The sequence below is a fragment of the Amblyomma maculatum genome, chromosome 8, assembly GCF_055883805.1.
Source record: "Amblyomma maculatum isolate TAMU_Amacu chromosome 8, ASM5588380v1, whole genome shotgun sequence".
NCBI classification, from domain to species: Eukaryota; Metazoa; Arthropoda; class Arachnida; order Ixodida; family Ixodidae; genus Amblyomma; species Amblyomma maculatum.
Window position 1 is genome coordinate 70,180,233 of NC_139351.1, and position 72,089 is coordinate 70,252,321.

Genomic DNA, 72,089 nt, shown 5'->3' on the forward strand with positions numbered 1-72,089 from the left:
CTTCGTTTCGCCTCCATCGAAACGCAGCCGCCGAGGTCGGGTTCGAACCAGGGTACTCCGGCACAGTAGTCGGGCGTCTTACCACTGTACTACCCCGGCGGGGCTCAGAGGAAACGAGAGCCGCAGTATCCGTCACACTTGTTCTGTAGACACCTGAGCGACACCGTAAGGGAAGGGAGGAACGCAGGTGCGAAGGTGGAAAGAGAAAAATAGAAGGCGTAGTGGAGTTGTACGGAGTAAATTCGACCACCTGAGTATAGGTGGGTTTTTGGGGAAAGGAAGGCTCGGTCGCTTCACTCAAGGTGTCTCGCTTATGCTCTAGAACTTCAGTAACTAGTGATTAAAACAACGCGTTTAGATGTCAGTGCATTACATTTATTCAATGCATGTGCATTATGTCGTTAAACATGCTCTACACTGTTGAAGTGGTCGTCAGAGCACGGCGGCAAGCCATGCTTATTATAAGAGCAAGACGTCCCGGGTAGTCATATCCTGCTGGGGCGGTGGACACAGCTCCGCTGGGCAGCTGAAAAAAAGCGAGAAAAAGAAAGTGAGAAAAATTACGGCATCGCTTAATAATCTGCGCGCTACGTCATCGCGGTATCGTTAAGCATGCGTGTAAGTGCTTTGGGGTGCGAAAGCACTATACAAATAGCCATTGACAGTAGGGAAAGGATAAAGAATTCTTTTTTGTGCGCGTTGATCAATTCCAATAAATAATAGAGAAGATAGCTGAGTAGAAGAAAAAAGCCGCACGTCGTCGATGGAATCCAAACCCCCGATCTCAAAACTTTAGGTCCGGTGCTCTACCAACCATGTTATTGCGACGGCGGTTAAACATTTTACTTTCTTTGGTATATACGTTGCATGCAATTTTGTTTGAGAATATTTACCCGGGCCACCTTCCTCTATTGCGGAGGGTGTGGAATATTCATCTGTCACTACGTATTTCACGTGGAACGTGACCTAAAGGAAGTTTGGAGCCAGGGTTTTTACGCTTGCTGTGATATCAAGGCTGCCATCGAAGCCTTCGTCAAGCTAATCAGCAAACAAATGCTGGGAAATGAGAGACTTCGTTTTTAGATACATACGAATGGGTTCGCACAAGAAAAGCTGAGGGTATTTTAGGAACTTCTTTTCGCGAGCTTGATTACAAATTGACTGACAGGGGTATGCTCCACGAAATGAGAAATAGTATGAATCCAATCGAAACGCTGTATGACACAGGATTGCATGACACTTTTGATACTAAATCCGGAACCACTGGAAGCATATATGCAACTCCTGCGGTTAGCATCTTAGACCTATCGGTACCACTCGTCGGTGTGAACGGTTATCTTGATCGCAGATATAAGTAGTGGCAGAACTCTTAAGTCGTCAATTTGAAAATGCAATGCTAAAATGCTATATTACGAAAATATGACAAAATAACTGACTACAAATTAAAGATAGAAATAATGCTATAGGATGGGATGCTCTTTTTGTAAAAGAGCACCATTATTTAATCCAAACATAAGTATATTTATCTAGTCATACTTTGTCCTTAGAGAAATAATATATTGATAACAAAATCTATGACCTGAAATTAAAAAGAACCACCACACGTTTTATCTGCTCAAATTCATTTAGTAAACCATACGTATTGCTATTTCAATGTACATTAAAACTTATAATGGCAATAACGTAGTTGAAGCAGACAAGTATACCGATCTATATTAGTTATTTAGCTAACCATACCAGCGTCTTAAGGGAACTAAATGGAAGGAGACACGTTTACTGCCTGCTATAGAAAATGTCACATATGCCATTTCTCTGTATACAATATATTTTAGCAATATATTACTAATATCCACATATTTGAGCACTGTTCGACTGCTCTGTGCGTCTTAAAATCAGCCAGCACGCGGTAGGCATAGACGCGATTTTTGTTTTGCGACACGCTATGCGACTTCGGAGTGGAAAGCGTGCTGGACGGCTGCCGTGATGAGCTCCTTTATCTTGTCGCTAACATGAAATGCGCAAGTGCACTCAGAAACTGGCAGTGTGTTTGCAGGAAACGTAGACTCCCATATGCTGTGCGACCCTGCGAAAAAGGTGCATTATGTGGTGGTTTGCCTTTTCATTTATTTTTGCTGTTTTCGCTTTGATTGCCTTTTAATACATTTCATACATCCAAAGCAAGCGATAGCAAATAACGAGGGGCGATAAACTACTGAACTTGATTTAAAGAAAAACCTAGAGCAGGAGGGAAGCAGTGCAGCCGTTCACCGAGGCAACCATACCAATCCCGCTCATAACTTATGCGGGCATTACAAATTATTTACGTCTCTGCAGGAGGGCACTCCCGGGACCCGCCAAAGGTCTCGACAGATGTGAGGAGTGTCACCTTAGACGACTCAAACCGGGTTGGTTGGTTGGTTGGTTCACAGGAAGGGAAAGGCGCAGTATCTGTCACACTTGCTCTGTGGACACCTGAACCACGCCGTAAGGGAAGGGATGAAGGTGGGACTGAAAGTGGATAGAGAGAGAAAGGGGGGCCGTAGTGGAGGGCTACGGAAGAATTTCGACCACCTGGGGATCTTTAACGTGCGCTGACATCGCACAGCACACGGACGCCTCTTCGTTTCGCCTCCATCGAAACGCAGCCGCCGAGGCCGGAATTCGATCGCGGGAACTCCGGCACAGTAGTCGGGCGTCTTACCACTGCACCACCCCGGCGGGGCCCATTTTCTAAATCCTAAAACACATGGACCCGACATTCACGGGTAGGTGCAAATTCTGCCGGCCTGCCAGCAAAATACAAAAATAAAAGCCGTAAAACAGCCAACAAGGGAGGGCTGGGAGGCGGCCATGTCCAGCTCGGACCTGGAGGCCCAACGTGTCCTGGCCCAGAGAGCTCGAGCGGCGGCGGCGGCCAATGGCGTCTCGGAATAGGGTCTGCCACTCAGCTTCACAACCAAACGCACCTCCCTTCCCAAATCATATCATCGTAAATAAATGTTTCCTCCTCCTCCTCCTCGCAAGAAACCAAACTCAACCGGAGACATAAGTGAACTTACATGTATCTTCCATAGTGGCTTCCGACTGGCTGCTGGCGCCATCCAGCGCGTCAATTTCTGGCTCTGTTGTGAGGCAGGATATTGGTAGATATTCAGGACGCACGCCTGTAGATGAAAAAGGAAGAAATCCATGATAGGGAATGCAAGTTTACGTTATCAATAGTTTGGTTTGGTTTGTGTGGTTTAACGTCCCAAAGCAACTGAGGCTATGAGAGACGCCGTAGTGGAGGACTCTGGAAATTTCGACCACCTGGGGTTAATAGTGGCGTCACAAGTTGCACTGATGATAAAACGTTTACATTACTCAGACCTAACTTCGTTTGAAATCGGCCTGTGCTACATGTTGCCCCGTGCAGAAACAGTATAGTGTTGTTACCGCAGTGACTCAAGGATTAAGACGCGCTGCTACTATGTCTGCGGAGCGAAGTTCCCGGTTTGTAATCCGGTCTCGGCTGCTGCGTTTCACTGCAGCCGAAGTGCAAAAACCGTCCGTATGTTGTGCGGGTTTCTTTTCCTTCAAAGGACTTGGCTCCAGAACAGATAGCAAGAGAGAAGAGAAAAGATAAACTTGCAACTGTTTATTCATACTGGATGCTGGTGAACATAAGGGAAAGAAACCAAGGGGGAGTCGAGGAACCCTATATGCGCGAAAAGGGCATGCAAATTACAGGACAGGGAGTCTAGCCACACACGCGTCTCACTGAATGTCATCTCAAGATGTACAGCGGTAGTCAAAAATTTCCAGGCCGCAACTTTTGCTTCTGGCAGGCCTATTCCGGCATTTGAGATCCTATTAAAGTTATCAATCGCCCCAGATGCTAGCAGTCTAGCACAATGCCTCTTCTACCCTCCACAAATACTTTGAAATTTGGGGTCCGTATGCTGTGCGATGTCAGCGCACGTTAAGGATCCCCAGGGGGTCGCAATTACTCCGTAGCCCTCCACTAGGAGTCTTCCTTTTGTCTTTCCATTTCCACCCTTCCCTTACGGCGCGGTTAAGGTGTCCACGGAAACAAGTGTGACAGATACTGCGCCTTTCACTTCCTGTGAACAATGAGCAAATTCCCTGTATACTGACTTAATTTCAGCAGTACCCAAATGCATCCAGCGCGCCAGAGTAGCGTTATTAGCTTTTACCTGCCATGTTATGAAACATGAGTAACTGTGTGAAAGAGCATTGTAGTTTCCTTAGGCTTACAGATGGCTGTGACCTCGGAGACTATGGAGTACAAATGGCAATGCATCGATCATTGCTTTGCCAAAACCTCTTATTCTGGTTTGTATATATGCTGTGTAGTTTAAACAATTTGGGCACCGAAGCTAAGCCCTTGTCATTGATATAATACCACAGAATAAACCGTCATTTCCGCCCGTAGTAAAAAGATTTGGTTCACTGTTAAGGAAAGGTGTAATATCTGTCACATGTTCTGTGGACACCTGAACCGTGCCGGAAGGAAAGGTAGGTAGCGCATTTATATTTTAAAAAGGTACCGTTTGGCCATCGACCACACTCTCAGTGGACGCCGGAACTCCGTAGAAAAAGACATGAAGGTGGGAGAGAAAGTAGAAAGAAGTGCCATTGTGCAGAAGAGGGACTGACGGCCAGCCTAGCAGACGGAATTGGTGCTCCAGGCCATATCCTCCTCAATTTTCTAGAAAAATTACACTGTATCGCAGAGCACACGAGCGCATTTCCGTTTTGCATTGCCACTGTGGTCGGGTTCAAAACAAGGCTTAATTAACGTTATGAAGGCATGGTTCCAAAAATATAAGGAATTCCCGCCCCCTATTACAATAATATTGTCAAGGTTTATTTACAGAGCACTTCTTGACCTTTATCTTTCCACTTTCACTCCCACCTTCCGAGCATTTACAGAGCACTTCTTGACCTTCGCGTTAGAATTGTGGTGCTGGCGAAGACTCTTGAGAGTTCCTGGGACTGCCAGAAGATCAAATCAGTCGATATTGTCAACCATAAACCCCGACTGCTCATTGGAGGGTCAAATTCTAAAGTTAAAGCTCAGCTACTTTGGTCATCTGATGAGAAGAGAGGAGTCGCTGGAGAAAGATTTGATGTTGGGAAAGGTTGGGGGTCACCGGAGAAGGGGTAGGCAGCGAACGCGATGGTTAGATGGCATTCTCGAGGCATTGCAGATGAAGCTATGTGATGTTAAGAAGATAGTGAGAGACCGGAAAGCGTGGCGTGACATGGTCCATAGGGTCACGAAGAGTCGGACACGACTGAACGACTGAACTGAACTCTTGACCTTAGCCTGGTGCGCTAACCACCAGATGGTGAGCTTCTTCTTCCTCACATTTCCCCTTTTCTCACTTCTGCGCTGCCTAACATTTCCCCCTTCGCAGACGAAGGAAGAAAGGAAAAACTTTATTTAGCCCTATATAATTTTAGTGGTTTTGGGACATCTTCAGAGATGTCTGCTTGTTGCATCCACGAGAGTCTTCTTCGTCGACCTCATCCACTTCTACGAAGCCCCAGGGCTGTCAGTCAGAGTCCCGAGAGTGGCAGCGCACCATTCTTGCGACATGGACAAGTGTTTTCCGAGAGGGGTGGCCTTGGGAACATTGGCGAGACATCACGTAATTCAAGTCATTGTTGCGTGTGAGCACATAAAATGGGCCTGCGTAGTGCGACAACAGCTTCTGGGACAAACCACGCTTGCGGAGAGGCGTCTAGAGCCATACTAAGTAGCCAGGAAGGTAGCATACATCCTGATGCCGAGAATCGTAGCGCTGCGTGGCCAGAGTGCGTAATCTTGCTTTGCTAGCCGACGAGCTTCTTCAGCGTGGCAGAGGGTGCTCGAAACAGGAGGCTCGATGTCGAGAGAGAACGACAAAATCGTGTCGAGAGAACATTGAAGCGGACGGCCATAGAGAAGAAAAAATGGACTATAAGCAGTTGTTTCATGCTTCGAGGTGTTACAGGACTATGTAATAAAGAGAAGCACGTCATCCCAGGTTCTTGTGCTGAGAGTCGACATACATCGCAAGCATGTTCGTCAGTATCCGGTTTGTACGTTCAACAAGGTCATTTGTCTGGGGGTGGTACGGCATAGAGTGACGCAATTGGCAAGTACAAAACTGCAGAAGCTGTTCCACAACATCTTCCGTAAACTGCCGGCCATGGTCACTGATAATGACATGTGGAGCGCTGGATTGGAGCTGCCTGCAGAGAACAACTGCCGCAGGAGACTGCATTGCGGCTCACATCTTGATGGCGAGAGAGTTCATCACAGACGATGTGGCGAACGATGTCGGCTAAATTCGGAGGCTCCTGAGAATGCTCCTGAGAATCCACGCTTGCAATAGTGGTCACATTAAGCAACCGGCCGAATTTGGGGGTTATTCGACGCAGCTTTAAAGCTTCTAACGTGCGACAGTGCTTAATGACGGCCGCGGGAGAATCTAAGTTACCTTTTGTGATCAAAAATTATATACGTTCACAGCGATGCCTTTTAAGAGGTGACCAACCCTGTCTTCTTAAGACATGCAGGGATCCACCACTTTCAAAGCTTTAGGACCTCTTCCATGTATGTCATGCACGTTTCCCCAGGCATTTGCTCACGCGTGAGAAAAGTCTGCTCAGCTCATTTTCGTTTTGGCGTGGAATCCCCAAAACAACTGCGAATCTCCTCTTCGAAGCCGTCCCAGCTAGTTAAAGATGGTTCATGATTCTCAAATCATGTCAGTGCTGTGGAGTCCAATTAGAAAACAGCCTTAGCCAGCTTGACTGTGGCATCCCAACGATTGTACTTCATCACCCGCTGATAATTGATGAGCCACTCATCCAGATCTTCGCCGGCCTTGCCAGAAAAGGTCCGCGGCTCATAGTAATGCTGCCATGCAGGTGCCGCTGGGCCCATGGCTGCCGTGAGTCGCCTGCCTGGATCATTGTAACGGTCAAAAGGGGGGAGTCCAGCGAGTCGTAGGCTCGAACGAGGTAGAGAAGAATCCGTGGTGATCGTTGCAGCACCTGCCACCACACTGTTAAGGTTTATTTACAGAGCCCTTCTTCACATTCGCCTGGTGCGCTAACCATGACAGATGGTGAGCTGGTGAACTTCTATAAAGAGATTTATTAAAAATTTCGTCTTGGGTGCATGAAGATAAAAGAATGTGAAAAGATCTGTGCAGTTCCTTTTGCGATGTGTGCTGTTGCTGTTGTGTATCAATACTTCCGATCTTTCGGAAAACGTACATAGGCCAGACTTTTCAATTTGTTATTATCAATTTGTGAACCATTCTAAAGCCTGCGGTGAGAAATGCAAGCCATGTGCAAAATAAGGCTGAAAGAAACTAAGTTTTTAAACAGAAGTAAGAACAAGGTAACAAGTAATCGGTCGAGGCGTTCTATATCAAACAAAACGGTCTCTAAGCCCTCGATCTCTTGCTAGTTATGAAAACGAAAGGGTATTTTAGATAGCATGCAGTGAAACGCATGTGTGGATGAAATCTCCGCTCCTATTTGCATACCCTTCGCGCTCAGTTATGGTTCTTTATCTCCCCTTTGATTCTTTTGGCTCCGTAGTGAATAAACTGTTGCCAGGTGGGCTTCTGCCGTCTCTCTTAATGGTCGGTTTCGGCACTAAGTTAGAAAAATATTCATCAATCTATACCCCCCCCCCCCCCATCAACTCTTTGCGTTCTGTGATGTCAGTGCATATAAAAGATACGCAGCGGTCACAAATGATTTACTGTAACCTTGCACTGCTCCATATCCAGCTCTCTGTATTTTTTCACTCCTATCTTCCCTTCCTTGATGGTACAGGGCAGATGTCCACCGAGAAGCGAGACAGATGTTGCGCCTTTCCTTTCTGAATATGCCAGAATTAATCACTGCCACTGATAATAATATAATAATTCGTTCACAGGAACGGAAGAAGCATTATATATGTCATGCTTTTTTCTGTGGACACCGGAACCACAAGGGAAGTGAGGAAGGTGGGAGTGAAAATGGAAAGAGATGAAAAGAAGCACTAGTGGAGAGCTAAGGAGTATTTTCGACCACCTGAAGATTTTTAACATGCGCTGACATGGAGGGTGAGGTGGTGAAGGGTGGCGGTTCCTAGCCCTACGGGGCTGGGACGGCAGGTCAACGCCGCTCGCTGCGGGGGCTAGCCAGCCACCGAATTTTTATCTGTTGTAGGCCGTCATTGCACCCGCCACCGCTTAGGTGGTGGACGATGGCTGTTGCGGCGCGCATCTTTCTCTCCCTCTTCTTTTTCTTTCTTCTTTGCTTTCTCTCTTTTGTCCGCACGAGGCAGCGGAGGTGGCTCAGCTACAGAGCCAGTAGCAGGCCCGTGCATTTTCTTTTCTTTCTTCCTACAGACACAACAGCGCTGACATCGCACAGCACACGGGCGCCTCTTCGTTTCGCCTCCTTCGAAACACAGCCGTCGTGGTCGGGACCGAGCCCGGGTACTCCGAGACTGTAGTCGGGCGTCTTACCACTGCACCATCGCGGCGGGGCCACTGCCACTTAGCCAATTTCACTTTTAAGGAGAAATTCCTAAATGTCTAATCATCAGCGAACTCGGTGTTAACAGATGTCCCGAAAAGATGGCTTCAAAAAATGCGTGACCTAGTGCCGTTATCAGCAGTACCTTAGATTGTTAACAGTGTATGGTGCTATAGATGTAAAATGACAGGCGAAAAATATTCCCAATGGCAGCGCATTTCCCTTGAAGCTTCCTGTAATCAACGGAAAGTAACTGAGCTTTTGAAAAGATAATTCCGGTAATTTGGAAAGAGTGGGAATGGAACCAAGACCTCTGGATTGCAGAAGAGACGTGCAGCCCACCGACCATGAAGCCATTTTTAGACATGGTATTTATTACAAAATTAGGCTTTTATGTACTGTATACAATGTTCATTTATAAACCAGCTGGAAGCCATACGGCAGGGTTCCAGTAACATCATGATAAAAACTAAAAAACTACACAAACACACAACAAAAACCAGCCCTGCTTAAATTCCCATTCATCACGTGTCTTTAAAGTGGGCGGCCATCTATGCGAAAAATGTTCTTGAAGGTAGAGGAGGGGGGGGGGGGGTGGAGGATGACATGTTCAGCACTTTTGCGATTTTCACATTTTCCGCAGACCAAGGCCCAAATTATAACCAAGAGTCTTTTTGAAGAAAGAAAAATACGCGTTTCTAATGGACTGGGGCCTACTCCTTCCAGTAATGTATACTTCATTTGAATGCGCGAAATGGTACAAGAAGGCATTTTAGAAGTGATATAATCCCCATAAGCCTAACCGATTTTAGAGCAGTTAATCTGACCGCCACAGCATCAAGTTGATCTGCTGTAGAAACAGTGTTGTCTGTGCTGAACTTATGAACACAAAAAAGAAAGACCATCAGCATACGCCAGAGATCGAACCTGACTGCGCAAAACCGCAATATCATGAATATACTGTTAAGTACAACACTCAAACAGAGCTGCTTCAAGCAGAGAGAAAATGGTACATTTGACATCTTCGCTTCCCAAAAGACTGAATTGGTGAGGCATTGAGAGACGGCCATTAATAATCAACGAGTGGAACAATGACAGTAGCAAATGTTAGACCCCTTTGATCATACATTGAAGCGATTGAAAAACCGGTCATTAAGCTTGTTGGTCCAAACTGTATAAAGGTGAACTTAGCAAATACGCGATCCGATCAGTAGTTGTCATAGCCAGTGCTCATTAAAAAATAAACCTAAGGTAAAAAAGAAAAAAAAAACAAAACAAAAATCACCACAAGGCATTCTTATTTTTGCCTTTAGAGCACAAAAGAAGTCTGAAATGCCCTTAATAACCGTTTTTCTACAACGGCTATGGGATTTCATTTGGTTTGTCGCACTGATTTTTCGTGCTGTTATAGAGGTTTTGCTACTGTGGTGTACTATATCAATGATCGTGAATCGCGTAGGTACGCTACAACTTTTGTGCAACAAATTCGATTGTCGCTGGTTAATACATGCGATACATGAGTAGTGTGGGTGAGTTTGCATTTCATAAGCATCAATCTACTCTCGGTTCTTAATCGCACATAGTCCTCCTTTGAGAGAACAGATATTGCTGCCCTAGCTTGCAAAGAAACTTGCGCATATTGATAAATGTGTAGGGGAAGAGTAGTTTAGCCGCTCTAACTTGGCTACCTGCCGCTGCAATGAACCACTTTTATGTCAAGGCAACCTACGTTACTGCAGTTGCGACAACAAGCGGCTGGATAATAAAAAAAATGTTTTGTTTTGTCATGAACAACACGTGTAGCGAATGAGTTTATCTGGTTTATGCAAGAGCGTATAACAATACGGACAGACACAGAAATGCGACACAAACGGGCGCTCTGTATTTATTCGTAATATGCGCTTTTTTAAGCTATGTATTCTAAAAATTTGCCCAAATTCTTCACTGAATTTTTTCAAACATGTCATATTGGCTTTACTTACACTAAACAATGATTAGTGCGTGCAGTTTCGCTAATTCGTAGTGTCACAAGCTTGTCGACATGCACTTGTCCAGTCGCGGTCAACGTAAAAAAATGGCTTGAGAACCCTGTTAACTGAGCGAACTTGTGCACCGATTCAAGACCATTTGGCAGCGATGACACCAGAAGGCCTGCTCTGCAGCCAAGGAGATTGCAATGTCCGTTGCTGTTGGCAGCGCTCTTTTACACGGTAACAAAGAACCCTCTGGATAAAGCGCCTGAACTCGAGCACAATTTCGAACACCGCTGAAACTCCTGCGTGTGATCATAGTCGCTCTATGGTCAGATCCCGCATGCCTAAAAAAAAAATCTAGAGCGTGATGGACAAATGTTATAAAAAAGAAAAAAAAAACAATTCTTCAAAAACTCAAAAACGCATAGAATTGATTCAGGACTGCCGATTACCTTTCGTCATGAAATCGTGGTACATGACGGCCTCGATGCTCGGACGCATTCTGGGTTTCGGATGGAGCATCCACTTGATGAGGGCTTTTGCATCGGAGGACATGTAGAGGGGGATATCGAACTGATTCTTCTTGATTAGCCTGTAGGTCTCCTTATTCGAAGTGCTCACAAACGGGGGAAACCCTACCAGAAGAAAATACCTGCACAGAACATGTGATCGCTTTTCAATGTTGATGGTATTTTTCACCCCAAGGCACGCGACAGTTTAATGGAGTGCACGTGCAGGCATGGTGTAAGCATGCCCATAGTGATTAAACGCTACAGAACTGTAAAATAGGCGCGGGAAAGTGAAGACCGTTATACAGACAACCGCCATGCCCTGAAAATGATGCTCAGAAACTCGATTTTCATTAAAAAAAAAAAAGAACACCATGGCAATATAACAATCACATTTTCACTGCGGCGAAACCTTCTTGCAAGAATAAACGTACACATGGCTGTGACGCTGAGAAACGGGGCAGTAATTTATAAATTGCGCAAAATACCGTTAATAAAATAAGACTGCTGGCATCAATCACCGATGTGCGGAACTTTTTTGTCCGTTTGCCAAAGACAGTGGCTTTATCAGCATAGTGAATTTCTTTCTTGGACCACTGAAGGCATGAAAAACGACTTAACATTTGCAAAAAGCAGTGCTAAGGCTCATGGCAAAACATTACCGCGGCGGCACATGCTTCTAACACAGTTAGACATTATGGCTTGTTCAATCGTACTCTATTGCGTATGCTCAGACTGAGGTGGGAGCAGGCTCGGGCATTTTGCAGCAGCTTGGGAACAACAAAACAAGAATTTTTGAGCATTTGATTTAAGTTTAGGAGTAAGTTTCAAAGGTCAAACGCCTTTGATAATTGCAGTTTTCTCTTTCAAAATTACGAAATGTCAATTTGATTCCTTTTTATTCAGGTTTAATGCCTTCACAAATTCGCACTCATCTCTGACAAGAGAAACAGCCAAAGCATTTAAATATATGATATAACACAGGCAGACTTTAGCAACAATTTGGAGCAGGCTGGCAGCAAACGTAACGCTTGCAAGAGCACTTCATAACTTAACACCTAGTCTGACCAAAAATGTTTACCTATATTCACTTGATCGATTCAAATATCAATTCAAATTCGATGCGTTCACGCAGTGCCAATAATATTTAGTTCAGATTAATGGGCGCGACATCTCCGCTTTCTGTAGTGCATACTCTTTTCGAACCTACGTCAGTGCTGATAAATTCCTGAGCACTGGTCAGTAGTTCCTTCAGCGAAGATAGATGGCTCTTTTTCATCATTCAGTTTTTTTTTTACTCCACGAGGTTTGAGTAGCTTTCTTTGCTTTTGAAGATTTTGAATAAAAACATTGATAGCAATGCATTCTTGCGCAATATTCTACACTATAGCGCCATTCTTCAAGAAAATATTTTCTGAAAACGTAGCCAAAATATACAGGCTGCCTAATCGTGAATGGCGATTTTCTTTTTAGAGCTGCTGAAAATATTTTGCTAAGTCCAATTTTATGGGGAGCACAGTAATTGACGCCTGAGTACCAGCACAGCGATGCAGATTGGTACAATGCGGCGACGCCTTTGGCGCAGGCCCGATTTTCTCTCCCAATTTCAAATTCACGTAACGATTTAAATAATAAAAACCGTTATGACTACCCTTGTCACAGTTACATTACTACTGTCAAACAAGAATGTACAATCCTTATGTAAAGTTCGTGTACTCTACCGATTAATCACAGTTGCGGACTCGCGTACTTTTATGATAGGCACCGCGAGGTATAGATCTTATGCAAAGTTGCTGCCAACTGTCGAACTTTCCGCGAACCGCCCAGCGCGACGTCATGTTGAAGGGTTAAGTGAGTCGGCTGCGCTGCCATGGCTGCTCAAAATGCAGATCATGAAGGAAGCTTTCTTTGACAACTCAAGAGGCAGTGCCCTACTTTTTGAAGCTAGATCAGGCTGCCTTAGAACACGCAGATACAAAAAGAAATTTAACCATGAAGATGACGCATGTGATGTATGTGGTAACTCCAGTGAAACAATTGACCATATTATACTCGAATGTAATGGTATCCATCCGGAAGTTGATGCAGACGCAGTAACTGTTCCTGAAGCTCTGGGATTTAGAGATACCAGTGGCCGGGTGAATAAACCGGCGGTGGAAACTAGCAAAAAACGACTGGAAGATTGGTGGCTTAAAAGCAGAAAAGTGACGTAATGTTAGTAATGAAAAAAAAATTCAATAAATAGAATGATGGTATAGTTAACCATTCTGAATCAATAATTAGGATAGAGGGAAAAAAATGAGCATGTTAGCTACTGCTACCACCCTGTTTCAAAGGGGACGCTCCTATATTCCATCCATCCATCCATCTGTCGCGCTAGCTGCGTCTATTTTGCGCTGTGGATTCTGTGCTATTTTCTAGCATTCAGAGCAAAAAATGGCGGAATAACGGAAGATAGAGTTGTCCACGCTGCCTACATTCCAATTTTCGTAACCCGATACAGCACTGCCAAAACTTCTTGCGAACAGTGGCATCCGCGCAACTCCAAACGGCAAAACCCTCGTTGTTGCTCCGGCGCATTGCTTTATACACTGCTCAAATACGGGTTCATGAATAAGTTTGATATTGTTGCCTGGAGTAAAACGCGCCTGCGATGTCATTACGCTGCGTCAGCCGCCGCAGGATGCTTTTGTGTCCAGCGTGGGCTAGGTTCAACCTCGATCATTGTCGTTCCATAGTACGTTGTACGAATACGCACACGAAAGAGCTTGGTATTCCTTTTTTAAAATTTAGGACAGGTGCTTAATGAACATTGCGCTCCGATGGACCTTCACAATTCCCATTACAGCGCGCGCACTACTGCTCCCATCCTCTGTCTGGACGTTCAGCGGCTGATGAGTCTTGTTAGCGTGCAAACAACCATATAGTAGATCCCCTAATCTAATTTTACTGACTAAAACTCCCAACCACGCCAGTTTGCCAGCGGTAAGCAAGAATTCAACGACGTGATTCCACGCACGCTGATCCTTCTGATATGTGTAGCTCCTGCCGCCGTCACATCGTGGTTCTATTTCGTGAAAATCGCAACATTAGCAGATACTGCTGCCTGCGTCAAGCTCCTTTATGGACGTGTATTTGGCAATGTTTTGTGGAATGCGCAGTTCTTGCAGCAAAACCATTCTCCTCTGTAACGCTGGATATCTTTTTTTTTTTCTATCCGTAATTGTTGACGGAATTCAGGTAGCATATCAATATTTTTTTTTTTTCATTGTACATGCCATAAATGGGCTCAGTAGTGAGACAGAAAGGTTGGTTTTTGCCTTTTTGTGTTTCGGGAGGGGGGGGGGGGGGTTAACAAGGTTTAAGCAGCTTTCTTTGCTTCTGAAGATTTTGAATAAAAACATTGATAGCAATGCATTGCGCAATATTCTACACTATAGCGCCATTCTTCACGAAAATATTTTCTGAAAACGTAGCGAAAATATACGGGCTGCCTAATGGTGAATGGCCGTTTTCTTTTTAGAGCTGCTGAAAATATTTTGCAAAGTCCAATTTTATGGGGAACACAGTAATTGACACCTGAAGGAATACAAATTCGATTCATCGATGAATCAAATTCATAAAGACAAAAGGATTTCACTTTGAAATTTAAGAGAAGAGTATGGCGCCTTCAAGTGCCGCAGCGTGTTTTGTCTGCATACTTAGACGTTTATCTGAACATCTCTCGACAGCTTGTATGAATGAAGCCGTAATATCTGGTATGAGTTGACGCAACAAGAAAATCAGTAGCAACCCCGCTGCAGATCTCTTATGTTAAAAGGCGATGCGCAGTCCGTCTACAGAAAAATGTAGCACACCTTGGGCGAGATATTTCGTCTGCCTTGCCACTGAGAACGAATTTGCAGTCATTCAAAGCAGGCTAAATAAGATACCATTTTATATTTCAGGCGTACCGTTTATCAAAAGCGCGCCTACAGCGTGACAACCAAGCGAGAGCAGGTAAACACAAGGCCACAAGAAAAAAAAAAGCTCGAGGGATCTAACTTGCTGCTTCTTTTCTTCAACATCCTTATTTTATTTTGCGTACTACAAGGAACACAACAGTAGCGGCCATCCTTATTTTAGTTTGCGTACAACAAAGAATACAACAGTATGTCGGCATTATTGCCGACAGCGAGCATTAACCCATCCGGTCCCGCAAACACCTACCATGCCCCTTGTCGCTCCAAAATTCAGCTACCCTCAAACATGGCGGAAACGCGCTCGGCGCTCGCTAGATGGCAGCAATTTTGCATAAGGTCTATTAACGGTGAAACCGATTGCAAACATTTCTGCGCAGTCGGTTTAGGAGCACATTCGAATGTGCACAGGGGAAATGTTACACAAGAGACTCACGTGATGCATCCCGCGGCCCATATGTCGGCTTCGTAGCTGTGACCCGTCCCGGTCAAGACCTCCGGGGCTACGTAGTTTGGGGTACCGCAGATCGTCGTTTTACGTTCCCCTTCGCTCCGGATGCGGGTGGCGAAACCGAAGTCTGCCACCTTCAGCTGCATATCCTCCGTGAGCAGCAAATTGCTGGGCTTGAGGTCACGGTGAACGACCCTTTGTTCTGCCATGTAGTCGCATGCGAGGAGTATCTGGCGAAGGAAGTACCGCACTTCGGCTTCGGTCAATGCACGGCGGCGTTTTTGCATTTCCAGAAGAGACTGCGAAACGAATAGGTCAATGAATACTGTGAAAGCTCCATGGAGTTGACGCAGACTTATGGCCCCACAAGGCGACATCAAGGTGCGGATGTACATGGCCGCAATAGCAAATTTAAGGCCACCCTCGAAGAAGCTGAATTGAAGTATTCCAAAGCTATATACTGTGTTCCAGAAATGGCCATTCAAGGACGAGTTGCAGTTATTACTACAATGACAGTACTATTCACTTTGTGATTGCGCCCTAAATAACAATTAAAGACGCGACGATGAGATTTTCCTAAAAATTATGGTAGAAAATCCAGCAAAGCTCGGGAAAAGGTCCTAAAGTTGAAGCATTCTTGAAATTTGATCAGGTGTCAAGAATGTAGGACGCGGCGGGTAACTGACGGGACTGAAGACCTCCTCTGTGGATTGCGTTAGCATACTGCCTCAACTAGAGTTTCAACAAAACCGCTGATACTGCTTGATCACGTTGCGAGATATTCGAAGGGCAAAACTCGTAGTACAAAAAAAGCAAAGAGGGCGATGGAGAGAAAGATGAATAACATGAATCGTGGACGTTTAAGAATGCAACGGTAAAAAATAAGGCCGTTTAGCAAGGTTAGGCCAAATGAAAAGTAAGTGCGATGGCATTTGAATCAACACTTCGGTTTCGGGTGGCATATACTCGTGCGCATATTATCGTAATATACAACGTTCTTCGAAAGCTTAGCATACATTGACATAAAACTTCACTTTGACCAAACCATACGTACTTGCATTAATGACCTAACGAAGGTGTTTGACTCGGGAGTTTAAATGTCTCGGTGAGTTTGAGTCTGAATTTGCTATTCCTGCCAGTTCGGTCATGAATTTGGTCTTATTACTTCACACAAAATTTCGACAAACATACAAGTGCTGATTTTTCGTGAACCTGTTGTCTTCAGGCTTTACACAAACCCTGAACGGCGAAAGGCATCATTTAGTGTTAGCGCATTGAAAAGTGGAATTATTCTGTAGCACGGGACAAGAATTAACACCTGAGCATCTGCCCACATAGTGCAGGCAATTTGAACTTTAGCAAAAAGGTGACGCCCCAGTGAAGACGAATCTTTAATACATGATTGGGCGCAGCGTGCCATTCAGATGTGAGGGTCGGACACGGGCAAGAGAAGAAAACACTTCGGTAGGATGTGACCAACAAGGCTTTTCGAAAAGGGAAAGAGATATATGTCGAGAAAGCACGACTTCCTCGGTAAGCGGACAGTTTCTGTGGCAAGCATTATTAAGGCTTATTCACATTACTGTCACGCGTTCCACTAATGATGGAATCGCAACTTTTCAAGAAACAAAGTCGCACTTGCGGGTACTGCTACAGCCGCACATACACCAGTAAATCTTGTGTTTTCATCGTTTTATACTCTTAATTTCGACCGGCGTCATATCGTCATTAGTACAAAGGGTTGAAACGAAATAGATTATGCGCGCTTTCATGCTGAGCGCCACTTCTTAAACCGTGAGGCTTGGTTATAGCTGCATTAATAGAGAGATTTAGCTTACCATGATCCGCGATCCGCTACCGTGTTCTGCCACCGCGCGTTCCACTGCGCACGCCCAGATCCCCTTGACGCCGATAGATGCCGCCACATACTTGATGTCGGCACATTGACTTGCCGCGTCGAGACCAATCAGCTTGTGCACCCCGCCCACGCGCAGTAGAGGGTCACTCACAGTGGCGGATCGCGGTAAGCTAAATCTCTCTAATGGATAACTAAGATCCCTGCATTGTTAAAACGAACAGACCTCACCTCAACAGTTAGATGGGAAGTACAAATGAATATCACCGAAGAGAGGAATTACAACTCACCTGTCTTGTGCACAGCTCTAGGATGACGTACACGTACATATCATCTTCAAAATAGCCGTGGAATTCCACGATATGCTGGTGACGGAGAGTCTTGTGAATAAGAATCTCTGTGTATGTCTGTAGACAATGAGAGAATTCGAAACAGTGCAAATAATGTTTCAGTTGGAAGCCAAATAATTAAATTTGTTGATAGAAAGAAATGTTAAGTATAATCACTGCAACTGTACAATGCGATGGCGAGAGGCCATGAAAAAGAAGACTGCGTTCGGCGACTCTTGTAGTACACAATTCTCAAAACTAGAAACCAGGATGACGGCAGGGGTAGCTACGTTCGGAGTGATTTTGTTGACTAGTCATGACATTGAATGAAAACAGTTTTTATAGCGCAGCTGTTATGTGCCCGTTCGGCGGTTGTCGCGTCGGCGTTGGTGTTGTCGGCATAACGAAGCGAGAGTCAGCCACGAGAAACTCACAAGGCAAAGAAAATTTCTCATGACCAGAGAACCAAGAGCCGGGCTACGCGCTGTTACTCTTGTTCTGAGGAATTCTCTCTTTCTCCCAAAAAATAAAGTGTGCTTTGTAACTTTACATACATGCATACATACATCCATACATACACACAAACACACACACACACACATACAGCCTTTATCAAAAGTTTACAGCCCAGGGGTCTACTTCTGAGCGATACTATGGGGATCGTAATGCATTCCCAGGTTTCTATACTTGCTGAAGGCAAGAAGATTTTTCGTCCTACCCTCTGCAATGGCTAGGACTTCCACGATTATTACAGAAGTCATATTATACAGCTTAAAAGCAAACCCTCTGGGCTGTAAACTTTTAAAAAAGGCTGTACATACATGCATACAAGGATCTCTAGAATTATTTTCCTCACTATATCGCAGAACCGCCTAAATATCTGCGCTCAAGCTTTCTATTAAGAAGGAACGTAATGTCAAAAAGCCAAGGCACCAAAACCTTGCATCTTATAATTGTGTCGAATGCTTATGATGGTTGTTTTTTTATGGGATACGATTTCGCATAGATGCGCCCACTTTCAAGCATCGCTGCATCACGAAATGACTAACACGATCGTTACCATCCAAGACAGCATTCGCTTATGCGAGTGGAACTGTCTGGGCTGCTCAAATGTAAAACAGGGGCCTCACAAATTGCATATGTAAGGAAGGCAAGTACAACTCTCGATATTATTTCCACTGAAGAAAAAAATGAAGAATCTATAGTTGCGCCGAAAATCAAAACATCTTGGGCTAGCACGATTAGCCGAGAAATTAAAAGGCTTTTCTTGGCTGAAGATCGCGTCATCGTTAAAAACCGGCCAATCCCCTCCACTATGGATGAACGGCTGTTATTTATGAACTCATAAATAGGAAAATTGCTCTTATATGTGGTCTTAAACCGATTTCAGCCTCATATGCAAGCTAAAAATTCTTTCCTAACGCGACGTTCATCTTCCGAGTTAAACTCTCCCTTCATTGTATACTTTCCAGGTTTAAAGAAAAGGTTCTCAGTCGCACCTTTAGGTATGACGCAAAGAAGTCCTTACCCTGATGTAAGGGGGGCTTTTGACCCCGGACGCTATCAGGTCATGCCCGTAAATCTCGGTAAATATTTTTACAACTGCCTTCAGTCTTTTCTCCTAATCGCGCGGCAACAGGTATACACAGGTAACACTGAGTAAATATTGCTAAATTTTGAAGCGACCAAAGCGACACAGCAGCATTGCAGGCCTCCGCTAAGCAATATATAGCGCCACAATATGAGGCCTGACTGACATTTACCTTCGTACACGACATTCAGATAAACAGACAAAGCTAATTTCTCGTTTTTAGTAGTCTGAACGCCCTGTCACAAGTTCCTTGGCAAAAACGATACACGCCATCGCCATAACTGACGAGTCACGATCACATAAGCCCAGCAGAACTGCGCTATCCTGCAGCGTCGCCGGTCGTGCCTTCATACCTAGGTTCGTATTCCGAGTTTGCGTCATAACCTAAAGTGCCGCGATCTCCACGACCTCAAGTCTTCTGACTGGTGGACACGCCGGAACCGGATGTCACTACCACTTTCGGTACTGGCGTTTCCACCGATCAGATGATTCGAGGTCGTGCAGAAAGCGAAACTTTAGATAAAGATGCAAACTCGGAATACGAACCCTAATCCCGCCTCACATAGGTCTCTCGAAGGACTAAGACGTAGCATATGTACAGCTCCAAACCACCACCTACCCACATCTCAGCCTCCTATCACTTCCTACATCCCATATGTAAGCCCGCAGTGAAAAGCGACTCGCACGCGGAGTCGAGCTGGCGGTCGAACCCCCCACGCGCCCAGGCCAAGGAGCGAGCGCTGTTGTTTTTTGTTCTCCTTTTCTCCCCTCTTCTTGGATGCTGAATGCGCCCCGTGGGGCGCGCGGGAGGCTTGGTTTGTTTCGTTCCTTTCGCCCCGAGGCGTCGCCAAGAAGCGAACGGCAGACGCGTCCTTATCAGCCGGGAACAACAGCGGCACGCTTCTGCAAACCGCTTTACGGCCAGCTCGTCCAGCGATGTCCCGCCGTGGCGCCAAGCATGGGTGCAGGGAGACGCCGTTAATGAAGCTTTTTGCACTGCCGCAAGCGCTCACTAAATGTCCTGCAGAAGGCGACAATAGGCGCGACCCTTGGCCCTCCCAAGTAGGGAATCAGCACAGCGGCTTCCCGCTGTGTCGCCAGACATCGGATGCGAGCAACGGCGACTGTACACTGCTCTGGGACAGTGCCGCTCCCCCCCCCCCCCCTTTCTCGAACGGGACGGCTGGGTGGCCTAGTCTCCAGATCCCCCGCGGCGTTTCTTTCACAAAGGCGTCAGCTGCAAGGTCGCGTCGCAAACACGCTGAGGAGGGGAGGGAAAGACAGGCGCCGTGTGAGAGGGTTTGGAGACCGGCGAGTGGAGAGAGTGTGTTTTGAATGTTGTATTTTTATTTGGCGTAATTAAGGACCTGGGTCCAAGATTATTCCCAACCCACGGGTGTTGGGGCATGTTTTTCAATAATTTGATTGCCTGCTTTATTTTCGGGGCGGATCACCTAAGGTGACCGCCCTCGGGTCTTTATTGATGTTTGTCATCAAAAAGCGGTCCTCGGACCATGTTTGGCAGTCAAGATTGAGGCTCCGTGCTTAGCACGTATTTACAGTCCCTAGGCTTTAACCGAAATGCTCGGTAGAAAAGTAAGGGCTTGTAGAGTGACTTCTCTGTGTGAGAGTCTATTTTGTTTTAAGTTGCAGTTGTCTGTGTGACTCTTGTTACTGTAACTTACAGTTTGCCAATGTATACTATTTTTCTTCTGTAAATATAATTCTCCTTTTGACCATCATTGGATCATCGTCTCCTACTTTCTCAACTTGCGGAACCTGTCGAGTTCTCCTCTACGTGCCGAAGACAGCTATTCATTACTCCATACCTCCCAGTCGAAAAAAACTACAGAACCATGTCCAAAATACGACAGAATATTCTGTAGTAAACGTCAGATTTTCCTGTTGTTCTGTAGTAGTTTTCTGTAGTTCATCTGTAGTAGGCTTTTGTTGTCTGTAGTTCTGTGGTACTTTTTTGTTGTAACCACAGTAAGCTCTGATGTTACTATAGAAAGTTCTGTAGTCACAACATGTTTTCTGTCAAAAACCGCACATAAATTCTGTCTTAACAACAGAGATTTTTCTGTAGTTTTTTCTGACTGGGCTGACCCACCAAGTGCGTAAACTGGGCCGTTCACGTCGCACTGTATGTAATTTCATGGACATGCTTCAGAGTAGAAGCAATCACACTTATTTCCAATTCCTGTCTTGAGCAACGGGGGGTCATGCTGTCAAGTTGCAGCTTGCAAGGCTAGCGGCTGGGGATGCAATGATGCAGTTGACAGGAAAAGCCACACGAATCCTCCTCGCGCTACTCTTACTACTTGAGACAATAGAATCTGAGGCCCGATTTTTATTTACATGGGCCTGATTCTTTTTTAAACTGTAATGAAAGAATCATTTTAGGTCTTGATACAACTAGTTTTAAAGAGCACTTGAGAAGTTTTCAAGTTACATTTCTCGGTTCGAAAGCACAGATCTCTTAATTTTCTGAGGGACAATAAATAATGTACCACACTGAACATTTTATGCAAAATAAAACTTTGAACAACTGCGTGCAACTTTTGTGTCCGCTCAGAAAATGAACGGCAAGGCGAGTGGGTAGTGAAAAAGGCAAATCCAGTAAAATGAACTCACCAATTCTTTGACGCGGTTTCTCTCGAAGAGCTTCTTGGGAGTAATCTTGGCAGCGTACACGACGTTCGTCCACGTGTCCACAAATTCATAGCATTGTGCGTACGCACCCTGAAAAATGAAATAGGATGTTTTTGGCATCGTCACTCAGTCTAAAGGTAAATGCTATCGGTATTATTTGAGTACAACATTTACTCCCACCAGAGAGATTACATTATACTCTGTTTCATACATAGCAGTCAATGCTGATGAATGTACACAGGTAGTCCGCCGCAAAAAAAAAAAAAAAAACAATGTGTCACTCTGCCTTGCATCATGATTTAGTTATTTCTTGGACAGGCTACGAAGGATCACTAAAAAGATTTACTGCTTATCTCGTATGGAATTATATTATTATATTTTTGCCTATAGGTATTGAAGATGGCTGCCCTTTTGATTTAACTATGATCGTGGGCCTCCATTGTATATGGCGCTCCCAAATGGCCAGGTATCACTTGGTATGGATGCGCGGCCTGCTCGCATGTACTTTCGTGAAGGTATTCACAAGTTTATTGACGTATCAAAATCTAAAACGTGCACCCTTGGACTGGTTACCAAGGTTAGAGTGCTTGGTTCCGCTTAGAGAATTTTAGTCTGGAAAAGCCGTACTGTAGGAGTTGGCGGTTTTTTATTGCGAAAGCAATACTACTTTCACTTTCAGCTCCTCGCGTGACATGGCGGTGCATACCATTTGACCTTTAGCTTGACCTTTGGTGTGACGTCATCCCAGCTGCCGCAAAAACCAGGAGCCCAACTCATGCCGTCGCCTTGCATGGCGATGCGCACCAACCCATGGCCTCCGAGATCACCCTCGCGACCACACTTCTAACACCGTGTTCGCGACCGTGCGCGCGGAGGTGATCTCGGAGGCCAGGACCAACCGAACCTAGTTCCTGCTCCTGCCGCGCGCGGCGCGGCAGGAGCAGGAACTAGGCGGTATGACGTCATGCCATCTGCGTAAAGCGGGCGCGCGGCGCGCCTTCAGCCACACGTTGCAATGCCGCCTACCGCAAAGGCCGCTCATCGAAATGAGCGGATGAAGCAACGGCGAGCTGCGGAGACCCATGAAGAGTGTGAAGACTGGCTAAGCGGCGTGTTCAGTATGCGGCTCGGCGACAACGTGCAGCCTCTACTGCCGAAGCTACTGAAGAAACTATACAAGTGCGCCCTGACCTGATGAGTATGCTTAACGCTATGGATAGTGATGCTGAAATTAGTAGTGTATCTGTGTCTAGTGCTGAACCAAAGTCAACAACGCAACGGGGGAGCTGTTTGGCCTTGGTCATGTATAAACATACGGACCACTATGTGATAAGTTATGTACAAACAAAGTCATTTCTTTACCGATCATCAAAGTGTCTTTATCGGATTGAATAAAGAACCAAAGTAACACAATGTGTCTTTCGTTTGTAAAACGAGTGTAACCAAGCACCACCTCCAGTCACACCACCAGTGCGTAGCCACAGGGTATTGCTTTCGCAACTACCAGGCTTAACCAAGCTAAGCCCCAACTAATTTTTTTCTGTTGTATTTTGATGTTTGTCAACGCCTGACATCAAATAAAAAATAAGCGTCAAGGCTCACTGGGACGAAGTACGGAACTCTCTACTCGTTTTTTGAAGGGCCCAGAGTAGGGGGTCAGCGCAGATCCTTGTATTTTCTTTTAATGTTTTTCTCTCTCCCCCCTCCCTTTTTTTTAAATATTCCCTAGGTACAAAGTCAGAATGCGAGCTATATATAACTGCCGTTTTTCATCAAACTGCAATGACTACTCTGAAAAAAAAAAAGTGTTTTTTAACTTTTTCAAAGAGAAAACGCAGTACAGGGTGTTGGCGACCAAACTGATAAGAGGTCCTGTTTTTTGACATTCGATTACATTTTTTTATTGCATGCAGGACACAATTAGTCAATAATTATGGATGATAGAACTCTGTCCAGCGTCGATTTTGGAGCAGCTTCGTCTGGAGGCTACGCGACATTCATTGGCTATGTGTTTAGTTTATGGCTTATGGGCCATCGAAGGCAAAAAGGGAAGTAGTATATTAGTTCTTTTGCCGCAGTAGGTGACATTTCTTCGTGAGAATACGACTGCGAGCTACCGTGGTGCGTGAAGAGGGCAAATGAAGAATTGACGAGGCTCGGCAGCCTAGCAGCGAAAACCTGATACAGGAGGAACCGGAGAAAGCCAGAAAACTAAGTCGCTTCTTTTTAGGAAAATAAAATGAAGAGCAATCTAATTACAAATCAAACACTTGCATACATTCTACTACATCATTGATTGTCAATCACTTTTATTTCCAACTCAATACTATTTTTATTTTCAATGCAATGCACTACGATATGGACACAAACCACGAACAGGAACCGCAGCCTTGACTGCGTTCGCTGCTATGCATGAAATGAAGTGCATGAAATAAAATGAAATGATCACTCAAATAGAGACTGGGCTTTACAATCTTAAAGTGCAGCCAACAGAATAATTCAAATGCGATATTTTGAACATGAGTAAAGCGTCTGAATATGACTAAAAAGCTGTCTGTGGTCTTCTGGGGTGGAGACCGACGAAGTCGCACATTTTGGAATACAAAAGCTGTCTTGCAATTGAGAACACTCGACTCGGGGAGAATCGTTCCTCCCTGACGCCGCCGCTGCTTGAGGTGGCCTAGTGGCCACGCCGGCGCCACTGTGCGACGTCAACCAAAGGGACGCCAACAGACCACTTACTACTCATATAAATCTTTATTTCTGAATTATAACTTCTGTTTGGGTTCATACTACCCCTTAGCATAAACCCGTATAACGTCACATCAAGCGAAACACCTCACGATATATGCATTGCCGCGAACCACGGTGCCGCGAACCATTCAAGTAGTATTCATTCGTTCCTTTTCAACAGCCGCCAGCATGCGGCCTTATTACATTGACTGTAGCGCACGCATCGATTCTGCACTGTTATTATTTTGTTCATGCTCGTTGTCAAGAGACGCAGCTGTATCCTTTTTTTTTTTTTTTTTTACCAAGCAAAACCCACCAAGCTTATCTCGAAGTGTTCTAGCCACTCGCATGTGTTTGTACGATTACGATGTTCCAGGTTATTATAATCACCGTTTGCGGCTTTGCTTCGTAGTTTCTTCGCCGCCTTTAAACATTCGTAATTCGACAACCGCTGAGCACGTTTGCTGTTGCCGCCGCCGCCGAGCGGCTTAGTTCTTTTGAAGGTGCAAGTCAGCCCAATAAAAAAATTTATTTCAGTGAAATTGAAGTCTTTTCAATTGTTACCTAAGGCCTACTTAGTACTGCGAAAAATTTTATACCGGGTGTTTCAACGAATACTAAAAAAATTCATGGAAATAGTGAGCACTAAATCGAAAAAAAGTATTTCAAGTATCCAACTCCGAGCCACGCCGGAGCAGACACAATATGTGGCAAGACTTAAATATCCAGCCAATTGCCAAAATTCACTAACTAAAGTTATAATCACCGCAGTCTAGTGTTTAATGCAATTTACTATAACGTTCCATTCAAACAGCCACTGAAATTATCAGCCTTCAAGAGCCTTATTAGGTACTGCACCAAGCAAAACATTACATAATATTGCTGATCCGCTCAGACTGCTTCTCCTTTACTTCAGACGTGGTGTTTCATATTTCTAACGATACGCGGGAAAAAAAAAAAGCATGAAAATTCACTTTCTTCACATGGTACATCATTTGGTCATCTGTATTTAAGACAGGCACTGCTCAGTATCAGCGCAGACTTTGACTGCAGCCAATATGGCTCAAAGAAGGCCAAAAATAGACAGAGATGCATCCATTCGTTAAGTAACTTTAAAATTTAGTTTCTGTGGAATTCCGATTATGGCCAACCTAGTTTAAATCCAGCCACGAGTAAGCACGGTGTGTTCGGGGGTGAAGAGGGCGTGCCAGTGCGACTGCCCACAGAGAATGCATGAGTACTTTCAGAAGTTACAACGTACGCAAATTTGGTCGCATTTTCACGTGGTTTGGGACAAGGTTTTCTTCATTGGCAAATAGAGGAAACGCTCTTTCATAAGGTTTCCTTTTTTAAAATAACAGGCAAATATCGAAGAAAATTTCACTTTAGGTCGGCTCGATCTTTCCTGCCGTCTCCTGAAAAAAACTGAGCTAGGTACCAAAATTTCCTTGGCAACATTTTCCCTTTCATCCTCTCTTCACCTTAAGGCTTAGTTTTAATTTATATCGATCAGGTGATATGCATTTTTCAGTCTCTGAAATAATAATATGAATAATAATATTAATACTAATAATTGCTTCACAGGTAGGAAAAGACGCAGTATTTGTCACACCTTTTTCTGTTGTATGTGCTTTCTGCATGCATCTAAAAATTATCTCAAAGTTTTCATGCACTACGTAGCTCCGCCTGATGCCCTTCTAGTTTGACGATACTACACTCCCCCATCAACCTGTTCTTAGGCTGTCCCGCAGGGATGGCGCAGGTATTTGGACGCTCGTCTTCTGTTACCCAACGATGCGGAATGGAATCCCGGCCGCGGTGGCCGCTTTTTGATGGACAGGAGAAGCTAGGCACTCGTGTGGTGCACGTGTGACGTCAGCGAATGGTAAAAAACGCCAGGTGGTCGAAATTTACGCAGCCCTCCGTTACGGCATCTCTCATACCCTTAATCGCTTTGGGACGTTAAACCGCATATAGAAACAAACATCTTAGGTTGGTTCGTATATGCACGAGTGTATTTGTGCGGTGCGCGCTTCTTTCAGCGAACTGGGATGCATTTCGAATACTTGTTGGTCTGCTTTGCATGAATTGCTGTTTTTTTTTTTTTTTTTTTTAGTTTCTGACTGTGTCCGATATAGATTTTCTGGGAATAAAAAGTAACAATTCTTATGCACGGTTTTTATAAACAAAGCGTAACCTAACTTGCCTGCTGTTAGCTTGACAAATGAGAGGAGAACAGAACGTTAATTTGCTCATGTAACTGGCGCATCAACGCGCAGGCGATAGAACAGCTTTATTGGTGAGGTTCAGTATGGTTGGCAGGAAAGATAGCGAGAGCAATGGAAGTGAAATTATATATGAGCCGTACACAAGAAGGATGCCTGCAGTTGTTCAAAAACATTTTATGGTACCGAAACGGCAGAATTGGCACCGGTGCGTGCTGAGCACCAACAATTTTCACGTGAATGTCAAACTAAACGTCATAAATAATGTGTCGGGTTTAACTATTCTATCGCGCCCGAAGGCTAGCTAATCGTGGCTACTGTACAGGCACAGCCGTGGGGATACCATAGTGCCCAAGGAAATGGCTGTACGGCGGTGCACCAGTCAGCAGGAAATGGCCGCGCCCGAGAAGGACTAAAACATCTTGTAATGGCGAAGCAAACCACACCTAGGCACAATGTTCGGCCTTTTAGAATCAATCTGAGTGTGTGCCCTTTATCCTCATTCATTACCTAAGAAGGTAACCATATTCATCACTTTCTAGTACCCGACTATCCAGGAACGCTGGTTCTCTACACTTGCGGACAGGTTTCCATGGTAGCAGAAACTGACAGGAAGCGAAGTAGACACGCCTTTCTCACCTTGGCCCTGTTTACATGAACCGGACAGCGGAGGATCGAGTTGGGGAATTAAGTTGAGTGGACTCGACCCCACCGGGTTTACATGAACCCGACCCAACGAGCGCAGAATCGGCTCTCGATGAGCGGCGATTACTGTGGTAGCTCGCGTCGAGGCAAAGAACTAGAGGACGGCACCCGATTCCGGTTTTTTCGACCGCGCATCTCTAGCGTTTTCCGTACTCTTTCTCCTCTCCCACTGTACCCCAACTCAACCCGACAGCGTTTACATGCGTCTTGTAGCAGGGTCGAGTCCACGGGGCCAAAAGCCCATCCCTTCTCTGCTGGACTTTGCTGTGGAGGCACAAAAAACTTCGAAAGCCCGCGCAGCAAAAAAAAAAAAAAAAAAAAAAAAAAAAAAAACTTCAGGAAGCGCAGGTCAAGAGGACTGGGCCACTGGCCACTCAATTCCTCATGTATAAATGGATGGAATATAGGAACATCCCCTTTAAAACGGGGTGGAAGCAGTGCGCTATCATGCTCATTTTCCCCACAATATCTTAATTATGGTTTTAAATTGGTTAACTAAATTATCATTCTATTTTTTGAATTTTTGTTTCTACATCACTAACGTTATGTAACTTTTGTGCTTTTAAGCCACCAATCTTCGAATCGTTTTTGCTAGCTTCCACCGCAGCTTCATTCCCCCGGCCAATGGTATCTCTAAACCATAGAGCTAATACACAGTCTTTGTATTAGCTATATTACAGTGTTCTAGAATATTGTAGTGCGCTCACATGGCGGCGGCGCGTGACGCACTTCATGTCGACACCGGCAGATGGCGCGCTTCCCAGCGTAACCTGAAGCTAGACCGCGCGCCGAAGTAGAACGGGTACCGTTCACTGCTGGATTTGCCGAACGAAATGCAATATTCATGGCGTCTGATGCACGATACATCTTTTGCTGCATCTTACCAGTACCTATGGGGCCGGGTAATTTTTGCACCGCAGACAATGGCGAAGGGTGCCTTCAGGATGCGCAATGATATTTTGATAATATAACGGTAATGGTCGCCGCATTTTCGCAGTGAGAATACCACAGGGCCAATTTCAACGTAACCTTTTTTTTTTTTTACAACTACCATCGGCTGCGGAGATGCATGTTATTAAGCAGTGTTCTTCCCAAACTATGCGCGCGAAATTCGACATCAGTGCATTGCTGCTTCGAGAAGCTATTTATATGCATTGCGTCGCTCTAAACCCAACAGAACATGTAAAGGAAATAAACACAAGGCACTCTTATGTAATAACGTTTATTTTAAGACTTGGAATACGTGCAGCCGAAAAATCTGGCCGAATATTTACAAGTGGACATAATCCTACACCATGCAGACTAGGAACTTTTCGCGATCTTCTTGTGCATGGTCCTCTTTCTTTTTTCATTTCTCTCTGAGTTAACGGCCTTTGTAAAAAAAATGAAGCCGCGTTGTAAGGTAAAAGCTGATCACATTCTTGGTGAGCTCAGCTGAATGCTCAGTGCAACCAATGTTGCGCATGCATCTTGCCTTCACCAGGCTGAGCACATCTAAAATGCTATCGGTATGCAACTGTTTTTTGCTGAAGCATTCCGTGAACATATCCTCAAGAGTTTTCACAAAAGAAAACAGTGTGCTGTGCGGGTATAGAAGCCCGCCTCTGTCTCTGTATCGTATTAATGCAGCCAGCCCAAGACTCTCATCTTCAGATGACACGGTCAGAGCTTTCATGCATTCCTGGCACTTAGTTTTCATTATGCACTTCCTCGCGACGTATCCTGACACATAATAAGTTAAGCGAGAGTCGCTTCTCTCTATGTGTTCGTCATGATCCACTGAAGACAACATCGCTTCAGCATCTGGCAAGTTCCCCGAAGCAATGAGGGCATCCACCTGGTCCCACACATTGCTGGGGGGACCACCTGCACTGCTGTGCTCAGCATCAAGCAAAGCACTGAGTGCACATGGATCTGCATTGCCATATCTCACAGTTTTGACTAAACTATAGAATGACATGCAGTTCATTGTTATGAGAAACTGAGCGGGAGTTGGATGGTCATACAGCCTGAGGCTTGTCTCACGATTCCAAACAAATTTTCGATAGGATCCTGACTAAGCCGAGATGTCATAAGATATGCATACCCTAAATTTTCTAGGTATGACAGTAGCTCTAGAGTGCTTGAGATTGTCACACGCAGACCAGTCGCTGTTGGCTCGCTTAAGAACCCTCCTGCTCCACCAGCGTGCTGCTCCCAAGACGTGATATAATTCAGAAAATCCGAGAGTGCTTTGGCTGATGAAGAATTGGGTCGCAGAGCTTCTGCCGGGAACCTAGAAGTCATGATGCTGATGAGCCGGTTGATCCTCCTGTGAAAACAATTTTCTCATATTATGAGTTCAGGTCCCTTGAGATACATGCCTTATATTTTAAGTTTTTATTTTTATTTTATATTTTAAACAAAGACGCCTTCGGCGCGTCTTTCACACGGCTGTAGCCAGTTCTGCACCCAGGAGCGAAGCAGTAATTTCGACGACGGCCAGGCATTTTTCACTGACATAGCACGCTAAAAAAGCGTGAGACACAAAAAGACCACACGGATTTAGCAGGCGATAGAGGACTAACTGATCAAAAGGGGCTGTGAAAAGCAAACCGCCGTTGCCGCTGCCGCGAAGCAAAAGAAGCGACTAGCGAGATCGTTCAGGTGACGCTGGCAGCAGCGCCCCTGGCGGGCGCCGGAGATATCGACACTGAGTGCTTCACGGCGGAGCGGCGCATGGATGCGGCAGTGAGCCCACTGCCCCCTTCTAGAACACTGTAGCTATATGCTCTAAACCCCAGAGCTTCAGGAAGAGTGCCAGCGCCTGCATCGACTTCCGGATGGATGCTATTACATTCGAGTATAATATGGTCAATTTTTTCAGTGAAGTTACCACATACTGCACGTGCGTCATCTTCATTGTTAAATTTCTTTTTGTAGCTGCGTGTTCTAAGGCACCCTGATCTAGCTTCAAAAAGAAGGGCACTGCCTCTTGAGTTATCAAGGAAAGCCGCTTTCCTGAACTGCCTTTTCCACTTTCGGTACAGCTCCACACTCTGTTTCTTTTCGGTATAATTTATTCAATTTTTACCTTCTGTGTTTTTCCCCTGTTACTTAACGCTCTTTATTTCTTCGTCCTCGTGACCAGCATACTTACTGGTTAGTTTCCTAGTTCTTTTCATCCATTGTGAGTCAACACTTTTTAAGTACAGGTATTTAAATACTTTAGCTGTCCATCTGTTACTGCCCAATTTCCTCAGGCGTTCCTAATATAATATTTTACTCTGAGCTTCCCATACTTCGAAAGATGCCCAGCCCATATTTCCCTGTACCGCCACATTTGTTGTTTTGCCGTGGGCACCTATTACTAATCGTACGACGGCTCCCCGATTTATTTCTAATGTCGTCTGTACCTCCGATTTTAGGCACAAAACCGCATTTCCGAAAGTAAGCCCGGGCACCATATTTCCTTACCAAATACCCCTCAAAACCTCATATCTATTGTATCCTCACAATTCCCTATGCTTCATAATACTGGCATTTCTTCGCCCTTTTGCCTTAAGTGATTGCTAATGCTTTTCAATGTATGCCAATCCTTCGTTTACCCATACCCCGAGATATTTACATTCTGATACTCTGGGTATTTCGTGGCCTTGCATTTTAAGACCCTGATCAGTTGAGCCGTTGAAACTCATCAGACCCGACTTAACTGCGCTAAAACTGAAGCCTAGAGTGTCCGCTTCGTCTCCGCAATACTTAACTAGAAATTTTAATTTTTCCACACTCTCTGCTAGCAGCGCAATATCGTCTGCATACATCAAAACGGGGAGGCGCTACTCTACCGCCTTTCCGCCTATGTGACAGGTTAAAATTTAGGTTACTTTCTTGTATCTTGCGTTCTATATTTATCATATTAAGCAAGAACAGCAGCGGTGATAGAGGACAACCTTGTCTTAATCCTTTGCATACCTTGACAGCTTCCGTACTTCTTATCCTTTCCCATGTCAGTCATGAATTAGTGGCGCAGCCTGTTGGCAGAATCTGACATATTCTCAAGATGGCGACCATATCGAAAGTATAGCGGAAGAAGTGCATGTGACAGTACAGTAGCGCGCGTAGTTCGACATAGGCGTCATAGGCATCACAAATTGTAACTGGAAGAAGTACCGTATGAGCTCATGTTCCCGACCACCTCTGACGTACAACTTATTTTCCGTAAATAACAAGCCTTACATTCGAGTAAATGTGTCACTTGCTGTTGTACTGTCATGGGTTGTAGGAAAAGGAACACGTGACACGTAGTCTCTTTTGCGATATGCGGCTGTCGTTTTTCGCAGAGTGACAGAAAAGGTTCTGTAGACGTGCGGGCTGCATTCACATTCGCCAGTAGAAACGTTCACTTTTCATTCAGGACCAAAACACGGCAATCATAAATGACACTTGTCAAAGATAGCTGCATGTCCGTCACCGCCTGATAATAAGCCTTCTTCAATAATCTGTTGCAAGACCTTGTTTCTTATTATCCCCACTATAGTAATCTGAAGCTGCACGTCAAACTGAGGAAAAGTATATGAAAAAAAAAATTATCACTACATCGGAGTGTACTGCGTCATGTCGACACGATGAGAGACAGTTAAGGCGACGACCAAGGAAATGCAAGCAGATAAATTTTGCTGCTAGCAATAGGCTGATTCGAAAAAAAAAAAGCACAACGAAAGCGACTGCAGAAAATCTTCAAAAGGATGGAAGAGAGTAATCTTGCTTCACATCTGCAGGGGCGCTTGTCCGTTTTAACAGTAAGTGGGCTAACCGGCCATCTGAAAAACAGGTCAACCTGATTTGAATGACTAAGTCACAGTACCAAGAAATATGGGGTACGGTTGAACAAAAAGAAGAAAAGAAAGCTGGCCACCTATATCTCTTTCGGGGAGTGGCTTTGTGACCACTATCAAGAAGGTCGCGGCTAGATTCCTGCTTCTTTCTAAAGGGCAGGTACAGATGAGTCACCTTAATCGTTTAACGCGTTCCAGAATTAGGAAAGAAACGGAATAGGTTTGAGTGGGATGCTTTAGTACAACGAGTGTGTTGCAGTGACGTGCAACTTTTCAGTATCTGAAGAAACACCAGTGAAGAAGCTCCACGTGGTCGGTCAGAACAAAGATCACGTGATACTCTCGCTTATTAGCGCACTCAGTGGTGAGCACGAACGACAGAGCGAAATCTTTCCAACGTATTGGAACTGCGTCGCTCTGGCCCCTGGAGAGCTCAAAAGAGGGTTTTGCGTCCCTGCGGCAAAAATAGCTATCGTTTTCGTCTGCATGTGAATGTGTATACTTCGTCCCACATGATGTTTGCAGCATTGCGAAAGGCAGAAGCATCCCGGTCCAATCAAGATCACGCGCACTACAATTGGCAATTGTGCTCCTACGCGCATCTCGCCCCCCAAATTGGAGGGGGTGACAGTAGGCGCACAGTTCTCTATTATAGGGCGCAGGGGCGAGAAGAGCTTTGGAGCACAATTGCAAGGGTGCTCCTCTGCCTTTCCAAGTGCTTACAAGACCTTGCAAGAGAAGAAGTAAGGAGCGGCGGGAGTGGAAGCAGCTGACAAAAAGCAGTCCCTTCTTTTCGTTTATGAGAGGGAACACCAATCATCGCCGAAAGTGCGGACCTTATTTGACGGCCCCATCTTATGGCTCATGCTAAGCCCGCGAGACAAAAATGCAATTGAAGAACGGTGGCGACGCACCGCGAAGTTCCTTCGTATAAAAGATTCGCTCCACATGCAGCACGTTAATAGCCAGTTCGCGAACAAGGAGCCAGCAGCGAAATTTTCTACGCGATTCTAAATAGAAGCGTATACAGCTAAGAGAGGCAGCGGTAAACACCCTCAAAAAAAGGTCGTGTGTCCAAGGGTGTCGACAGATTAACACGATTATTTCTTAAAAGAAACTGTAGAGCAATAGCAAAACAGGACGAGAGTTAAGACATGATCGAACGTTTGCTTTCTGCAACGTAGCTAACAGAACGCTAATTACGCCAGCAGCTAGTGATCTGGAGGTATGAAGATCTAAGGGGAAGTAGGTCGCCCTTAGTGCAAAAAAAATCGTTTGAATATAATCACAGACTTACTATTCGATGAATTTCCGCGAAATTTTAAGCACTGGCTTCCACTGGCGGAGAGGTGCCACAGTTTAGAAGGGTTATTTTGTAGGCCAGTTGGTGATCCATACTTCAATAAATGCTGCGGCGCGACAGACAGGGACAAGACGTCCAGGACAGACAAGGGCAAGACACAGTTGCTCATAAATATCTGCGTCTAGACTGCAAACTTACAGCTGGTATTTAGCGTTGTATTTCAGCAAGGCTTTGTTAACGGAACATAGCTAGGTTTTCCATTTTTGTTTTATTCTTCGTAACAGATTCGTATACACGGATCGCAGCGTGATATTGCTTGCTGCATAATTTACAATCGAATTTCCTTCCTCATCGGCTCCGAATTCAATAGCCGAGCGATGGCTTCAAGGTGAAAGTCAAGACAAGGTCACGCGAGGGACGAAAAACAGACACTTAATGGCTCCTGCGCCGCTTTACTTCTCTACAGCACTAACGCCAGCCAGCCTCGTGCAGAGGACTTACAACAAATGTAGAATCAGCTATTACGTCGTTGGTTTCCATCCCTCACGAGAACTAGACCTGACTTTGATGTCACAGCCATCAGCGAGCTGCTCAAACAAAAACCGAAACAGAAAAGAAACTATAATGATAAATTATTTAGCCGTCGTAGGCAAAAACCCCCCTATGGCCGATATACAAGACTGTCTTAGGCATTATTAACAAGAAGAAAAATTCAACCAATAATTTTTTTATGTGCTTGGTTAGATTTAGGCTAAAACAGGGTATCAACAAGTTCTGCCGCGTAGAACATCGCGTGGCCGCGGTACAAGAAAATCGCATACCTTGCCGAGGAACCGGCCGCGGATGAATTGCCGCTGGGACTTCGGGTCGATAACGAACTGGGGAAGTTCACTGCTGGATTCCGTATCGGCATTCGATGACGTGTTTTCTGAAGACATCACCGACAAGGGAGACGACTATCGCGATTTCACACCGTCAACTACAGCAATCCGCGGCACTGTAGCAGCCCCAGCACCCAGCCCGACACTGCCGCTACAGGTCACTGGGCGACAGCCTTGAAAAAGCTCGGTTCAGAATGTCATGCGAAAAAAAAAAAAAAAAAAAAGGCGAAATGCTATTGGTTGGCGCATTCTCGACGATCGTGCGTTTCTTGGAAACCTGTCATTCGCACCCTTTCCTCCCCAGAATCGCCAGTCCTTCCTGCCTCACATTCCAAATCTGACTGGACCGTGCTCTACAACTACTTCCATTATCTGTGCAGTTAACATGAATCACGAATGCTTGTTTAGCTGGAATTCCAGTGATGGTACAGGCCTTACAAAGAACCCCCCCCCCCCCCCCCCATTCTTCCCCTTCCTTCTAATCATGCCCGAGATCGGTTTTCAGCATGTCAAAAAGGGATCTGGAATAGGCATGTGTACCTTCTTCACAATGGCACAATGGTGACCATGTTGGGGGGCTTGTGGCACAGCGGACGCCTGCTAGCATATTTGGTCGCATTATCATCCCGTGCGTCGGTTGGCACTGCTGAAGCCGTGCTCTGCGCTATAAAATTGCTCCGATGACGTCAGTTTAAACCTATTGATTTTTTCTACCCCTATTCAAAATTCGAGAGCTCTGGTGCTGTTTCAGTGTGTAGGCATCAAGGAGTATCTTCTTGTCCCATCACTTCCGAGCCATAATAAGCCCCATATGTCCCATAATCAGTGCAATGACTAAAGTGGCATTTGTTTTTGCTGCCCTTTACCGGTCACGGTGGCTCACTGCTAACTTCCCCTCCGCCTTCAGAGTGAGGACACCTTTTGTGCTACCCGCGCTGCCGCTTTCCCCTCGCGGGGGCATGTTGGGTCCCACTCGCCAGTCGCTGCAGCGAGCAGTGTTGCGGCGTGTGCTCTCTGCTAGGGTCTCGTTATTGAAATAGCGTGACTCAACATGAAAAAGACAGCATGTATTTTTTTCTCGTTGGAGTCATTTGACCTGGTGTTTCGTTGTCTGTTTTATGCTCAACTGGGTCGATGCGAATGGAATTAAATAAAAAAAAGTCTCGCGATCAGCTGTGCTCCGCAGTGTGCTGGCTGCCCCGGAAACTTAGCCCGGCTACTTTATTTTTCTTGGTATATGAGATGTAGAGCCTAAAGGTCTCCGAACTTCATACGACCCATTCTACGAAAGTGTAGACATCACGCAAGATGATTTTCGCGGTGATATCAGTAGCTGGAAAGCTTAGCTGCGAATAATAAGGATTTTGGCGCAATTATTTTCTGCCACTACTTTTTAGTTTTCTTTTATAAACAGTAAATACATTTTAGAATTGAGGTAGGTCAATAATACGATTCTATGATTCATTGCCGATTTGTAATTACAGGTCGTTTTACTCGAGCAGAAATTTTGCCTAAAGGTTTTTTTCTGGCTCGCACCGCTTTCAAGGTGGAGACTCTATCCGGCGGCATTTTGGGTTTCGATGCACTGAGCATGCGGTGGCGTACGGTTTTGCTGCTTGAACTGCCGCAATTGCAGAGAATTCCACGATGTTTATATTGTACCAAAACAGGATAATGGCAACGAATATTGCCAAAGTGAATCGGAGTTACTTTAAGGTATATAATGTTTCCTATACTCATCTGCCGAGAAAGTTGATCCCCTGCGAGCAGTCGTTTGAACAATGAAAGCATGAAATTCATTCGTGATTCTTTGACGTCTCTACTCAAAATTGCGAATACTTTTTCGACACTTAGGATGACTTATTTTAACAAGCAGCAAAGTCGTACCCTTCCCTCCGATTAAAGTAATAGCGGAAAATAGAGGAGAAAGGGTAGTATTATTGTCGTGCCCACGGAGTCAATAAAAATTCCCGGAAAAGTTTTTTTTTTCTGCTGAAGGCAGCGAGGATGGAATTTATTGCCTTACAGACGAATCGGACGACCGAAGCACGTGTTTCGCTGGTCGTTAGTAAGGTTAGCCTTTGTAGTGACGATTCCCTTTGATAGTCTAACGCACGTTCCTGGGAATGCCCAGAAAGAGGGGCTTCGCGCCAGCCACGTCCTTTGTATTGTTACTGATTTACGCTTTTGTTAGGGTAAATTACTGATAACCGGTTTTCAAGTTTGCTTGGATGGTGATATTACTGGGATGTAAGCATTCTTGTAACGTGCGTTCATTATGCGGCGTAGTGAATGGGTATATTTCTTCGAACGCCCGCTGATTACGCCTGCCTAGTGTCGCAGTTGCCGATAATTGTTTGACTTTAGTCAGCTTAAACTCAAAAGAAGGAAGCCGCGTTTTCCCGAACCTGCTCTATTTGCGAGGGCGAGTTTCACAAAAACTGATGGCATCACTTCGTGGAAGGGCACGTGAAAGGACTTCCAGAACCCTAGATGTAAATTATTGTTTCCTAACCGGTTTGGAAAAAAGGCTCTCGGTTCCATTTGCGTGGGCCACGTGGACCAAATGGGTTAATGGCGCTTGGATTATTCGGTTTTATTCGTTTTCAGCGAATAAATATTTTCAATGAATATGTGGCTGGCTTTTTTTGCCGAATGAATATGGCAATCCTCTGTGTTTCGAAGGCTACATTGGCAGGTTTTCAACGCGAGCTGCTCTTATTCCAGTAACTAAGGTGCACAATAGATCTTGAAGCTGAATTGTAGAAGAAAACTTTGTCGTCATTAAAATGGTATATATTGGTGTCCACGGAATATTCAGTTATCGCGTGGTCTTCTTTTTTACGGCAGTATTAAACTTCTCAGTTACCACAATGCTAGGGTCAACATATTTTCCATGACGCCCATCCGCAATTTCCGGTATGTGTCCTACATGCAGCTGGTAAGCCCACTCGACCAATTGACAGCTCTGGCTCCCTTTGTTGATTGAAAATTTCACTGATTAACTAGCATTTAGTAGTCAGGAAGCTTTGCTTTATATACCAAGAATACTGAGCTTTCTTAGCTAAAACGGATATGGAAGTTGAATTCAGCTTAATTTTATCGTTGCTTTAGGATTTCAATTTGAACGTCAAACCCTTAGTTATAAAACGCATGATATCGCTTAACGCTAACACTTGGTTAAAATGAACGCTGATTTCGTCGGGTATCACACTCAATCAGTTGCTTGTAAACATTTTCACCTTAATTTGTAGCGAACTAAATTAACTATTATATGAAATGTATGCTCGTAGAAGTCTTGTTATGACTGCTAATCTTAAGGAGCAAGGTATCATTTGATCATATTGTTACGTGGTGGCATGACAAGCGATGGAACACGGCTACACTACAGAAACAGAACGACGTGATGACATGACGATGAAATATGCTTTAATGGCCAGCATGCCTGGCGCGAGCGCTCCACCCCGCGCCACTGCCCGCTTCGTCATCTTCGTAGCATTACCCGGGGCCACCGAGCGATCATCCCGATCGATTGCTAGAAATCCAATGCATGACGTGACGATGAACACAGACACAGGATTGGGACATGAAACAATGGACACCACAATGAATGTGAAGATGGGAAGAATGCTTGCACCGGAGCATCAAGTCCAATCTTCACCGTTTGCCGAAGGCCAAGGCTCATGGACACGCCGAACGGCTTGGGCGGGGGTGCTGTCTTCGCTCGAGTGGTCGTGAGGTCGCTTCGTCGTGGGGTCGGTATGGTCGGCAGGGTCGGCTTTGGGCTCTTCCTGGTCGTCGTTTTGTTGTGGTCAGGGCTGGGGACAGCGGCTGGTTGGGTCTGAGCAAAAAGGACTGGGGCAGAGCTCGGCGGCAATCTCCACGGGCTTTCAGCAGATGGACCCGGCGTACGGTTGGCTTCGGCGGTGCAAGGCGAGGATGGGGATGAACCGCACCTCCAACCAAACGTTACGTGGTGGCATGAGAAGCGATAGAACACGGCGACACAACAGAAACAGAACGACGTGATGACATGACGATGAAATATGCTTTAATGGCCAGCGGGCCTGGCGCGAGCGCTCCGCCCCGCGCCACTGCCCGCTTCGTCATCTTCGTAGCAATATTGTCAACCTGCTTCTACAGTCAGCTGTATTTACTACTTCTAAGTGAAAGAAATTCAGAGCAATGCCATCGCAAAAATATCTGCGCAAAAATGCTTATTATTCGCAGCTAATCTTTCCTGCTACTAATATCCCCGCGGAAATTGTCTTGCGTGAAGTCAATACGTTCGTACAAAGAGTAGGATTACCCTACCGGCTTGGCGATAAGCACTCGGAGATCAGACAACGCACAAGGTATCAGCCAGCACAAGCGCCTGATTCGTGGCATAAGGCACCAGCGTGCTTGGCCGCACAATCTCACAGAACAAGCTCGATGCGGGGCTCGTGGGTACAGGGATGGAGGGGAAAAAATTAGCTGGGGTTTAGCTTTAGTTAAACCCGGTAGGTTGCGTAAGCAAAGCCGACTTAGCTTTTCTTTCTGTTCTTTCGTCTTTTTCTTTTCTTTCTTCTCCTTCTCCCCCTCCCCCTTTTTATTCTTCTTCTTCTCCTCTTCTTCTTATTCTTTTCCCTTTTCTTATTTTTCTTTTTCTTTTCCTTCTTCTTCTTCTTCTTCTTTTTCTTCTTCTGCGGTGCGACGTGGCTACCGACCGGGTTTACCCGACGGCTTGAAGAGGGGCGCCATCTGCGGTCGCTCTAAAGGTCGAACGTGGCTACAGGCCGGGTTTACGAGACGGGTTGAAACCTGGCTTAGTATTGCTTACGCAATAAAATTGTTCCGCGCTATTTGTTATTGTGGGTCTTATTCTTTTGATGCCGAAATGGAGGCCAGAATTTCACACCTACATTTTCCTATCGCACGGCAAATCATATCTGGATGTCTATAAAAACTGTTCATAGGGATCTAAGCACCCGCTATTACATAACCGAGATGACTGTAGTAGGTTCTTTGGAACCTGCAAGGTGAAACTTTTGTCTACTTGGAGATGGTAAGACGCTTTATCTTGACTTCCTTTTCATTTCCTCAGTTGGGAGTGATGGTTAAACCAAATGGAGATTAAGTGTGGCCGAAGTAAATGGCTCAATCAATCAATTGAATGACACAGTGGATGTCGGGGAAGGCACCCAGGCAACTATGAGGAGGAAACATGCGCCATTAAGCACGCCGAGCAATAGGCGCGCCTATTGAAGAGCAGAGCGCAGTACGTTAAGGCTGTATATACGTATACCGATTCACCGCACTCACTGAGGTCGTTTATTGCGTGGTCGCCTAGCGAAAAAAAAAAAAAGGAAATGATAATATCGCCTTTACGCACGCTGATTATAATAACTTACGCCTAAACCGATTTCAATTTTCAAAGGCGATCAAACCGATTACAAAGGCGATCTACTATAGTCACCAAAAATGTCACACCCATATTGAACACCAAATATGTCACAACAATACAGGAATTCGAAACCAAAAGTACTTACATCAGCCACATCATGTCTTCGATACTGGAGCGTTCGATTCTTAACTAATATTAAGCGGTGTCCTCACGCTAGTGTAGACCGTATTTATGAGTCTTGTACTACTATTGTGAGCCCTCACTCCAATTTGAGTGCATAAATTGTCTCGACAGTAGAACACGCCCTTACTACTATGATTGAGCGCATGATGAGAAGCCTTTTCTGAGGCGTTGACTCAGCTTTTACATCCGTCTGGGTCACCTCTATTGCCTGACATGACATCAATGTCTGCACCTCTTCCAACGTGTGCAACTAGTGCTAGCCGTTTGATGTCACATGATGCTTCACAGGTGGCACCTGCCATCAGTGTTCCTGGCAGCGCATATAGTACCCGAATCTGGACTACAGATGTCAGAATGTCCTATCCTTCCCTAAAGCATCTTGTTTCTTCGTCACCCTCAAAATGAAGCCTTCCCCAGGAAAAAGAAAGTGACAAAGAATTACACATACTCCTCTTCAAGATGAATCTCAAAGAGCCCGTTGCTGCCTGTTTAATTGCTCATTAATTATGACAGTTAACAGTTTTAGAATGAACTTACTGCCCGTATTTTTTTTTTTTCTTCCGGAGCTTGAACTGCTTCTCCATAACCATAATCCTGATGTAGTGCTCTTAAAGGAACCGTATAGATTTCACCCTATGTGTCATTTTAAATTAAATATGTTCGTGTCATTAAAGCAGATTGCAAGGACAGGGGAGGCGGAATGGTAACCATGATGTATAGAAATTATGTCAGTAGGCATCCATCTTTAATACGAACTCTAAACCATGACTGTGAGCTCTTATATGTCAATATGTAAATTCTAGAGTGCGTTGTAATAACAGTTATCAACGCCTGTTTCGATATAGGCATGCAGAGAACGAAGTGCATGGATAGTTTACTGGACTGTGCAAGCATAGTAGTCACCACAAGAGGGCAGTTCTCATCATCGTGACTGGGGCATTCGTACAGATTCCTGAGACGAGCTTCTCTGGTCGCGGACGACAGCCGATACTGTGCTCTGCTGTAATTTCCGAAGACCTTTCCATTATGCGAGGATTTTCTCCATGGTTCAGTGAGTTAACGACACCAGCATCTAGGCTAGCTGTTACTGCTCGGTAGACAGCGGATTCAGGTATATCTCGCGACCACTTTCGATAATCTTCACTGTCAGATTCTATCCTCGTAGAAATAGTGGTGAAACACGAATTTTCCAACGACGTTACTTTAAAAATTTAACATTAGTCTAATTTGCCTCTGTAGTTAGTTCAAGAGGGCCGAACAGGGCTCAGAACACCGTTTGTTTTATGCAAAATGGAGTAAATCAATCGTTATTCACTATGCACATGGGAGCGCCACTGGCACCCGTTTCCGCTTATTTAAGCGTAAAAATACGCAGTCCACTTGAGCACTACTATTTTCTGATTCTGCAAAATTTTGCGTAAATTCTAATAATTGAGTACATATGAAAATCAGCTGCACCTAAGTCCATGTTGAGTTCCGCAAAAAAGTAATTCCTTTGATATTCCTGCCCAGCACGAAGAAGGCATGGCTATCTGGTAAACTGCACGAAGTGGCGACGCGATGTAGCATGGTTTCAAAATCTACGGTTCGCAGTTTCTACCCATGGTTGAAGACCTTTGCCTTCCACCTTCATTTTCTCGCCACAGCAGGCGATGGAGAGCTGTTTTCAAGCGACCGTGGGAAGCACGAATGGGTTCAACACATCGATGAGAACACTTTATTTAAAATGACAGGACACAAAAATGAAAACTGTGTAAGAGCCGCCGCTTATGTGCACACGTCGCGAATGACTCATAACAATTCTAGTTTACTGTGCAATTGCAGCCGTGGAAGGGCACAAGCTTTGTCGGAAATAGTATGTGGGGATGTGAAGCTAAGATCATAAAGGAAAAAGACGCCTAAATATTTAAGTGAAATAAAAATTGTTTCTGCATTTTACACTTTGCAATTAAACTTCTGATGAAAATGTTAGATGAACAGAAGCCCTTGGAGACATGGGACAAGAAGCTAATCATAAACATGTCAGTGAAGCAATCCCACATTTACTCGCTACTGTGTAAGAATCTTAAAACACAGCCTTGAATTAGTCCTTAAAATAGTCTTTTTTGCTGATGCGGTCGTCGCGTATTTTTAGTAGGTAGCTCTTCCTTGCATATAACTCGTTGAAGGTTAGCGGGATGATGATTCTGCCTGTGTACTTGAGGAGCAGCCACAGGCTTGGTCAACTGGAAAAGGACGAGAGTAAGAGAGATAAAAGAGCAGCAAGAGGAATGCCAGGCAAGGCTCACTAATATTTATCATATATATAACTGCACGTTTTCCTCGTGTATATTTAAGTGTGAATCGTCATGAACGAGGAACATACATCAGTATTCTTTGATTTGTAATTATATCCTTGGCATGTTATGGTGCTGATGTTTGATGGATTATAGAAGATAATGATAATTGATAATTGGTTCACAGGAAGGGAAAGGCGCAGTATCTGTCCCACGTGTTTCTGTGGACATCTGAACCGCACCGTAAGGGAAGGGAGGAGGGTAGGAGTGAAGGTGGATAGAGAGAAAGAGGAGCCGTAGTGAAGGGCTACGGAATAATTTCGACCACCTGGGGTTCTTTAGCGTGTGCTGACATCGCACAGCACACGGGCGCCTGTTCGTTTCGCCTCCATTGAAACGCAGCCGCCGCGGTCGGGATCGAACGCGCGTACTCCAGCACAGTAGGGGGGCGTCTTACTACTGCACCACCGCGGCGGGGCATTATAGAGGAGAGGAGCAGGAGAAAAAAATTACTGGAACAAAAGGGGGAGCGAAGCAAACCTTTCCTTAGTTTTGTCAACCTGTGATTTGTTATGAGTTACATAAAACATCCTGAACAATTTTAAACCTAGCAGAATGTGATGGATAATCTATGTGTGTCCAATCGTGCATAAAGGAGAACAGTATCAGGTGCTTTGCTATTTACCTTGAGGCCAAAAATTCAAATCATGATTGAAAAACAAGACAAGAGTGGAAAAACGCGTCGGATGAAAAATGCAGCCTAGAATATAGAACCATGGTCCACAGAAGACAATGGTGCATGTGACATTTTGAGGAGATATATTTTAATAAAATGAATATAGAGTGACCACTAAAACAGACCACCAGAATGATACAGCTAAAAATTGGAATGGGGAGGAGTTAATTTAGCAAGTAAGCTCTGGTGTACATTGTATTACTTCCATCTCAGCAGCGTAATATGGGGCAAGATCTATAATAAACAAAAAATTAAGATGAAATTTCCGATCGTGCAATGTCCTGTGAAAACAAGAACGATATGCATGAAAATAAGGGACATGAAGTGGGTTAGGAAACAAATTGGAGTTATCGAAATCCCAACTGAATTTATGAGCAGGGAACGAATATTGGTTGGAGATGGAATCATCAGGGAGGATGAACGACAGTCCTTCGGGGATAAGGAGTCCACTGTAACAGAAGGCAAGCGCAGCATGTGGATTAAAATGGCAAGGTGGCCGGATGATATCGGGAAAAAGGTTGCAGGGGAAAGGTCGGCCTGCAGATTGCACTGGATGTGGTTAACATGAAGCGAGTGGAAAAGGTCTTTGTCCTCAGCTTGCCAACGGCCGAGCTTTGAAACTCGGATCTTCGTTAACAGTCAATCTTTCCATGACAAACTAGTAACATTTTGTACTCAACCTTCAGCGACTATACGGAATCATTAACGGCTCTTTACCCACTATCATATTGAAAATGCCAATTTTTTTTTATAAGCTAGATTTTTTTAACTGTGGTGAAAAATTCTACATTTAGGTTATGAGCCATTAACACACTCAGAACATGACGTTTATTATTTCGTTATTTGAACCGAAAAGCTGTCAATTTTTATAGTTATTAACTGGCCGTATCCATTTGCGGGGCAAAAGGAGCAACTGATAAAATGTTCTAACTCAAAGAGAACAACATTGGTGAAAAAAAAAAAAAATTCGAAGCTGTAAAAAAAGTGCACTTTGCAGCGTAGTCGGTTTACATCTTTTACGGCAGTAGTCTTAGTGAATAGACAAAATGCAGCAGGTCATTAAAAATGGACTATGATTTTAATACGATGAGATTTTAGCGCAGTCATTGTTGTTTCAGTGGAGTAAATTTGTCAACTCATTGTGAGTATAGAGGTAGAGAGGCAGGGGCCTTCTTGCATTTTTGGAGTGATTTCCGTCGCCTCATGTTTTCTGCCGAGAGTTGTGAGTTTTTAAACACATTGGGTTGTGACGTTCGATGCCATTCAAACGTCGGTAAAATAATAAAGACTCGTGTCCTGCAATCTTGTGTTCATAAGCCGTGCGCAAAAGATAGAGAGCCACCCAGGTTAAAACAGCACTTCGATAAAATATCCCGATAAATACATTCGACAAATACAGTCACGTGTTGGAAAGACACTTTTCGTCCGCGCCAACTTCATCCAAGTCGGCCACCCTTATAGCTATTCATTTTCGCTCAAATCAGTCTTAATTATTGCTCGTTTCATTCCTTCAATTCAGGCAATTGCAGTGAGGTACACTCAGCTTTCGGCGTCGAGACTATTAGCTTCTTGCTTTTTTCCGCATGTGCTTCCTGAAAACAACTTTCTGGCGGGAATATATAGCCTAGGGCATTTAAAGAGTAAGTTGCTGCTTCTAGTCGCTGTGCGTAGGATTGCCTATTTTTCTATCAACAACTCTAAAGTCATCGCTTCGTCAGCGAGCCATCGCCCTCACTGCGTACATAAACCACCTCTTGTAATTTTCTGCCAAATTTAAGTAATTTCATTATAAAGTCTGAAGACGATTTATTGCATCAGAGTGACGAGGTCATAGGAAATGGAACGCGTTCATTTTCTAAATATTGTCACAGGATAATAAGTCCGATGTAGCCTTCCACTAGTACAGGTGTCCCATCCGACACTATTTAAGTGAAGTCTAGTCAGCTCACCATGAGCCTCATTTTTCTCCGATGAAAGTTTCTGGTTAGCTGCGTCGAAGCTGGAGCTGAGAGCGTCCAAAAGGGGCTCCTTTTTGAGACAAGAGGCTGTCAGCTGTGCAGGTAGCAACGCTGGAAGAAATGTATCAATATAATTCAACTGCTGCGCAACATAAGGGGAATCACCAAGACCGAGGGGTCATAAGAAATTCCATGGGTTAAGTAGTCGAGCACGCTAACAACTGAGCCACCACAGAGGGCCATTAGACTGGAGGCGCACTTGAACTCCGCCCTTAAGAATATGACGCGAAAGTGCTAATTCCCCCTCTCTTCCAGCTCCCCTTGCTAATGCCCGTTGGCAACAGTTTCCTTTGCAACCTGATGATTCAGCAGTCGCGTATATTTGCCTTTATTATCCGACATATGCTCATTAGTTTACAGTTGCAACCTTCCGTTACGTGAAACACCTCCCGACGTAGACGTAAATCATCCGCTTGAATCAATTCGGAGGTACAGGGTCGTCCGCTCTTAGGGTGAACAGAAGAGCACGTGGCCGCTCTATTCAGGGCCCCACCGCATCCAAACCGCGCACGCGTTAAGTGAGATGACAGCCCATGCGAAGCACCACCTCCAGCAGTGCGTATACATCTCTTGTGTGTGTGTGTGTGTTTGTGTTTTACGCCATAACTCATCAGGACCACCTAGAAGTCTTTAAATGCCGAATGTGTTGTTTCGATATGAGGCCGTGTCGTACGCAACGGCCCCATGAAGCGAGCGACCACCTCTTCGCCTGTTCACTGCAAGAGCGGAGGACCCTGTACGTGCCTGCGTGGCCTATACGTGCAGTTTAACTCGACACATAAGGGTCATGGAAGGCTTCAGGATTCGCCCTCCCATCTCAAAGGTCGAAGCCTGAGTTAGCAATTAGTCCGCAAACTTGGTTGTGCCACGTGGTCTTTTGACTTACACAATTCGTCTTGCACTCAGCGCGCAGCCACTTGACTACTACCAGCTGGCGTAGCCAAGCTCGCAAAATTTCGCCCAGAAAGCCAACGACGACAACGCCGGATTTTCGGGAGAATAGGGAGTTTAGAATAGATGAAAAGATTAAGGGGATAGAGGAATAGTGAGATGCGCTTTCGTATGCTCAGAGTGATTACCGCCCCCTCCGCCCTTTCATCGAAGCATTCCGAGCGTGCGCATTGTAACCCCGACGTCATCCTATCGCTCTAACCGTTTGCGCTCTAGAATTCTAAAACTCCCTAATGAGGTCTTTTAGGCCAACGCGTTAAAAATAACCTGCTACGCAATTCAGCACATTGGCGCTTAGCAATGAATAAAACATAAATAAAGCCCGTACCTTTTGTCATGAAGTCATGGTTCATGATTGCCTTGATGCTAGGCCGACCTGAGGGTTCCGGACTGAGCATCCACCTGATGAGGGCGCTTGCGTCCGGAGACACCGTAGGGGGGATGTAGTAGTCGTTCTTCTTGATTCGCGCGTAGATTTCCTTGTGCGATGAGGAATTGAACGGGGGTTCGCCCACTAGTAGCTTGTACCTGCAGTAAACAGCTCGATGCCAATTTATTCCAGCGGAATGTTCGCACCATTGATGTCGGCCACCACGCGAGCACTTGGCAAGCACTCACAGATTATGACTATCAGCTCACCGGTATCGCTCAAGAGCAAAGCATACAACAGTTGCATTTTACTTGTACTCACCTATGGGGCTGAAACGTGGATGCTAAAAAAACAGGGTTCTACTTAAGTTGAGAACAACTCAGAGGGCTATGGAACGAAAAATGGTAGGGGTAACATTAAGAGAGGAAATGTGTAGAGTTGGTAAGAGAAATAACTAAAGTTACCGACATTCTAGTGGAAATAAAGAAGAAGAAATGGGCATGGGCAGGACATGTAGTGTGAAGAGAGGATAACCGATGGTCGCTTAGGGTAACAAACTGGATTCCAAGGGAAAGAAAGCGCAGCAGGGGGCGGCAGAAAGTTAGGTGGGCGGATGAGGTTAAGAAGTTCGCAGGGGTCAAGTGGATGCAGCTAGCACAGAACCGGGTTAATTGAAGAGAAGCTTCCGCCCTGCGGTGGGTATAGTCAGGCTGATGATGATGATGATGATGATGATGATGACCACGCGAGCACTTTACGGTTTGATGGAATGCACGCGCGTCATCTGTGGAGGATCGCCAACAACCACCCGTCATATATTGGTGAAGTTGTCCTGGCAGGCGACTCATGGGATGGAAGCTGCTGTTTGGCTTTAGAGCACTTCATTTTAAGATAAACGGCGACGTTATAAACATACGTCATAATTTTTTTGCCGTGTTTGAATGGTCATTTTCAAAGATATATACACACAGCTTCTCGGAAAAGAAACATGGCACAGTCAAATGTTTCGTAGGAATATCGCCTCCACTCTGTTGACATGGCATAAGGAAATTGCGATATCAAGGCCGGAACACGATAAAAAAATGAGGAACAACGCTTGATCGCCGCCTGGGACACAACCAGCGTCCAATTACCTCTACTACGTGCATTTTCCTCGCGACGATAAATGAAAACTGTGGAATGGTTGAAAAAAAAAAGAGCCATGTAATTGCAATCATACCTTTATCCGCATAGCTTGTTCCTTAATAAAGGTGCGGCCTACCACATTTTAGAGTAGGCACCGAACTATCGTTGTAAATATAATTGCTACATCTCGTTGCAAACATTTATACTCGATTACGTGTGACTCACAAGATACATCCGATGGACCAGACATCCGCTTCGTAGCTGTGGCCCGTCTTCGCCAAGACCTCGGGAGCGACGTAGTTAGGGGTGCCGAAGGACCCCTTCTTAAGTTCACCCTCGTAGGTTATGCGGGTGGCGACGCCGAAGTCGGCCACCTTCAGCTGCATGTCCTCGGTGAGGAGCAAATTTCCGAGCTTCAGGTCACGGTGGATGACCCGTTCCTGCCTCATGTACTCACAGGCAAGGAGAAGCTGGTTCAGAAAGTACCGCACCTCGTCCTCAGTCAGTATCTTACGACGTCGGTGTATCTCTGCCAGGGACTGCGAAAAAAATGCGCTAATGAATTACGAGTAAGAGACTTGATGCATTCTGAAGGAAGGACAACAATTCAAGTAAAAAAATCGGAGGACGCTGAATCCTCGCCTTAAAGAGTTCAATGCGATGGCGTTCGAACCCCAATACTTTGAAGACTATATGGATGGGTGTATAAGGCTTTGAATCGGGCGGTGACTCGCGACATGTATTGCGGCAGTGCCGCACGATCGAATTAATTTCCCAGTGAGCGCCTCATCGCAGGTAAGCAAAGCGGAAATGTTCTTTGCTACTTGTTCGACTATTGCTTCCGTAATTGCTTTATTTCAAATGACGCACCTAAACATTAGCTGGCAGTCATAAGGCAATGCACACATAAGGCCCATTTTTAAGACGAAAGCCTTTACTGGCTCATGCTGTCGTGGACAAAATGTGTCCCGCTTTTGCAGCGACTCTGATTGGTCGAGGCGGAATGACGTCATAGAGGTCGCGACCAATCACAGAGCACCACCACAGTATGCGCGAATGCGTGCCTTATATGGCCATATGTCAATCAATGGTCAACTACTAATTGTTTGACCAATTAGTGAAATAATTATTCACTAAATGGTGACTAATTATGTATTTCAATAATAAATAAATTACCTACTTAATGACAAATAAATATTACCTACTGAATATTTACTTGGCATGATTAATTATTTACTACACAGTGCCACTTGCTTAGCAAAATGCGGCACTCAGGCTTTCGCCTTTCATTACTTTAGTCGCTAAAGTCCCTCGTAATTTATTATTCTCAGAGAAGCAGTGACGTTCTGTGAATCAAAAAGTTTTGCGGTGGTGTTATTGCGTGCTTGCCTCGCACTGCAAAGTAACCGTGTTCCACTCCACAGATTTTGGCAAAATTTTTATTCTTGCTTTATTTTTATTTTTTTCGCGTTGCAACCACAACGCGACACCGGCATTTCTGCGAAACGGGGCCGTTAACGCTGCCGGGTTACCAAGATTATATTCGGATTTTAGGTTGGGTTATGAGTGTCTAGCAAGCGTGGGCAAAGCACGTCCGACGTGAGTAAGGTTTAATCAAGGATATTTTTTTTTAGAGTTACAAAATCCAATGCCCACGCGGAGCTATCTCGAAAATAAATATCCTCACAACAACATGCGCTGTTTTTTTCTTTTTCGGGGTTTGTGGTTGCGGGTATGGCTTCGTTCAAAATAGCCATTCAAGAACGCAGAAATAGCGGTACTCAGAAGAATATATATGTTGAAAAATATCGTGAAAAAGATACTTGCTTGGCCGAAAATCGCAAAAGTGGTTTAAGAAACACAACGCCTAGTATTGTTACCAAACCTTAAAAAAAAAAAGAAAAAAAAAAAAACGAATGGAAGTATTGTGGATTTTGTGACATATGTAAAATAAGTAAATACGACTCCAGATTGTTACTGTAATGTTCGGATTCAATTTTCCTCCTCATTTTCTCTGCATCCTTTTTGTCCTACTTAAGACTTATAGCGATGGCCTGCGCAGCTAATACGCTAGTTCGCCTGCTAGAACATTGGCATTGCATTCAAGGCAGGCTGTTGATGTCCAGCTCGCTGCTGATCTCGAAATAGAAAACCCGCATCAGAGAGCTCAAAAACCCCTAAAAGGAGCTAAATACAGTAATTTGTATTTTACGCTTTTGTTTTTTATTTGTTTTGCAAACACTAGAAAGACGTTATGAAGTCCTTTTTTTCTTGGGACGAGATAGTTAAAACACAAATAATTTGTTCTCAAGAATATCCCGCTTTCATTCTGTATCGGCTTAAATTAGGGTCGCAAAAGCTCTTTTTTTCCTGACTACAAAGTGCTGTCTACTTGCAATTTACCTAGAAAAAGGACTTACTTCCTCATAATATTTTCCCGGACACCTGTAGGCTATTGACGGCTTGTACCGTCATTCTAGACAGGATTGTAGCACCGCTACCAATGAGCGTATTCATATCGTGCAGATTTCATGCCTTACAATACATACATCGCAAGACCCAAAAAATCCGCAGCGTGATAGTGCGTTGCTTCCACTGCAGCCTATTGCGCTCTTTCCATACAAACATATACCCTAACTAACTTAACAATAAACCTAACTTCCGACTCGTGTTTTAAAGCTTTGGCTATCAAGCACTGCTTTCACATCAAATTTATTTTGCAGTTGTGTGCCGCACTGTCATTTATGCCGCTGCCTGCTCGCGGTGAAGATAAAAAAAAACGGCTTTGCTACACTGTTGCATGCCGAAATTATGAAGGAAACGAAAACAATGACTTATATAACTAGTTCTAGAGCTTTGATAAACTTGTCAACATCGCTCTTGTGGCAGCGTAGGTGCCATCAGCGTGAAATGAATTTCGAACAAGCTAAATAAAACATCAATACAGAAACAAGTCAGATTCTTAACCATAAATACAACCCTTTTGATTGAAAAGTCTTCACAAATGTGTACCAGTTACCGAAGGGAAGTTCGAGTGCACTACACTCATTCTCCTCAAGCTAGCTTCACTTTTTTTTAGAATATTTTGTGTGCTTTTCTTTCCACACAGACTGTTTGCCTGTAAAGCATTACCGCTTGTGTTCAGATGATGGTGACCAACTGAAATATTAGTGCAGTGCGCATTGAGGAGCAGAACTATTTGTAAGATGCCTGAATACAGAGCACAATCCTTGCGCAAACTCAGAGCTGAGCGCCTTGAATTCTGAACAAATCTCTGTACCGTGGCTTTTTCTTCATTGATTTTTTTAGAAACAAGTAAAAACGGTGAATACGAGAACTCAGACGTTAACTCACCCGTCCTGCACATAACTCCAAGATTATGTATACGTTGTCGTTGTCCTCAAAATGACCGTGGAAACCGACAATATGCTTGTGGTGCAAGGTTTTGTGGATATTGATCTCATCTTCGATCTGTAGACAATGAAGTAGTTAAAAGTTATGCAGAGGTTTCATCAAGCGGAAAGAATCTAAAAGCGAAAGAACACGCTGATGCTCTGTACGATCACTATGCAGTACACTACACTACACTACACTACACTACACTACACTACACTACACTACACTACACTACACTACACTACACTACACTACACTACACTACACTACACGATCACTAAGCAATACACTGATGTGCCAAAACCGCCATGAACCAAATATGTTCGGCTACTCAAGTGGAATATAATCAACAAAAAAGGATTTTGATGCTGTGAATATGTGAAACATGATAGAGTGGTAAATTCTGAAGTTCACAAATTCATCTCATGGCAACTTTTTGCTTTATGTACTAAAGAAAGCTTTAACCACACAAACAGGTAAGCTTTCCGTCAGGGAAGAATTCCGTGTGGCGATCTCCGCACGCTTAAATTTTATGTGAATACAGAGTGCTGTTCTATAACTTAAACATATGCTTCTACATATCATGCAAGAATTTGGTTTCGTTTGGTTTGCAGGGTCTAATTTTCAAAGCGACTGAGTCTATGGGCTCCGGATATTTCGACCACCGGGGCCTCATTAACGTCGTCCAGTGACATCGCAAACCACACGGGCGCCTTGTTTTTCCCCTGCATTAAAAAGCGGCCGGAGCGGCCAGGATTCGATCCCGCATCATTGGGCACAGTAGCCGAGCGCCCAGAACTAAGAACAAATATTGTCCTATGGTTGTCATCCTCCTCTGCAGAAAACGCGGTGCAAAAAACTTTCTACAACCTTCATAACAATCACAGAGAAAAAAAAAAAAAGCACGCTTGCACGGATAGTTTTCTGCGTTAAAAAATACAAGCAAACTTCTTTACACGAAAATAAATGCTTACAAGCTATAAAACCAATAAAGAGACGTAAATCAACGTGTCCTCATTCTCGCAGTTTCCGCACACACAACCTGCGGTTCTTCACGACCGCATTTTTGTTTTCGGTTTCGAGGCAGGGCAAAAGTTCTAGTCATATACAAATGATGCTAACGGAGTTTTTTTGTTTTTTTTTTGGTATGACGTCATAATTTTGGCTCGAGTGCCAGTAATATCTTTAATTACATATACAGTTAGAAATACATTTTTTTTTTAACGCAAAGATAACGAAACTATTTTCTTTTGCTCATACATTTCAGATGAGGCTGGTCTTAGTTTCGTTGAGGAAAACGTCTGAAACGAAGCTTAGAGAAACCTACGTTTGCCTTATGGCGCGGCGTGTGAAGTCTGTTTTTGGAGACGATCTTGGCTGCGTGTGCCACGTTCGTCTGCGTGTCCATGAACTCGTAGCACTCTGCATACCCGCCCTGAAAAAAAAAAAAGAAGAATTCCACTTCCTTACACATGTATCCAGATGAAGTTTAAATTATTAATTACTGCGTCTGTGAGACACTTCTTCAGCACCATACGCATGCCATTAGTTGACACAAAGCCAATGGCGTCGGCAGGTTCTCAAGACGTTATGGTTATTCTCCTGGTAACAAATCGCAAGTGATGGGGTCCCGTGAAATGAGGTTGAAAGAGAACTGATGATCAGTCGATGAAATTGCCTGGAGAGCCACTGTCGAGAGGTGTTTGCCGGTGCGTTTTTGAGTTGTGTCCCGTTTTATAACACTATGCAGAACTATTTGCTTTAACCTAGTTCCCTCTGCCCGTAGCAGCCGGGTTGTCGTGCACATAGCCTCCTATCAAAAATGTACTTCTGGAACGGGAGGAAAGGGGAGCAGAGAGCAAGTGAGCAAAAGGAGGATGAAAAGAGCTTCGCCGCGTGGAGGGAATGCGCACATGCGCATATGTGTTCCCCAGAAGTGGCTGACCCGAACAGATGTGCTTCCAGAGTGATTCAGCTACCCCGTCTAGGTTTAACAGCTGTGAGCACGCGCATTCTGCCTTTTGAAAATACATGTTCGTTTACCGTGCTTTGCGACCGACAATTACCATTAATTGCCGGAGCGTTACGCTCAAGTTAATGTTCTGAATCAGGGCACAGCTAATAAAAACTTGCTGAACGTAGATTACTAAATGTAAAGAACGAATATACGACAATAGTGATGTTAGTGGTGTTTGCGTTATCCTTCTGATATGCTCATATCGGCGAGCTTGAAGCAGGATGCAAGTACTTGAGTGCGCATTAGGCACCCTGTCCTGTTGCTGAAAGAGTGAAGGTGCACCGTCATTGTAGGTAATGCTCCTTAATTACCTCCATTACGCTCAGTAAAACGCTTTCAGTCGTCTTTCCAGTATACAGGGCCTCTACATCTCCATGGTGTTATCAGGTGACATTTAAACAATCAACAATTTAATGGCCGCTTAGGCAGATTTAAGTATGGTTAAACCAATGGTTGTGAGGTCTTCATGCTGGCCTGCAAATGACTTGCTGCAGAAAGGGATTGGAAAGCCGGACCATGTGGAAGATAATGGTGTTGTTAGTTTGGTTCTGCGGCATGGGTGGTGGTACTGCAGATAGGTTAGCGGAGACGATGGTAAAACCGCAAGATGTAGCTAGGATTACAACACCGGTAACAAACCAAGCGGAGACGGACATATATCCGCCTTGGGAAGACATCAATGTGAGGATCCACATGGAATGCATTAGGTGTCACGTCTTTCTCATAAGTTGACTGGCCGTATCTCATTAACGTGCACATGTACTTCGTTGCGCGATCGTAGAGTATGGCAGGATCGGCAGTGTCGGGACTGCTGGGGGTACTGTTAGGACGTCTGGTACTCACATGACACCTTATTCATAGTGTGCTGCTGTGACAGGCTGCCGCGGATACGCAGACGGCTGCTTATCGGGACAGCAGGTAGGATATTGCCAGCGGATTACCTCGTTGCGTACAGTCTGACGAATAGTAGCGGCAAGGTAACTGCTGGATGTGGTGTCAATGACTGCCACCCTAGGGCTAGGACCAAACTAAGGAGTTATTCTCCGCATCTTAATGTTCTGAAACGTGCGGAAATGATCGATCACATTCGATACTGATACCAAGTCTCTTTACTATAAGCAGGTAGGTATGTCTACCGGGAAGCCTTTCAGCAAGTACCCGTCCTTGTACACGTCGTACATGCAAAGTGAAGTGACTTTGTAAAGCTTCAGGACCACCTCGACGTACTGGGTGCAGGTTTCGCCAGGAAGCTGTGCTCGGTAAGCCAATATCTGTTCTGTGCCCTTTGCAGCGGAGTCAGGGAAACACTTGCTCAGCTTCTCTACAAAGCGTGTCGAAGACGTGAAAGAGTCTTCGTGGTTCTCGTTTCATGTAAGAGCCAAGTTTGCGAGCGTGAACACCATATTGGTAAGTTGTGCGGTTTCCTCCCATCTGTTATATCGGCGGACGCGCTGATAGTGCATCAGCCATTCGTCCACATCCTCATCGGCAGCGCCCGCGAAGGAGCGGGGCTTGCGGTAATGCGGTCAGAAGGTGCTCGATGCTGAACTTGATGCAGCGTCTCCATCGAGGGATATCTCAGGAACGGCAGGTGGCAGAGCGGTAAGGTGTCGACTGCGGCGAAGTCTGAGTGGCAGAGCTGTCGCTGACGAGGTCGGTATTACCCTGCACCTCCACGAAGCTGTTATTCTGAATGCCTTCGCCAAAAAAGGAACATCCGAGGCACCGTGTCAGCAGAAAGTCGCCTCGGGCTCATTGTTTTTGCGGCCGTTATGTATAGCGGCCCCGTAACGGACGGTTTTACCGCCCCGTTATAGAATCTATGAGGGGGTGTACGGGTGCAACTTATTTTAGTGGCCGCCATCTTGGCTATGACGTCACACCGAGAGCCACCAACTTGGAGGCAGTGCGAGTCTCCCAATTAGAGAGACTAAGCACGACCGAGATAGGCAGGGTAATCCTTGCAAAAGTAGGCCTCAACCCAAACAGAGGAGTTCAAAACAAAGTCACAATTAATAGGGAAATCAAGAACGCCTTGGTAGTCCCCTCCCCCCCCCCCCCCCTTCCCTTGAAATATGCTTCCAGAATTTAATGTCGAAAGAAGGGCCAAACGAGCCGAAGCTCTAGAGCGACGGTTCAAGAACATGGGAGCGAAGGAAGTAGTCTATGTTGATGCGGCAAGTGGCAGAACCGGTGCGGCGGTAGCTTCGGTAGTCGATGGCCGAGGGGCGCCGGTATCCGCGGCAGCCATCAGAGGCCGCAACATAGAGACTGTGGAGGAAGTTGCGATAGCGCTAGATTGCGTAGGAACGGAAGCCAAGTTCATAATTCGCGACAGCAAAACTGCCATTCAAAATTTTGGGATGGGAAGGATATCGCCGGAGGCGGGCAAAATCCTCACCCAAAGAACGCTGAATAGAAAAATTCAGTTAATTTGGACACCCGCTCACGCTGCCGTCCCTGGTAACGAGGCCGCTCACGAGCTAGCCCGAGCTCTCTACTTCCGAGTAGCCGTCGAGCCCCCCGAACACTGGGCATACGACGAGCGTCTGCAAAATTACGGGGAAATCACCGACCATTATAAATTGGGACGTAGACTGGTACCCCCGCCAGATGTTAGCCTAAATTATAGAGAAGCTGTCGCGTGGAGGCGGCTACAAAACTAATACGTTCATGAACCCGGTCTGGGCGTTTCACGCCCTACCAGACCTTAGGGACAATGATCTGTGCAAACACTGTGAGGCGAGAGGGACCCTCGACCACATAATTTGGGAGTGCCCACAATCTCCAGGGACAGGACAAATATTACAAGTAGAGTCTGGGATACCCTGCTGCGAAGCGCGGACCCTGCGATCCAGACGCACCGTCCACCTGGCGGAAGAGGCCGCACCAAGCCAAGGGCTACCTGCCAGCCTCTAATCCGCAGGCGCACGACTCTCCGTCTTCCCCGCCACGTGTGCCGGGATCGGGGAAGAGGACGCCCATTTCCGATGGAAATAAAAGTTGTGCAACCAACCAACCAACTTGGATTTGGGACATCGAAACTAAGGAGTCATTTTGTCCCTTGACATCATAATCACGTGTTACCACTTCTATCTGCAACATTTGAGCGCGATGTCATCTTTGCCAACCTAATTTGGCCGCCATCTTTGATTTGAGATTCTAAAACTGTGCCGGCATCTTTGCTCACAATGTCATCATTAGCACCCGAATTTGGGCGCTATATTAGATAAAATATGACGCCATCAAATAATTACCACTATTAGCTGACATCTTGGATTTACAAATGACACCACCAAACAATCAGAATTGAATAAATTAATGATGTTACCAATACATCAACAAATGGGTTGCTATTGATTACTATGGAGGCAGCTATCTTAGATTTATCGATGATGACATCAAGTGGTGACAATCTTGTATTATATGTGACGTCATCAATCAATCACCATTTAGATTTACTAATGATGTCATCAGTTATCGACCAGTTGGGTTGCTATTACAATTTACATTTGGAGTCGAATCTTGAATTCCTCGGGCTTGGAAAGTTTTACGCTGAACGGAGGTGGTAGTAAACCCGAAGAAATCAAGAAACGTGACGAATAAGAGCTACTGGTCTTAAAATTCTGAGGAGCACTTATGTCACCTTACATGCAGCATGGCGAAAGCCTTTTGGCCGCCCTGCTGCGATCCTTAGAACGGCCCTAAATCATCCAGAGAGAGAAGGAGAAAAGAGATAGACTGTGGCACCCAATCGCATTGTAATCATTGTCATCATCCCTTTCATTTCCACTATTATCATCACTATCACTGTTCTCATCACTTTAACCACCACTATCACTATTTCAGCGTTAGTCAGTATGCCGCCGATATCCCGCGAACAGACCTCACCCACGGGGTTTTCTCCATGAGCCAAGTAGGGCTTTCGCCTAAAAACAAAAACCACTCCCCTTTCCCATCTTTATTGGGAGATAAGGGACGAGAATTTGCGTTTGTGATACTTGGTTTGGGACTTCAGCGGCTGCCACCATTATCCCTGCTCGTCTTACGGGGAACCTTTGGTCCTCCACCAGTTCATTACTTATGCCGCCTGGGCTATAACGAAGGTTTGAATTATGGTCAATAGCCCATTTATAATTCTGTTCTGTAACCGTGCAGTTGGTCTATCTGTTTGGCTTGTACGTCTTGTAATCATGGCATGATGATTCTGGAGCATCACGCAATAAGGTTTCAAAAGTGACATCAATCTGAAGCACCTCTATTCGCAAGGAGCAGAGACCATCAACTGCATAAAGATGAACCTTGCAGTAATCTCGCGCTTGCTCCAGGTTTCACACCCCGCCGGGGTGGCGCAGTGGTTACGGCGCTCGACTACTGTTCCCAAGGACGCGGGATCTAATCCGGGCCTCGGCGGCCGCTTTTCGATGGAGGCGAAAAGCAAGGCGCCCGTGTGCTGTGCGCTGTCAGTGCACGTTAAAGAACCCCAGGTGGTCTAAATTACCGGAGTCCTCCACTACGGCGTCTCTCATAGCCTGAGTTGCTTTGGGACGTTAAACCCCACAAACCAATTACCAAACCAGGTTTCACAGACGTCGTGATGACATCAGTACCAGTATTAGACACGGCGGGATGTGACGTCATTGATGACAACACATGCGGTCATTGTCAGGTCCGGCCATGGCCGATGAAGTCACTAGATGATGTCATTATCGGTCATGAGTGCTGACGTGAATATCACTATCATAATCAACTGTGACTGTTATCCCCAAGAAAAATCGCTGACATCATCACTCACTGTCACTAACTGCCATTATCATTATCGGACACTATGTACCACTAAGTAAAGTTATTCACTGACAGAGTAATATGTGCAGAGCATCCGCCAGATGGCTGTACGTATCCAGTAGGTTGCTTCGGGCCACCCAACATAACAATCTCGTGTCTTAAAACGTGTCTCAAACTAATAATCTTGTGTCTTATTGGTGTCGTTATTGGATGTTGTCAATAAAAATTGACGTTCATAGTGACTGTCCTCGGTTACATCCACCAACGTAAAAAGTCAAAGGTTCACTAACGACTATAACAGATTTTTTAATTGCTCGTGTGTTATTGCAGTAAGTCACTTCAAAATAATGTCACTTGAACGAACGCTAGACAAGAACACATCTTGCGGAATCTCGCTGAATATGACAAATCTCGCGCGCAACTCCCGCGCACGGGATTTCTTTCCAAGAACCTGGAAAGGCTTTCGCCTTGATAAAGGTGAGCGCCGCCATTTAAAGAGAGCCGGAGAACAGCATTCCTTGGCGCGCGTTCAGGTGTGAGACTGCAGCTGGCAGGAACGCTAAACAAGAACACATCTCGCGGAATATGACAAATCTGGCGCACAACTCTCGCCTACTGGATTTTTTTCTATGAGCCTGGATAGGCTTTCGCCTTAATAAAGGTTAATGCCACCATTTAAAGAGAGCCGGAGAACAGCATTTTGCTATTTTTTGATGCATCCTGCAATGCACGTAGGCACAGACGTACTACGCTGGTATTTATATCGTGCGCGTGCGCCTAGGACTGGTCAAGATGCGTAGGAATCTGTGAATGCGTATTCTTTTATATAGTCGCGGCGTACGTAACGTGACTGCCTAGGGGCACTAAATGTGTCTGTGGTCGAACGCTTCTTTGGGCCCTTCATGAATCATGGTAATATAAAATTGGCAGTGCTTTAGCTCCGGTTAAAACTAGCTGAGTTGCGAACGCAACAGCTACATGGCTATGCTTAGGATAGTTTAGGTTACGCGCTGAGCAGCAGCCGGGCTCTCCTTCTCCATAGTTGGTCGATTCTGGCCGTGCGCTCTAGCTAAATATTTACCACACACACCTCTTCTCCGCACAGGGAAACGGAGGGTGTGATGCGCAGCTGGCGACGGCTGCGGTTATGGCGTCACTTCTCCGGCACCGGTGGAGTGTGCGGCGAAGCGCTCCGCGACGGCCGCTTCGACACACCAGCTGCTGCCTCTCACGGCACGTGGCTCATCGCGCGTGCGCAGCTTGGCCCAAGCTGTGCAACGCGAAATGGCTCGACGACTAGCGTAGTGCTGCTTTCGCAAGAAAACTCAACGAGCCGGCTCGCGTTCACAGGCGTGTCGAACAGCTAGATGAGAGGTACACATTTTACGCCGACCGTGTTGGTTTGGTTTGGTTTGGTTTGTGGGGTTTAACGTCCCAAAGCGACTCAGGCTATGAGAGACGCCGTAGTGCAGGACTCCGGAAATTTCGACCATCTGGGTTTTTTTAACGTGCACTGACATCGCACAGCACGCGGGCGCCTTGCTTTTCGCCTCTATCGAAACAAACGGTACAACTACCGACGACGAACAATGTCTCCTTAGAGACAAGTTTGTTGTAGGCTTCCGCGGTACGTGTCTCTCAGAACAGCTGTTCCGACCCTAAAGCTCACCCTCAAACAGCCAGGACGCACTCCCGTCAGTCCGCGGAGGCAGACAAAACACGCGTTTTACTTCACAACGCCAGGTCAACGTTGATGCTGAAAAATATCACCGATTCTATTCACTATGGCATGTGAATTTCAGAACAAAATCGCTACGACATACCTTGCCGAGCAGTTTGCCACGGATGTATTCCTTCCGGGACTTTGGGTCGATTATCACCTGATGATCTTCGTTGCCGGTCTTCGCCGTGAAAATCAAGGTCGCGCAGAAAGGGAGCATTATACAAAACACGGAACGTGACTGCAACTCGACGCCTTCTACTACTGCGTTCTGCGGCACCGCAAGAAAATCAGAGACTGAGCTCAACACGGTCGCTATCAACTGGTGGGCGTCAATTTTAATAGCCAGGTTTATAGCACGGCGTGAACGCAAACAAAGATACACCTTTTTCTTGCCGGCACATCTAATGCCTGACTTGTGTGCCTATACTGTTAGAGCGCTTGCATGACCGGTACGTCACGAGTGTACTACCACCCGGATTTCGACTACAGTTCCCAACGCGCAAAACCCATCCCCTTGCGCACGCATGTCTCCTCCGGGCATCGTTCCAACATTCTAGTAAAATCAACTTCTGATATACTTGCAGCATTTTCATAAAGGAAACGCTTCTCAGTGCTAAAAAAGCCGGGCACGCGATTTTCAAGGAGGGGGAGCATTGTACACCTGAAAACGAGTACCAGCGCGTCATGGTTCCGAGCAAACATCGCAGTTGCCTGTGATTGGCCTGAGAGGTAGTGACGTCATTCATGGAATCTCTCGCAGGCGCTTATCGAGTTGCCAAAGAGAAGTAAATTTGCGTTCATCAGTGCATGCTGCCTCGACTCCAGAATGCAGGCCAAGTCTCCAGATCTGCCCCCCGGTGAGTGTATTCGGTGATTCGCGACAAGACCACCGACAGGCCTTCGACAGATATATAGGCACATAATAAAACGCCTCCCCTCCCCATATTGCTTTAACGTGTAAGCATCTCCGATACCACCGTCGAGGAAGTCATCGAAGCTGCTATGCCGCCCTGAGGCTTTAGCTAGTTTGGGGGCGTCATCAAAACTTGGATAAAAGACGCCGCAGCTATTACGGCTTACACATCACGCTCTTCGCGATAATGTATATTTCGGGCTCGAATATATTGCACTATCTCCTCCCGTACCAGGTTTCCTTCTTGCCAATGAATTACCTTTTTTGGGATTCTTTTTCAATATCGGAAGGCATGTAACATGGTTGTGTTGCAATGCAGACACACATAAGAACAAACACTAGCATGATCATAACCAGTTTATTGTTCTTTTTCTCCCATGTGCTCACACGCGTACATGTCGCATATAGCTTCCCTTTCTCTGTATCACTCCGCGAAAAGGCACGTGAAAGATAAAAAAAAAAAAAAACTCTTCACAATCAGTGCAAATGGAACAGCACTGTTAGAGTGGAGTGAATAGTGTAAAACGCATGAAACTAGGACGAATTTCATGACAGTATGTCAGGTAAGTAAGGCTGTGTCAGCGTGCCTTCCGTTGCCATCTATCCCAAGAAACTTGCTCATTTCGACTTGGGCAGGTAATAGCCTTGGTCGGCTAGTATATAGTTGTTTGAACTTGCCGAAATAAAATCTGTTCGAAATTGAGCGCTTCTGCAGTGCGCTTATTTCCATCCACTCTTTTTGGTTTTATTTTATGCGCGGTCTTCTTTTTAAAGCGTTAAGGAAGGCTTGCTATAACGGATGAAAAAAAATGGTCGACATCACGTATCAAAAACTGCGGACATGCCAGCGAAAGCCATCTGAATGTAAACGGCACAGGCCTGTCCAACGAAGAGGGGGTAATAGATTAGGACAGCTGATTGATTGATTGATTTGATTGGTTTATAGGAAGGAAAAGTCGCGGTAACTGTGTCCCTTGTTTTCTGTCGACACCTCAACCGCGCCGTAAGGGAAGGAAGGAAGGTGGGAATGAAGGTGGAAAGAGAGAAAGAGGAGCTGTAGTGGAGGGCTACGGAGTAATTTCGACCACCTGGGGATCTATAACATGCGCTGACATCGCACAGCACACGGACGCCTCTTCGTTTCGCCTCATCAGGAAAAGGTAATCAAGTGTGGTAAGAAGGGACAGTGAGGAAGGAAACATTGATGTAAAGCCCAGAAAGAAGCTCCCGGTTCAAACAAAGGGGACTCACAGGACAAATGTGCTGAAGTTAAAACAAAAAGAGGTATCAGAAGTTCGGAAAATGTACTGTGGTATTTATCGCTAGTGGTTCTAGCATGAGAAGATGGGCACAAAATTTAATGAAAGTCATAAAGGTGGATGGGGAGCTTCTCATGGAGGCCAATGAACTTGAGCTGCTATGCAAGGTGCGAAAACAACAAAATAAATGGACTAAACGTGCAAGGCGAGATCAACGAGAATAGTTTTGAATGAGCTAACGCACGATATTCGCTGCGTCTTTTTTTGTTCCTTTAAAACGTGGTAGAAACCTCGTACCTGGGGGCCTGTTAATGTGACAATGACATAACGAACCTCGTAAGAGTTCATGTGGCTGCCCACGGGAGCCGGAGAGTTCACAGCGAAGTGTGTACAACCTGTGCCGGTAAAGATGCTTAGGGGTACCAAGAAAACGTGCGTTCTACGAAAGCGCGGACTACTACACTGAATACCAGAAACCCTGAGGAGGCCCCATTTGCTCCCACACTTCACTAAGAGCAATGCTGTTATTCTGAGTAGGAAACCTTTTAATTTGCTTGCAAATGCTACGTTAAGATAGAAAAAATTCCAGGGTACACTTTGGAATTCTAGAGTACGATGAGGGAGGCGAAACGAAGAGATGTCCGTGTGCGGTGTTGTCGCTGTAGAAAGAAGGAAAAAAATGCGCGGGCCTGCTACTGGCTCTGTAGCTGTGCCACCTCGTGCGGACAGAAGAGAAAATAGAGAAGGAAGAAAAAGAAGAGGGAGAGAAAGAGGCGCTCCGCAACAGCCATAGTCCACCACCGAAGCGGTGGCGGGTGCAATGACGGCCTACAACAGATAAACATTCGGTGGCAGGCTAGCCCCCGCAGCAAGCGGTGGTGACCTACCTGTCCCAGCCCCCTCAGGGCCAGGATCAGCCACGCTCCTCTCCACCGTCTTCTGTGACCATCTAACTGTTAAAGTAGAAACGATGGTAGAGGGGGCAATTACCCGCATAATGAAGGTAGTTGACGCCAGATTGGCTACACTCCCCATCCAACCATCCCCCACTTCTTTCTTCCCAAGCCATCCCTCTATCCAACCACCAATACCCCCCTCCGTAGCACCCCAAGTGCAGCATGATGGCAGCTCATCCTCACTCCCTCTCCAACCATCCCCCACTTCTCTCTTCCCAAGCCATCCCTCTATCCACCCACCAAGCTATCCCTCTATCCAACCACCAATACCCCCCTCCGTAGCACCCCAAGTGCAGCATGATGGCAGCTAATCCTCCAATTCTTAAGGGCAACAACAACCCACTAATAATCTGGCATTGGAACTGCCGGAGCATTAAGCGAAAGCGGGATCCTCTAGTGCAACTTATTACTAGCAACTCGTCACCCCCAGACCTTATACTTCTACAAGAAACTCGTATAGCACTCAACATACCAGGATATACAGCATACCATGCACCTAGCGTGGACAAGCCCGTGGTTACAACCTACATCAGACGCACACTCAGACACACAATACACGACTATACACACGAGGTAGCACACATTACCGTAGAAATTATACCGAATGATGTTACTAAAGAATCATTAATAGTCTCCAATATATACAACCCTCCTAGTAGCCCCGCATCTCGTTGCGCGAATCTAATTAGGACCATAGCAAAGGAAGCCAAGAAAACACCTTTATTAATAGCGGGGGACCTAAACTGCGCACACGCTGATTGGGGATACAGCCGTACAAACAGCAGAGGAGAGGTTCTGTCCAATCAGATACAGCAGTCACAGCTATCCGTACATAATGATTTTGAAATGCCCACCAGACAGGGTACAGTTGGTATTATGGATACCAGCCCAGATCTCACGCTCGGCAGACACATCCCGCACCTAAAATGGGAACGAACCGGACACACATTAGGCAGCGATCATTATATCATCGCCCTAACCCTTGAGGGACCACAGTGCACGCCAAAGGCATATAAGCATCGTTTGGTGAACTGGGAAAATTTTCGAAAACAACGACAAAACACCCCTGCTGAAGACAACATAGAATTAAGGCAATGGGTGCGACAACTACTTCAGGACCAGGAAAATAATACGCAGGTCATTGATACAAACGAAGATGTGCCAACGCTAGATGCCAGAATGGCGCATTTACTTGAGGCCCACCGTAGTTTAAATAAACGGTATGCCACACAGAAGCACAACCGCAAACTTAATCAGAAGATTAATGATCTGGCCACCCAAATTGAAGACTATGGAGCGCAATTGTTTCAGCAGAATTGGACACAAATATGTGAAGGGCTAAAAGGAAATCTCACCACAAAGCGTGCATGGCCCCTACTTCGGCACCTTCTGGACCCAACCCAGAGCAAGACATATACACGAAACATAATAGCTAGACTAACCCATCAACACAGAGATGACACAGATGCCTACTAGCTACTCTAAAGCATATGCACACCACCCCGGGTCAACCACAATCCCTTCCCTTCTATGCAGGAGGACCAAATGATATATTAGATGCTGCAATAACGACATCAGAAATACGGGCAGCACTTCACAAGCTCAAGAACACAACGCCAGGCAAAGATCAGGTTTCAAATGCGGCGCTAAGAAATCTAGATGATAAATCATTGGAGCAACTAACGGACCTCTATAACAAACACTGGGAAGAAGGGACACTCCCAGCAGAATGGACACACGGGAAAGTAATTCTCATACCAAAACCCAATAAGCCAATTTCCCCAGCGAATATGCGCCCAATATCGCTCACCTCAAACTTAGGAAAACTCTTTGAACAGGTTATACTAGCTCGGCTAACTGCATACATGGATGACACGGACCAATACCCGCACTCAATGGTCGGTTTCAGGCCCCGTCTATCTACGCAGGACGCTATGCTGCAGCTAACGTCAGCAGTGCTTGACCCACATATACCAACGCATACTAAGGCGATACTAGCAATAGATTTCAAAAAAGCGTTTGATAATGTACAACACACAGCAATCCTACAGGCACTCACGAACATTCAAACTGGTCCTAGGCTTTACAACTACATAAGAGCCTTCCTTCAGCACAGGATAGCCACACTTCACATCGACAATCTCCACACCTCACCGTACACGCTTGCCAACGTGGGGACGCCGCAAGGCTCCGTTCTTTCCCCGTTTCTGTTCAACATTACCCTTATCCCCTTAACCGCAGAACTACAGAAAATCCCTCACCTCGGTCACACCATATACGCCGATGACATCACACTCTGGACAACACACGGATCAGACGGTGAAATCGAAGACACGCTACAAACAGCAGCAGACACGATAGCCAAGCTTACCGCAACAATCGGATTAGAGTGCTCCCCAGAAAAATCAGAATTACTAATCATACCCCCTAAAGGACGGACCTACCAAAGCCCCATAGAAATTCGAATTCAGGGAAGACAAGTACCACAGGTTCATACCATCCGCATTCTGGGACTATACCTGCAACAGGATGGAAAGAACGTCGACACAATTAAGCGGCTCAAAAAGGCCGTTGCAAACACCACACAACTCATAAAGAGGGTGACAGGACGCGCACATGGGCTTCGAGAGGCGGACACACTTCGAGTAGTGCACGCCTATACCCTCAGCAGAATTCTTTATGCTACACCATACCTCAAACTATCATGCAGTGAGGTCCAGCAAATAGACTCATTAATTCGGCAAGCAACAAAGGCAGCACTTAAATTACCGAAAAGCACTAGTAACGAGAGACTACTCGAACTTGGAGTCCATAATACAATACATGAACTTCGAGAGGCCCATTTACAAGCACAATACCTCAGATTAGCTGCTACAACTACCGGACGACATATACTCACTAAGCTAGGCATCACTATTCCTGCAAACAATTCATCCCTATTAACACTCCCTAGCCAAATTTACACTTCAATCTATGTCAAACCATTACCGCGGAACATGCACCCCCACTATGACCAAGGTCGCAGGAAGGCGCGCGCGGCAGCGCTCCACAAATGGTACGGGAATGAGCCCGATGCCGTTTGGGTAGATGCCGCCTGCGATGAGAGCGGAGCCACTGCAGTTGTCCACAACCCCCACACTTCCCCCTTAACTATTGAGCTTCCTTCAGGCACGACCCCTGAAGAAGCCGAGGAGACCGCTATAGCTATTGCTCTGGCATACACCGATGCCAGTTACATACTCAGTGATTCAAAAACTGCCATTCTAAATTATGCCAGGGGCCGGGTTCATCCTCCGGCGCACCACTTGCTGCACATGCCCACCTCCCACCTCCCCCGACGGATTGAGCTCATCTGGGTGCCTGCGCACTCGGGAAATCCCGGCAACGAGGCTGCCGACTCCTTAGCCCGAGGGTCTAGAAACCGGGCACAGGCGGACCTCATGGGGGATTTCTCGAAGGATCGTATGCACTCGTTTGCTGAGTTCACCGCAAACTCCCGCGCTGAGCGCCTCATCTATCCGTCACCCCACCCATCCCTCACTATCAGAGAGCAGTCAATCTGGCGTCGTCTGCAGACACGAACTCTACCGACACCAGCTCTACTTTCGAAATTTCAGCCGGTATCCCCCATATGCACTTTGTGCTCCCACCCCAAGGCCACTCTTACCCACATTCTTTTATCCTGCCCGGCGTCTCCTCCCCCCGCCGGGCCGGTGCCTCTCCGAACCTGGGAGGACTGGGAGACCTCACTGCGATCAGCGGACCCGGCCAGGCAGAAGATCGTTGTCAGCCGGGCCGCATACGTCATGGATAAACATAATATGAACGTTTAGATCGTGAGTGGGGTCGTGCGGAGACCCAGGAGGCCTGCGTGCCTCGAATTCTTCTGCAAATAAAGTTTTTTCCTCCTCCTCCTCCTCCTCCTCCTCCTCCTCCTCCTCCTCCGTGTGCGGTGCGATGTCAACGAATTTCCTCTAGGGGCGTTGTGTCAGCGCACAAACTCTCTTTTTTTGCTTTTCTCTTACCTTTTTAGTTTATTTCACCCGGCTAGGGCACATTACGGAGCCCAACCGATACAAAGAATGCAGCCACAAATCATCATCATCAATATCTCCAGGTGGTCGAAATTACTCCATAGACCTCCACTATGGCTCCCCTTTCTCTCTTTCCACTTTCACTCCCACCTTCATCCCTGCCCTACGACAGAGCAAGTGCGACATATACTGCGCATTTCCCTTCCTGTGAACAAATTATAATTCACACAAACGCTATTTACATTATTATCATCATCATCAGCCTGACTACACCCACTGCAGGGCGAAGACCTCTCCCATTATTTCTCAAATTAAGCCGGTCTTGCGCTAGCTGCATCTACTTGACGCCGGCAAACTCCTTAACCTCGCTTACTGCCACCCCCTGCTATGCGTTCCTTCCCTTGGAATCTAGTTTGTTACCCTAAGCGACCATCGGTTATCCGCTCTTCGCACTACATGTCCTGCCCATGCCCATTTCCTCTGAATTTCCACTAGAATATCAGTAACTTGAGTTATTTTTCTGACCCAATCTGCATGATTCCTATCTCTTAATGTTACCCCTACCATTTTTCGTTCCATAGCCCTCTGCGTTGTCCTCAACTTAGGTAGAACACTCTTGGTTAGCCTCCACTTTTGAGCTCCATAGGTGAGTACAGGTAAGGTTCAACTGTTGTATACTTCCCTCTTGAGCGATACCGGTAAGCTGCTAGTCATAATTGCGAGCGCTTGCGAAATGCGTTCCATCCCTATCTTATTCTCCTTGTTATTTCCATTTCATGGTTCGGATCTGCGGGTACTACCTGCCCTAAGTAGACATATTCGCCTACTACTTCCTGTGCTTCGCTACCTAACGTAAACTGCTGTTCCCTCCCGAGGCTGTTGAATATTACCTTAGTGTTCTGCATATTGATTTTCAAGCCTAACTTTCTACTTTTCCTGTCTAGGTCATCGATCATTCTTTGCAATTCATCCCCTGAACTTCTTAACAAGGCAATGTCATCAGCAAATCGTAGATTACGGAGGTATTCTCCATCTACCCTTATCCCTAACTGCTCCTATTCCAAGTCTCTGAGTAGTTCCTCTATGCAAGCTGTGAATAGTACTGGGGAGATCGTGTCTCCTTGCGTAACACGTTTATTTATGGGAATTTTGTTACTTTCTTTATGCAGAACTATGGTTGCTGTGCAGCCACTATATATATATCTTCCAGCACTTTCACGTACGGCTCGTCTACCCCCTGATTTCGCAATGCCTGCATCACCGCCAAGGTTTCCACTGAGTCAAATACTTTTTCATAACCAATGAATGCTATGCATAAAAGCTGGCTATGTTCCGAGCATTTTCTATCACCTGGTTGATGGTATGGATATGATCGATAGTAGATTACCGTTTCCGAAAACCTGCTTGATCATTTGCTTCACTGCAATCTGATGCTGTCCAGATTCTATTAGCGATTACCTTAGTAAATAAATACCTTTTACGTAACAGACAGTAAGCTGATTGGTGTGTATTGTTTAAGGTCCTGAGCGTCCCCTGTCTTATGAATGAGCATAATGGTTGCATTCTTCCATGGTTCCGGTACCGTCGATGACACCAGGCACTCCGTACATGGGGGCCAGTTTTTCTAGCATGATATCCCCTCCGTCCTTCAACAAATCTGTAGTTATCTGATCCTCTCCAGCTGATTTCCCCCTTTTCATAGTTTCTAATGTTTTCTTGGCCTCGTCCTTCGTCACTGGTGGAACTTCTGACTGTTTTTTCCTACCGCCAATCTCGTTACGGTACTGACTACTTTGGATACTGCAGAGAGCTGTATAGAACTCCTCGGCTACTTTGACTATCTTGTCCATATTCGTGATGACGTTGCCCGCCTTGTCCCTTATCACATACATCTAGTTTTTGCCTATGCCCAATTTCTTCTTTACCACTTTAAGGCTTCCCCCGTTCTTTAGAGCATGCTCAATTTTCTCCATGTTATACTTCCTTATATCGGTCACCTTGCGCTTATTGATTAGCTTTGATATCTCGGCCAATTCAATCTGGTCTGTTGGATTGGAGGCTTTCATACTCTGGCGTTCCTTAACCAAATCTTTCGTCTCCTTAGACAGCTTACCGGTATCCTCTCTATCTTACCGCCTACTTCTACAGCACACTCAGCAATGATAGCTCTGAAATTATTGTTAATTGCTTCTAGGGTAATGTCACCATCCTCGTTTAGAGCTGAATATCTATGCTGTAGCGAGATTCGGAACTCTTCTGCCTCCCCCTCACCGCTAATTCGTTTATGGGTTTCTTTCTTACTAACCTGTTGCGTTCCTTCTTCAGACTTAGGCTAATTCGGGACCTCACCATCCTGTGGTCACTGCATCGCACTTTCCCGATTACCTTTACATCTTGCATGATGGCAGTGGTTGAACACATTATGAAGTCAATTTCATTTTTAGTCTCCCCGTTAGGACTTTTGCATGTCCTTTTCCGGTTCTTCCGTTTGCCGAAGAAGTTATTCATGATTCTTAACTTATTACGCCCTGCAAACTCAACTAGTAACTCCCCCCTGCAATTCCTAGAACCAATGCCATAGTCACCTACTGCCTGGTCTCCTGCCTGCTTTTTCCCTACCTTGGCATTGAGGCCACCCGTTAGTACAGTATACTGCGTCTTTACTTTTCGCATTGCCGATTCTACATCTTCGTAGAAGCTTTCAACTGCCTGGTCATCATAACTACCTGTAGGTGCATAGGCCTGTACAACCTTCAGTTTATACCGCTTATTAGGCCTAATTACGATGCCTGCCACCCTCTCATTAATACTATGGAATTCATCTATATTGCCCGCTATATACTTATTGACAAGAAAAAGTACTAGCTCGCCTCTCCGGTAAGCCTCGATAACACAGTACATGCCCATCCTTCACTACAGTATATGCCTCATTCGGCCTTCTAACCTCACTAAACTCTATGACATCCCATTTCATATCCTCTAGTTCCTCTGACAGCACTGCTAAACTAACTTCACTAGCTAGGGTTCTAGTGCTAAACGTTGCTAGGGCCACTTTCAATGGCGGCCTGTCCAGCGGAGCAAGGAATTCTTAGCACTCCCTGCTGCGTCACAGGTCTGACCACCGCCGTGGTAACTTGTTCCGCAGCCGCTGGTGACTGAGGGCCGAGGTTTTATGGAACTAATCATGAGAGTTTGTGGCCAATTACTGCACCAGGGTGGCCAGCTCCTGTTCTGGTGAGGGAGTGCGTTGCCGGAGTTGTTCACCGGCATCAGGTCGCACCCCAAGCCTGTTTATGCAATTCCATCCACACGCGGATTTTTTTTAATCTGGTGGAGAATTGCGCGGCACCGGGATTTGATCCCCTGTCCTCTTGCGTGCGAGGCGGATGTTCTACCACTACGCCACCGCTACAAGCTTTATTTACATATGACACACTACAATTCACGCATACACAACAAAGGCTCTAGCCTTGAGAGCCACTCGGGAGGTTCTGCTGTAGCATTCTGGATTGCCAAAAACCTGTCCACGCTTTCCCGAAAATAAATTCTGGCAGGCCGTGCATCGTTATCACAACGGAGACCCAAGCATAATTAAATCAAATGGTATGCTAATTATTCCGCATGTTCCCCAATTCTTCACACTTGCCATACAAATTAATCCACGTGTTCTCCACAGTAATTCTTCACACTTGCTATACAAAGTTTTTCACGTGTTCCCCACAGTAATTCTTCACACTTGCTATACAAGTTAATCCACGTGTTTCCCAAAGTACTTCTTCACACTTGCTATGCAGATTAATCCACGTGTTCACCATAGTAATCCTTCACACTTGCTATACAAATTAATCCCCGTGTTCCCCAAGTAATTATTCACACTTGCTATACAAATTAATCCATGTGTTCCCCACAGTAATCCTTCACACTTGCTATACAAATTAATCCACGTGTTCCTCTACAGTATTCCTTCCCACTTGCTATACAAATTAATCCGCGTCTTTATCACAGTAATCCTTCACACTTGCTATACAAATTAATCCACGTGTTCTCCACAGTAATTCTTCACACTTGCGATACAAATTATTCGACGTGTTCCACAAGTAATTATTCACATTTGCTATACAAATTAATTCACGTGTTCCCCACAGTAATCCTTCGCACTTGCTATACAAATTATTCCACGTGTTCCCCAAGTAATTATTCACACTTGCTATACAAATTAATCCACGTGTTCCCACAGTAATCCTGTACAATTGCTATACAAAAATAATCCACGTGTACCCCACAGTAATCCTTCACACTCGATATAAAAATTAATCCACGTGTTCCCCACAGTAATTCTTCACACTTGCTATGCAAATTAAACCACGTGCTCACCACAGTAAAGCCTGTCTGCTCCACTAGGTTGAAGGGAGCAGGCGAACTGCCGCTTCCGCCTGCGCTATTCGAATGCGCTCGGCATCTATAAGGCACCTGACAGCTCCGTTACTTTTGCGGATGAATCCCATTACCTGTTCAGTGACCGCTTACATTTGACGGGTTGTGCGGCAACGCGTTTCTTTTTTTTTTTTACCATAACAGCAACAACAATACTGCACCCGGAGCGCGCCGTCGTCAAAGCTCTCCAGCTTCGGCAACTCTGATTCGGTGAAGTGCTTTCTTGCTGATTGAGTGGCTCGACTACCTCACATTAAGCTTATACAGCCCAGACCAAGGTGTAAGTTAAATAAACAAACTTAATACTAACGCGCAGCTAAACTGTCCAGGAAACCGTCTTACAGCAGCAGTTCAACGCGCGTTATTTATTTATTTATTTATTGTACCTCAAAGGCCCCTGTTATGGGGCATTACATGAGGGTTATCCCACTTAGTTCGTCACGCGGGCGCTTCCGAGAGGTGGCGCCACAGTATATTCTCATGTCTAATATTGTTGCGACAAGGGGCGGTAGATTTCTTTGCAGAAAACGATTTCCCTTTTTGCAACTGTGGTAGTCAGCCTCACACTTTGACAAACGAGGAAATTTAGATAGATAGATAGATAGATAGATAGATAGATAGATAGATAGATAGATAGATAGATAGATAGATAGATAGATAGATAGATAGATAGATAGATAGATAGATAGATAGATAGATAGATAGATAGATAGATAGATAGATAGATAGATAGATAGATAGATAGATAGATAGATAGATAGATAGATAGATAGATAGATAGATAGATAGATAGATAGATAGATAGATAGATAGATAGATAGATAGATAGATAGATAGATAGATAGATAGATAGATAGATAGATAGATAGATAGATAGATAGATAGATAGATAGATAGATAGATAGATAGATAGATAGATAGATAGATAGATAGATAGATAGATAGATAGATAGATAGATAGATAGATAGATAGATAGATAGATAGATAGATAGATAGATAGATAGATAG

The 72,089-nt window shown here is 45.4% G+C and overlaps 2 protein-coding genes across 2 annotated transcripts; both read right to left on the reverse strand.

The window, feature by feature from the left end:
* Positions 1 to 362: 362 nt before the first annotated feature.
* LOC146181423 (serine/threonine-protein kinase PLK1-like) lies at positions 363 to 34,676 on the reverse strand. The gene is made up of 7 exons (XM_084577885.1): positions 34,459 to 34,676; positions 21,840 to 21,947; positions 17,573 to 17,689; positions 15,413 to 15,726; positions 10,961 to 11,160; positions 3,060 to 3,164; positions 363 to 526 (listed from the first exon to the last, which is right to left on the reverse strand). The coding sequence occupies exons 1-7, from the start codon at positions 34,573 to 34,575 to the stop codon at positions 486 to 488; spliced, it is 1,002 nt and encodes a 333-aa protein (XP_084434011.1). The 5' UTR covers positions 34,576 to 34,676; the 3' UTR covers positions 363 to 485.
* Positions 34,677 to 41,798: 7,122 nt separating this feature from the next.
* LOC146181424 (serine/threonine-protein kinase PLK1-like) lies at positions 41,799 to 52,390 on the reverse strand. The gene is made up of 6 exons (XM_084577886.1): positions 52,287 to 52,390; positions 50,918 to 51,034; positions 47,789 to 48,102; positions 46,397 to 46,596; positions 45,049 to 45,168; positions 41,799 to 42,312 (listed from the first exon to the last, which is right to left on the reverse strand). Exons 1-6 carry the CDS (start codon positions 52,365 to 52,367, stop codon positions 42,257 to 42,259), a joined length of 888 nt encoding a protein of 295 aa, XP_084434012.1. The 5' UTR covers positions 52,368 to 52,390; the 3' UTR covers positions 41,799 to 42,256.
* Positions 52,391 to 72,089: the final 19,699 nt, after the last annotated feature.

What these genes read in the sequence shown, in the direction of transcription:
- LOC146181423 (XM_084577885.1), bottom strand. Translation starts at nt 34,575, where the DNA reads ATGTCTTCAGAAAACACGTCATCGAATGCCGATACGGAATCCAGCAGT. An exon ending in GCGGCCGGTTCCTCGGCAAG is followed by an intron (nt 21,948 to 34,458) that starts GTATGCGATTTT and finishes TTCATTTTTCAG; the next exon opens with GGTGCGTACGCACAATGCTA. An exon ending in TAGAGCTGTGCACAAGACAG is followed by an intron (nt 15,727 to 17,572) that starts GTGAGTTGTAAT and finishes TTCGTTTCGCAG; the next exon opens with TCTCTTCTGGAAATGCAAAA.
- LOC146181424 (XM_084577886.1), bottom strand. Translation starts at nt 52,367, where the DNA reads ATGGACACGCAGACGAACGTGGCACACGCAGCCAAGATCGTCTCCAAA. An exon ending in CCATGACTTCATGACAAAAG is followed by an intron (nt 45,169 to 46,396) that starts GTACGGGCTTTA and finishes CATTTCTTCCAG; the next exon opens with CGTTGCTACCTGCACAGCTG. An exon ending in GGAGAAAAATGAGGCTCATG is followed by an intron (nt 42,313 to 45,048) that starts GTGAGCTGACTA and finishes GTCCTTTTCCAG; the next exon opens with TTGACCAAGCCTGTGGCTGC.